The sequence below is a fragment of the Apus apus genome, chromosome Z (genome assembly GCF_020740795.1).
Source record: "Apus apus isolate bApuApu2 chromosome Z, bApuApu2.pri.cur, whole genome shotgun sequence".
In the NCBI taxonomy this organism is placed as follows: Eukaryota; Metazoa; Chordata; class Aves; order Apodiformes; family Apodidae; genus Apus; species Apus apus.
Window position 1 is genome coordinate 64090289 of NC_067312.1, and position 62432 is coordinate 64152720.

Below are 62432 nucleotides of genomic sequence, written 5' to 3' on the forward strand. Positions count from 1 at the left end.
AGTGATAAGTGTTTTGAAGCCCTTCTAATTTGTAGAAAACACTGCAGTTTGTTCTCTCTCAAATCTCCATGTCAGGGTGGAAAAGTAATTCCGCTCTTGAAATCAGTATCCTGGGAAAGTCTTTTCAAAATCAAGTGGGCATCTAGCCCTCAAAAAGCAGTTTAATAAGTTACTTTTAATGTCATTCTTTAAGTGGCCAAGCATTAAAAAAAAAATAATAATCTGGGCTTTCTGTTGGTTTTCCTGTCACATCCAAATGTAGTAAATGCTGCTGGTGAAGAAGACACAAGTAGAAGGAGGGTGTGCCAGGGGAGCTGAAGGCAGGCAGCACAGTCTGTGTGCAATGCTGTAAGTAATGAGTTGTGCCTGAATTAACAGAGCTGCTTATCTTCACACTCGGTGCTGCTGGCCACCAGTCCTGTTCATTCTATCAGAGCCCCTGCTCAACCCTGGAACCTGATACATATGGTGGGCAGACAGCTGTAGCTAAAGGATTAGTTCAGCAAACGGCTATTTGGTATCTTTCTAGAAAATCAGGCCAAAGGGTCCAGGCAGGACAAGGTAGATCCACATTGCCGTGGACACAGAGCAGCTGGTACCTAGTCGCAGCATCTGGTTGTATGCCATCTCCCCACACCTCCTGTTGTTGGTGCCCCTGGTTAAACCCAGCCAAAAGGCCGAGGGAGAAGAACGGGTTGTTTCGCTTTACACTGGCCAGCCCCAAAGTACTTCACCTGCCCCGAAGAATGACATTTACAAAGTGTGATGGTGTGGCCCCACCATGGTTGTAGAGGGTATGGAGACTGCACCCAACTCCTTCAGAGAGGGGGCATGCTGTGACACTTGCTCCTGGTCACCCCCAGCCAGCAACAGGTGCTTTCACATTCCTGCCCCAGTTTCCAGCATGTGACTCTCCTGTGACCTTCCCCAGGCTGCCTTTGAAGCCACACAGGTGGTATGAACAGGGTACACTCATTCTCTCTGCCAGACACGTGCATGCCAAGAATCATTGCCTCCATCTAAAGTGACAGTGGAAAATGCAGAAGCCAAAGCACAGTTTCTTCTGGCAGCAAGCAAGGACTGTTTTTCCCCCATAAAGGGCAACCCTAAACAAGCTGCCTGGAAAGCAACATATTTTGCACCAGCTATGGGGCAAGGTTCTGGAGTTCTCTTCAGGAATTCTTGGGCAAGCAGCTGTGAGTGATCTCTGCAGCAAGCACAACACATCCACAGGGCTTTAGTCTTACTCTGAATGTCCAGATTGTTGGTTCAGCACCAGGAGGTTCAGGACTCCTTGGGCTTACTTTAATAACTATAGAATCATCCCTAGAGGATATGTCCAAGGCTCCCAGCACCATCAGCCCAGTGGGAGAAGTAACTCCCAGTGCTGGCAATTCCTAGATTAGTGTCTGAGGTCTTCAGTCTCCCAAGTGAGAGAGTGTGTATGTGGGCAGCCTTTGCAGCTGGGGAAATTCTTTGGTCACTTGAGGAAATGGTAAGAATGGCCGGCACAGTTTGCAACCAAAAAGGTTTTTCTAGCAGTTTCTGCCTTCTCATCTTTTTGTGCTTTATTGCGTTCCCATGGCAAGATTTTAGGAAGAGCATCTTGGGAAGAAGAGAAATTTACTGTTTATGTAAAGGGAAACTTTGACAAGGTGAGATGGGAAGAATGTGTACAAAGACATTTCAGTGCACTGAAACTGGGGACTGGGGAGAACTGGGGACTCCAAGATTTTGGTGTTAACTGTCAAATCTTTACTTGTGCAATTCCCCCCACTCCCAGTAGATAACATGTAACATCTTTCTATTCTTGCAAAGATCATCTTAATTTGATGATGCAGATTTTGGAAGACCTTGTTATATATCTACCCTATGCAAGTTGTCATGTGCCTATGCAGATCAGTATGTATAGTCCATGAGTTCCTCTGATTTAACACTCTGTGCTTATTCTCCTAACACGTGTTAGAAGCTGAAAGACTTCAATGAGACAAAGGTGTGGTACAATCATATCAACAGACTTATAGCTTTCTGGGAAGATTTTCCATTATGTAAAAGCTGTGTTTGTATCAGTATAGCAGTCAGACCCACCAGTGTGAGGATTACAGTTGGTTTTTACATAATGGATTATCCAAGATTAAGCGTTTTATTCAGGCACACGAGCAAAAATAACCAATTAGTGACTTTGCAGATTCTTATTTAAAGGCAGCTGGAGGGCAGTTGACACAAAACTCTCCTGCTGACTGCAGCTGAAGACTGAAGCAGGCTTCTCTTGGGGATCTCCAACACCACTACCCTAACAGGTAGGTCTCTCTTCAGCAGGGGTGGGCCAGATTAGCACTTCCAGCATCAGGGAAGTACAGTTTTGCATGGCACTAGCTGGGAACACAGTAGCTGCTTGGGTGTTTGGAAGCCTTAAGTTGGTAGCTCAGTTTGGATGTAGCAGGTGACTTTCAGGTAACTGCACTATATCTTAGTGTTAGAACTGGTATTCAAGGACAAATAATCTGCAAAAATGTATATGCAAGTGCTTTCTTCCCAAGGTGTGAGAAACAAATCTGTATCTGGAATACAGATGAGCTGGGATATCTGAGACAAATAAAGCCGTGGCCACCTTGTGGCTGCACTGCAATGGCAGATCGAGCATCTACAAACTGAATATTGTATGTCATGTTTGTAGCAGGAATGGTCTGAGGACAGTCAATACAAAGATGAATTTTGCCATTAGAGCTAAGGACAACCTGTTTCAGTGGTGCTAACTGATCTTTGAGAACACGGCTTTGCTGGCTTGAAAGCAAAGCGGATACTCACCATGAAAAAACCTACAGGGCTTTGCCAGAGCTCATTAGAACATTATTCTTCTTTTCAAAACAAAACATTTAAAAAATTCACATTTCTATCAAGTTCTTACCAATCTTATCCAGAGTCTGGTCTGACTGGTTTTAATTAAAAAATATAATGAACTGCAATACTTCTACTGACAAGTAAAATATTCCTGCAAAGTAATTGACATTGATGCTCAGTTTTGGCTGGATTTAGGCACCACAATGACCTAGTGGTTTCTCAATGGAGGAGCTGATAATCTACTTGGTGTGAAAGTAAGTAGTTTTAAAATTAGAGGAATGTAACCATAGGCACAGCACTAGCTACGCATCCACACAAAGGGCTGCAGCACCTCTCTTACAAAGACAGGCTGAGAGAGCTGGGGTTGTTCAGCCTGGAGAAGACAAGTATCCAGGGAGACCTTAGAACAGCCTTCTGATATGTGAAGGGAGTCTGCAGGAAAGCTGGGGAGGGACTTTTTAAAAGGGCTTGTAGTGAGAGGACAAGGGGAAAAGTTTAAAACTGAAAGAGGATAGCTTTAGATTAGATATTTGGAAGAAAATCTTTTATGTGAGGGTGGTGAGACCCTGGCACAGGCCGCCCAGGGAAGCTGTGGATGCCCCATCCCTGGAAGTGTTCAAGGGCAGGTTGGATGGGGCTCTGAGCAGCCTGATCTAATGGGAGGTGTCCCTGCCCATGCAGGGGGGTTGGAACTAGATGATCTTTAAGGTCCCTTCCAACCCAAACCGTTCTATGATTCTATAACCTACTGCATGAAATCAAACTCCACATTTGCTTTTGTCTTGCAGAATGAAGTACGCACAGTATGTTTTCCTGGCCTCGATCTTCTCCACTGTTGAATATTGCTTAGCCCAGTCCTGTGCAGTGGAGTCTTTTGCTGTGAAAGACAATTTTGATCCAAAAAGGGTAATTATGCTTACTTAAACAGTATATGGAAAGAAACTTATTTAAACTTTTTTTTCCAGGTTATGAGTTGTGGGGTTCCTCACCTAGAATTTAACTTTTTTGTATGCTTTCTCTCAGACACTGTTCCTGTAGTTTGCTTTTCTCACTACTGTTTAACTTCCTGAGCATTAGGGTATAACCAGCCTTGAAAGTCAAGGTTGTTATTCTTTTAGATGTCATTTTCTGCTGCCTCAGATTTTGATAGAGATCTCAGCTTTGATTGGTCCTGTGAACAAAACAATTTAGATCCTCATCAGAGAGAAAGCATAAACACATGCCCTGGGGAACCTGCATCCACCAGCAGCCATTCTTGGGTGTCATAGCTAACTGAAAATTTATCTACTTGGGTATCCTGAACACAGACTGACTCTTTTTTTAAACACAGCATTTAATCTGCCTGCCTCTGAGGAGGAAATTGGGGCTAACTTGATGTTGGAATGGTCCAGGCAGGTGAGCCAGTGCCTATTTTGACGGTCCCTCAGCAAAAACTACTTCCAGTGACAGCTGGAGTGGACCCAGCATTTCTTCTATACAAGATTGGCTTTGCTGGTAACAAATCCCTGTCTGGGGAGAGCTTTGGGAACATTCCAGTTTTAGAAAGTCCAAGTTTTTCTCAGGCTCCTGTATCTAGGAATTACGGACTCTTTTCCAGGCTTGGAACTTGCCAAACAGATCTCACTGGCTTCACTGAAAAATCAAATTTAATACAGTAAAGTTCTGCTTTCCTCAATATTTCTACTCTTCTAGTTACCTCTTAAAGGCCTTCCTGTCTGTCAGTCACCCAGTTGGATCTTGTTTTCATTTGATCAGATAATGCTTGTACATTTTCTGAGACCCATTTTTTTCTAGAAATTTTCTTCCCCTTGATTTAATTTCAGTTCCCCTTTGCTGCTAGTCTCCCCAACACATCCTGTCCCCTTCACAGTGCACAGTCATTACTTTCTGCCTCCATGGGTAGGTCTGTTTCTCTGTTAGAGGTCAGCTGTGGCCCCCAGTAGCCATGAGTGTCTCTGGCTAACACCTTTGTGGATGCAATTTGGTGTCATTGGTGGCGGCACCTTTCACAGAAAAGCAGGGTCCTGAGCGGGAACAGGGGAGAACCAGCCTGAGTCCCAGATGGCACCTCGAGATGAAAGAAGCTTTCAGTGTGGAGTCAGTGTGACAGGGAGTGCCTGCACACATCAGTGCAGAGCTGCTAAACTCACTGCTCCAGGCACAGGCAAGGGCTCATCAGACAGTACAGCAGGACCTGTGTGCCACATACCCACACAAACTCACACTTTCTCCATAGGCCAGGCAACACTGGGAAGTTAGAAGGGCACTGTGTTTCCAAAAATGCTTTTTTGCTAATCTTGTCACGGTGATCAATCTAGATATTAACAGTCTTTCATGTTAGTATGCAGGGAAATGGTATGCCCTGGCCAAGAAGGATCCAGAAGGCCTTTTCCTTCAGGACAACATCTCTGCTGAATACACCGTGGAGGAAGATGGCACAATGACAGCATCTTCCAAAGGCCGCGTGAAACTTTTTGGGTGAGCACTCTTGACTTTCATCTCTAGCTGCTGCCACGAGGTAGTAGAGGAGTGGGTCATGGATGGTGATCTATCCTGAGCACACAACATCGCTGGGTTTTCTTCATCAAAAAGGGAAGCTCAGTCAAGGTAACATATTAGAAGCCAGAGGTAAGACACTTTTGAGTTCTGGGTCATTTCTCAGCCTGATTCTGCTCCAGGCCTAACACAATACACTACATTGAGTCAATTATCAAGTCAGGTCTTGAGTGGTGGAAAGTTTAGGTAAATTAATTGCAATCAAGAGAGAGGAGCTAGGGAAGGGAGGACAGCTCTCATTTCACTGAGAGGTTCAGGGGAAGGAGAGGAATGTGAGCCTTACTTTCACAGATGATATTTCAACATAATGTCAGATGGACTTCCAAGGACAACACGTTGTTGACTCTTGGATGCTATTGTGATGCCTGAATAGGTGGATGGAGGGAAGCTTAAGAGCTTAAGTGTTTGCCTGTTGGTCATGGCTACTATAAGGAATTATAGCATGTAAATGAAATAAATATATTTTTTTAATGTAGAAAAAAAAATCTGGGGCTTCCAGTAGGCTACCACTAGTTCTGCTATGCATTAACTACCATAAACAGGGTGGCTATGAACCTTGTAAGTCTTAACAGCAGAGCACTCCAGGATATTTTGGGATAGGGCAAATGAAACTTTGCAGGCATGCTACATAGTGCAGGTGGGAAGACCCCTGAAAGGACTTTTCAGAAACCAAGTGAGTCTCAGGGCCACTGGGAATTAATTTCTGCAATGGCAGGGCAAAGGGGAAGCACAACCCATGCAAAGAAGGGAATGATGATCATACCACTGTTTCACAAAGCAATGTAACGCTTGACAAAGTGTGCTAAGACACAGGTGGCATTAAAACCAGATGCCAGACAGAGAAGAGCATTAGAAGAAATGCACAATGAAGATCCACTGTTCAGGGACCTACAGGGTTCCCACAGCCTGTGCAAAGGACTCTAACTAGCTGGGACAGGAGAATGGCTGTAATTATTTCCATGCTTGTAAGAGACATCCCCGTGTCAACACAGGTAGGACGGGTTAGAGAGAGGAGAGACAACTCCCTGCCTCCATCCAGGGACACAGAAAATGAGCCCAAATGAGCCCAAATGCAGGTCAGCTCACTCTGCAAACTGCAAGCAGGGAGCCAAGAAATGGCATCCATCATTTTGCTTGGAAGCTGTTTGTCTGTGCAGAAAAGGGTGGTGAAAAGCCTGCTGAGCTGAGGGAGGGCCAGAGGACTGCGCCACCCGTAGTTGCACAGCAGAGGAGGGGACCAGACAGGAGCAACACGCTGTTAGTGATGTGGAAGCGTCACAGATTTGCATTACTGAATAACAAACAGTAATTTTGCCTTAAGAAAGACCATGGCCATGCCTGAGAAAATTGTGCTGAACCTTAGCCTGCTTCCTGACCACGTCCTGAGTGAGGGATGCCTGTTTTAAGCTCACATGCCACAGGGTTTTACTTCCAGTCTGATGGATCTCATTGCAGGTTCTGGGTGATCTGTGCCGACATGGCTGCTCAGTACACAGTACCTGACCCAGCCACTCCAGCTAAGATGTACATGACCTACCAGGGCCTGGCCAGCTACCTCTCCAGCGGTGGTAAGTGAACTTCTCCAGCCCACCCGCCCCCCCCCCCCCAGTGTTGGTCAATAGCTTTCAGCTGCCCAGATTTGTACTTCAGTATACAAGCAGGAAAGAAAAGCTGGGCTCAGATTGCTCCAAGTGCAGACAAAGCATCCTTTTTTGGCAGATGCTTTATCCAAGCAGCGCTTTTATTCTCCACAAAACAGGCAGGTTCAAGAGACTCCCCAGAACCCCCACTTATACACCATATGCATTAACAGGGAGGATGCAGCTTGGTGGCAATGGGCCATGCACACAGATTTTGTACAGCCAAGTGGGGTGTTGCACCTAAGGAAGCAATACTCCCTGGGCTCCCTGGTGGTCGTCATAAAGGTGCTGAAGGTCAGCCATCCTTGTGCTTCTCATAGCTAACAAGAGGCAACAGCTAGACCCACATCTGCACTCCAGCAGGAAGGCACAGTTCTCCTCAGATAGACATAGCTGGACTCAACAAAATGGAGCTGGAGGTCCCCACTACAGAAACCGCTTGTGCTGAACCCTTAGCTACGCACCCTGCACAACATATGTGTTGAGTCTCCCGTAGCTGTGGGACTCCACCTGTGGAAACTGGGCAGGATTTGGCCTGCTAACAAGTAAGAAAGAAGTACATTCACTTAGTACTGGCAGGTAAGCCACACCAACATACACTTAGTTGTGTACGGATGGAAAACAGAAGGCATGTTTTGCTGTGGCTTCTTGTATAGAAAATGTAATCCGTATGGCCAAAATTTAATCTGCATGCCCATCCCTCATGCTTGAACAAGATACATAAAGTTTATTTTTTTGTCACCTGATAGTCCTAGCCCTCCCTAAACTTCTAGCCTAAGAAATCCAAGGAGAAAATGCATTGGACATCATGGGGAGCAATGTGGTCTAAAGATGCCCTGTGCTTATCCCAATTCTTCCCTTCATGGTGTGGAGATAAGCTGGATGTGGGCGGTGACCTTGGATCCTTTGGGAAGCACTCCCTGCCATGTGCTGAAGTAAGGTATATCCCTGCAGGATGACTAGGTCCACCTCAGCTCTGTTTGGCCTACCATGACAAGTGCATGTGTTCTGCTGTTGCAGGGGACAATTACTGGGTGATTGACACCGACTATGATAACTATGCTATTACCTACGCCTGCCGCAGTCTAAAGGAGGATGGGTCCTGTGATGATGGCTACTCCCTGATCTTCTCACGCAACCCCCGTGGCCTCCCCCCAGCCATCCAGCGCATTGTGCGCCAGAAGCAGGAAGAGATCTGCATGTCTGGCCAGTTCCAGCCTGTGCTGCAGTCAGGTACTTCAGGCTAATGAGCAAAACTCACTGAAAATGCTGCAATGGCTTGTAGAGCTTGTAGAGCAGGGGATCACAGTTGGTGTAAATGTGACACAACTGCAGCAAACTAAGTTTTAACTAAGCAAACTAAGCTTAACTAAGCAAACTCTTTTAGCAACATTTAAAAAATGCTGTATTTAACCAGAAAACAGCTGCAAAGGAAAGTCCATGCAAGGGAGAGAGCTTGTTACAGAGTGCTTGTGCTTGGCTTGGCCACCTGGACAACAGCATCTTACCTTAGCTCTGTGCACTCTCCTCCAGGAAAACAGAAGCTGCCTTCAGGATGGAGCCACCTCACTCTTAGCTCCACCACGCTTCCTGTCCCAGGCAGTTTGAGTAGCAGAGACAAGGGGTTCTGAGCAGTCATTCTGACTGTCTGCTGGCAGTTGTGCCACATACATGAGAACAGAGCATATCTAAAGCCCATAACCCCAGGGTTATGGGACTGGGACAGACATCCCTGCCCCATGCAGAGGGGTGTTTGTTGTGTGGGCTCACACCCAAGTGCTCACGAGGCCTAGACGGGAGGAGCAAAACCTGCACAAGAATTACCCCACCAAGCACAGAGCACTGCAAACAGCAACTTTTGCACCCCCCAATCCTAATCTTGTTCTGTGATTCAGAAGTACCTTAGGAAGGTTGCAGCTACAGCTGCACTGGAGACTAAAAAGCTGTTAAAGCACTTTGCAAATTTACTTACAATGACTAAAGTTTATTTTTATTTCTTTCCAGGGGCCTGCTAGAAGGACACTTCTGATCCTATCCTTAAGCACAGAAACCAGGCCTCTTGGTCTTGAAGTTGCCACTCAGATAATAAAAAAAGAATAAATCATAGTATGGACTAGTGTGTTTTTCCTGAAAAGCACATTAAAATTTTTTTGTAACCTGTGTGCAATATAGTATTGATATTTGAATTTAAAGGGGAATACCTAACGTGGCATTTGTCAATAAACCTTTTTAAAAAAAAAAACAAACACCTCTGGAATGTTTTTTTGTATCTGCTGTTCTGTCAGGGAGCATGAAGAGCTGGGCTGCTCACCAAGGGGAGGTGAGATTGCAGCCAAGAGTGGACACTCCACAGGCAGGACAGTGTCCCTCCCTGGCACTAAACAGGGGGAACTGGCAGGGGTGGTGACAGGAACAGGTTCCCTGCCAGTGCTGATCATCAGGCAATGCACTGTGACAGGACAGGTCTGGGGCTCAGCTGGGAAGTCCAGCCAGCGAGTGAGAGCAGTAAGGTACAGGGCAGGGCACAGGTGTGCCTGCCAGGTGGCTCTGGCCTGGAACAGGAATAGGCAGCATGTCAGAAGCAGAGCTACCTGCAGCAAGGCTCCCAAGGGGGCAGGGGCCCAGGCTGGGTTTGTGGACCATGGGCAATAGATATGCAGGTGGAGGTCCCAGGTCAGGCTGCACAAAGCCCTGGTGCACACAACATACCTCTTCCACAAATATTTATATTTGAATACTGAGGCTAGGACATCCTCTTGAACATTAACTCTGAGACGAGGCTGATAGTGTGATCCTTGCTCCTGGTAGTGTCTTAAAGCTTTTTCTGCTACATCTCAATACTCAAGCCTGCACAGAGGTTTCTAATTAGCCCCTGAATCATGAATGCAATAAAGCAGATGTTCTGTTCAGTAACACTGGGATATTACCTTAAATGAGCAGTTACTTGCATTTCTAATGGCATAAGCAGTAATTTACTTGCCATTGCCTTCATAATCCAGCCTCCAGAATCTGAGAACTCAAAGACATAGAACCAACAGATTTTATGGCCAAGAATTTCACAGATAGAAGGAACCAAAATAATAGTATCTAGACAACTCCTGGTAGAAAAAGGGTAACCCAGGTCAGCATTTTTTACATGTATTTCCCACTGATCTTAGTAAAATCACATTAACTTTCAATGTTTCCTACAAATAAAACAAACACCCCAGCACCCTGCTGAAGACTGCAGTTTGTCAGCAACACAAATTTTTCCAAGTCACAATTAACAAGCATAGAGGGAATACCAAGCTGAGCAGTTCCCACTCCTGAGGCTTTCAAAGGTATGCGGCACAAGCTTGATATTCAGCGAATATATTCTGAGTGCTTACACTATAAAATGGCTTCTGCAAGGTATTTGCACAATGTTATCTACAGTATCCAATTATTATCCACTGTATAAAACCCACTAAGGACTCAAGACTCCCAGGGATGCATGGAAGTGTCTGAGGATTTCCAGGTGGGACTCCCGAGACTCTCAGCTAGCATAGAATAAAGGTGTTCCTTGCCCTTTTAGACTAGGGAAAGTTACCCTGACAGGGAAAAAGATGGTGAACTACCATCTAAAACTGAGGACAGAAACAGGAGAGCAGCAGCAGGCAATACAAACAAAAAAAATCCCAACCAACAACCCACACAGAGACTATCAATGTTGAAAAAATATCAGCCTTTTATGCTGGACTAAGTGCAAGGTCAGTGCATCGATTGAAATGTTCACCACTGGCACCCCTCTCCCATGAGGAAGTACTGGGGTGGAGATCTGTGAACTTAGGACTTGTGTCACAAGTGATTAGACAAGGCTAACCCCCTAGCTGAAGGAGCCTGGCCTTTGGCCAGGACATTCAGACCAATACTGCCAGTCCTAAAGAAGAGGGGTTTTCAATGTCTACAGTGATAATTGTATAGCCAGAGCAGATGGGAGTTCTAGGTCATATAGACCCAGGAAGGGTCTATATGCAGGACCAAGTGCACTGTTATTGTGGTGACATCTGCCAAGATGAATTAGGCAGAGGAATCCCTCCTCAGCCACACAGGGTTGTGCCTCCAGGTTCGGAGGATAGTGGAGATTCTGGAAGAATACACCATGGAGTTATACATGGCCCAGGAATCTGTCTTGCTCTTGGACGAACTGGGGGAATGTATTCCCATCAGGATTGCATGCAGGCCCTTATCCACATGATCTGGTGAGTTAATAAACAGATGGAAGTTAGCTCATATCAAGTTCTCTCCACTGACTGTAGGAAATGTGAAAGTCGATGTATGGTAGGACAGGCAGCTGTGAGTGTCTTCTGATCTGATTAACACTTTTCTCTTGTTACTCCACTAAGTTCAATATAAAAAATCTGTGGTATGTTGTCCAGGTTTTGCTGGGATTCAGTTATAGTCTCTTTTCTCTTCAGGGAAGCTGCAATTTTTGAGAACACTGCAGCACCCAATTCAGTGAGAAAAGAAGTTGGTAAGACATATTGTTTTAGTTTGTAGACAGCCATGGAATGCTGTTTCCCGTATTTTTAGCAGTTTTGAGCTGGCCAAGTGATAAGAGTTAGGAGGAACAAAGCCCAGGGCAGCTGACCTAAGCTGGCCAACAGAAGTATTCGATACCCTAAACATCACATTCACTACAAATCGAGCAGTTTGCTGGGGACAGGGCTCTCCCTTAATGGTCACCATCCCTGGAGGGTCTCATCCATCATCCTTCAATGCTGCCCTTCCTTTGCTGCAACCATTGTTCTCTCCTTGCAGCTGTAGTGCAGCTCGCGACCACTATACGGGCTGAGTATAACTTTGTATTTCATATTAGTAAAGGCATTAGAAGTAGTTCTTTATTATTATTTTATTAAATCTGTTTTCATTTCAACCCACAGGTCTCCCTTGTGTTTCCTGATTCCCTTTCTCATGTGGGGAAGGGTCATGGAGTGGCGTACGTCCAGAGGCAGACACACTTCTGTATGCTGTTTGAGCTGGCTGATGAGAACCAGTCTATTATTCCTGGGTTTAAGTGCATGTATAGGTCCCAGGTCATAATTTCTGTCCTGCACAAACTTTCCACTAACATGAGAAAGAAAAAGCAGTTTACAAATTAAAAGAACTGTTGTTTTGTCCTCAGAAGGTCCTTTAGTGTTGGCAGAAAGATTACAACTGTGCAACAGCAGGAGGAACCCTGCAATGATATTGTCCTTCACACACCAGTGAACCTCCTCCCAGCAAGGACACTGCATGTCCTGAGATCTGACACTACGATATCATGTTGAGTTAGACCAGTTTTCCTTCAGCTTTGGTAACAGGCAATCTATGCATTTCAGGTCCTACTTCAGCCTTGAAATTTCTTATGGTCACACTCTCTTCATGCTTCATTTTCATGTAATGTTGGAACTTGCAGCAATCAAGCTAGCTTTCATACCTTGAGAACAAGCTGTTGACAAATGAGTTATGAGTGGTTTCCAGAACACAATGATCAGATCCTGTTTTGACAGGGTTTATGTGAAAGATTAAAAACTGGTTTTATTGGGTAGCATAAACATGGTAACAAAGGACATACACAGACAATATAAAAAAACTCCTTTTAAAGGTTTTACCCTCACATTCATTTTAACAGTTGCTAAACTGTTACACAGCCTCAGAAACTTGTGTTTGAAGTGCAGGCAAACAATCTCATCTTGCAGTTGCAGTTAGATTTTCTAACTTGGATTTATGGTCAGCAAGACACACCTAAGTGCTCTGCAGTCTTGCTTTCATTCTGATGCTACAGAACTACTAAGCATCTGCTACTCCCACTTAGATCTATGCACATGTGGCACTCTCAAAACTGAGGGGGAAGGCTGATCACTGCCCCGTACAGAGGAGATGGTAGAGTTAAACATGAAGTTGTGCAATCAGACAGTCAGTAACAGATGGTTATAGAAAACTCAAGTTTCAATTATTAAATAGCATTCATCTATAGACATTACATTATAAAAAAGACAAGGGCAAAATCCCCCAAAAAAACTTGTATACTTTTTAGAAATGAATTCAAGTCTGGAAATATCAAATTCTGGTGTCCGCTGCAATTGTTTATACTTGCTTATTGCTTAAAGGAGTAAGTTTATACCAAAGCAGCAAAGAAGAAGAAGAAAAAAATCTTGCCGAGTATTACTTGTTTCTGCACAGTCAGTGGACCATTTTCAGTCAGCTCTGCTTGCTATGCATATTTCCCACTGTCAGGAAAACACCTGAAAAAGCACTGATTCTTCCACACTTTGTATGATGTTTCATGTAGAAGCCCTCAAAATGTGACCCAGTGACAGATTTTCCAAGTGGATGGACTTCACTCTAAGAAACTGGATTTTATTTGCATCTAATTGATAAGCTCTGCCCTTGCAAACAGAATTTCTGCTTTTCTGGGGCTTCAGTAAGCAATACAACAAGGTATGAAATTTAACCTTGAAACTTTAGAGAAAACAGCACTCTTAGTTTGCTTTTTAACAAGACAACAAAAGTAAGCATGAGGATTACAAACCACTTCAAAGAGGCATCTGCAAGCCTTATATCTGTCACTGCTGAAAAGCACAAATCCTGGGCCAGCAGAACTCCCAGCCTTGAACTTTCTGAAAGATGTTAAGTCGCCCTAAAGGAACCCAATTGTCATAGGGACAGACTTCAATCCAGGGGAAAAGCACATGAACCACCATTCTCTGTTCTGCACCTTAGCAAAAGCCAAACCTTCCACCAGGACTCATGGGTTCTGCATCATTTGCCTCATACATGCCATTACTGACCTCACTTGTGTGAGGTATAATTTGTCTACTAAATAAAATAAGGCAGTGATTTTTGCTCTTCTATTTTTCATTATTTGCACACCTTCACATTTTCTACTATATGCCTGCATGGGAAAATCAACAGTCTTCACAAAAGGTATGATTAGTTTTTTTTCCAACACCTGTAACTAGTGAACAGTCCTTGGTTTGATGAAGACTGCTGGATTCTGATTGTCAGTGTGGGAAATTTTTAAAGCAGAGGCTACTCAAATAGGGCATCCTAACAGGGTAACATGTCCCCCAAACTCTTGTATCTTCCCCTGCTTCAGACACACTGAAGTCCCCTCAAGAGACTATACTTGAATTTTTCTGAAATAGTCATGTTTTCTGTGGTTCCACTTCATACCTGCAAAACAGTATGTCCTAACTGCTCGATTTTATTTCACTGCATGTTCTGATTCTTCTCTTAGGGGCAACTGTAACAACTTTGAAATACGTATTTACCATCTTCATCCAAGTAGAACTTCTCATTAACTTTTTGGAACTGAAAAAGTTATCAATTAAGTAGTCTCCAATGGCCATTTTCTGTTCTGCACAAGCCCTTATGGATGAGGAATTGGCAGATTAGCATGTGAAGTGCTCCTTAACCAAACTTGAGTGAGGCAAGAAATACTCCATCTGAATTCTGCAGCAAAACGAATCTTTAAGGCTTTCAGCATAAGCACATGACCAAGTAACCAGAAGGTAAGGAAATACAAAACCTCACCTAATATATACTGGTTTTTTGTATTTGTTTTTTTTCTGTGCTGTAAAAGCGAGGCCATTTGAGGTAGTTCAGCCCTCTCCTACTGTTTGGTTTATTTTTGTCTGAGAACTGAATGCTTCATCAAATACACAGTCTTTGTTGTTATGTTGGGAAGGTGGCTGATGTCAGCAAAGACAGCAGTAGGGGATTTGTTTATGTGAAAAGCTGCTCCTCTTACAGAAAACACTCCAGATGTTTTCACTGGCATTATCCTTCCCTCTACAAGCATTTTAAAGGCATAGTTCAAACTGTGCCAGTTGTGAAAAGGGAAGAGTGAAAATACACCCCTGCAATTTCAGGCAACTTTGCTGTTACATAAAGTGTTTGGCAGCTGCAAGGGCAGCCAGAGGTGTTCTGCAGCCCCATGATCTGGGATATCACACACTTCTATACATGCTTTGCAAAGCACGTAAGTTCAAACTGTTCTTGGTAATTTCCTAACCGATTGTCAGTGGCAGCCCTGTTACATTCAAGAGCTTGCTGTCCTGTCATATGAAAATACAAAAGGTTCTAACTAGCATTTCAGCTTTCTCCTGGCCACCCAAAGCCAAGCCACAGGTCCCTTACTGTCTGAGAAGAGAGGCACAGTTGGGAGAGACGTTAGCTCTAAGGGCTGTAGAAGGCCAGGCTAGGTGACAGCAGTGGAGAGAAAGAGGGGCTTTCAGGGTTAGATCCTCCACCACAAAAAGGCAGCAGCTGATGGCACCAGTGCCAACAGGTGACCTAGGCAAAAGCAGAAAGCAGAGAAGGCAAGAAGCCTGGAGACTGGAATTTCCTGCCTTCCCCTTTGAGAACAAGCAGCTACCCCCTCCTGTGTTAGGGGAACAGTTCTGCCATTCAAATAACAGCCATACATGCAGAGAGAGCTGATGGAAACCTCTCTGTGAGAGGGTGAGGAACCCCATACATTTGAAAACATGGCAACTGCTCTGAAATAGCCCACTGAAGCATGTGTGACTAGCCAGTGGGAAAGCAGGGATCTTTCACTTCATGCTCCAAACGCATCTAGTTGCTGTGTGCTTTTTCATCCAACCATTGTGTCAAGTAAGCCTGGAAGCTCAGGCCACCAGTTCACTCTCAGAGAGGTCCTCCTTATGCTTTTGCTGCCATCCTTACTTACAGAGTAAAGTGATGGTCCTGTTCCTGCTGCCATTTGTGACCTTGATACATCTTTGGTTGTCTTGGCCATTAGCTCAGCATAAACCAGGGAATAATAAATATTTGTTCCCATAATCCCTAGCTACCAAGCTGAATCCCAGTCCTATGGCAGCCTCTTACAGTTTTTCCAGTTGGCTTGTAAGTTGTGGCTGTTTGATAACGTGGCCTTTAGAGCTCTGAAGAGTTAACAGGGGCAGTTGCTTCTAAGTTGCATTCCTAACTTGCTTAATGAAGTCCTTTCAATACTCCCTCCTCAGCCTGGGAGGAGTTTATTTTTCAGGGGAGTTGTGATTTGCAGGGAGCATTCACCGAGTCAGGCACCACTCTTCACAGTCGCGTGAAAGCTTCAACATACTCCACAGGAAGAGAGGACAGGCCTGCTTTCCCCCAGTAGTCAATGGCACGCACTCTGTAGAAGCCAGAGACTGACCTTCCTGCAAATGAAAAGGTTAGAAATGGTCAATGGGAAAGGCTGATACACCTGTGGTACTTGGAGGATGTGAAGCAGGCACTACTCCTACAAAATGTAGGTTTGTGGAACGGGCTGGGGAAGTGGTGCCTGTCTAAGCAAAAATTACTACAAACTCACGGTGGTCAAATACTGGCTCTTCTTTATTCTGTTGCACCAAGAACCTCCTTTTTCCTCATCAGGATTTACAAGCACAGCTAGAGGACTGCTGGCCCAGCAGTCCCTTAGGAAGAAGGCTAAGACATCGTCTGCAATCTGTAACTAGTAATTTCCTTTCTTCTGACTTCCTTTTCTGCCTCATTTGTGTCTTTGGAACAGATTATGCGGGGACAGGATCAACAAAAAAGCAGAACAAGAGGCTTGCAGGCTGACTGAAAACCCTCTGCTCAACTCAGGAAGAAGCATCACTTGCTCCAAAGGTTTGTGAGTTTATGTTATATGGCTCTGCTGGTTTTCCCCCTTGACCCAGTTCAAAGCAAAAAGCCTTCACTAGCAGAGTCTTTAATCTCAAAAGCAATATAAATTATTTTTCTCATCTATTTACTTGATTTTCATGTATGCTTCAGTATTTTTTTTTTTCTTAAAAAAAAGAATGCTAGAAATAGTGAGTGAGAAGGAAGTACCTAACAATAAAGGCTTCTGAGATATGAGTTTTTTCAAGCAGTCTTTAATTTTTTTTCTTAGAAACAAGCAATTAAATGGTGGGTTCGTCAGATGTGCCACACTAGATGATAATGAATAATAATTTCGGAGATTTGTCTTAGCCGTGATTTTTGCTTACCTGTGTAGCCTTTACATTGCAGTAATAGCTCTAAACTTTATTATGTACCAGCCAAATCTTTCTCAGGCTAGTGTTTCTGGCAAAAACCTCTAAGAATTGCTCTTTATTAATATCACTTTGAGGGAAGGTATGTCTGTGTTTCACACAGCTCTGATCAGTGCTTACTAGTAATACTTATTGGACAGTCATATTGCAGATTAGACCATATTTGGTTTAAAATGCCAAAAAAACAACAAAAGAAAAAGCCCAAAGAAAACATCACTACCTTATTTTCAGTGTTTTTCATCTGGGTATGTTTCTACTGCATCTAGGCTGTACTTGAGGAGGAATGACCACAGGCTCTGGAATAAGCTTTGCCTATTGACAAAGATGAAACTCACTGCCCTCTAAAAGTGAAATATCTAACACTTAGGCAGCTAGTCAGGGCTAAAGAGAAAGATCTAGGAAACAGTAAAGAGGGGGTCTCTTCTTTACATGTTCAGATAGCCAGGACAAACTGTCCTACAAGAGGACTTCTTCTGTTCTTAAAATAGTTTAAATCAATAGTTTAAGACCATCAAACCTTAAGCGGTATGGGAACAGGGACAGGTGACCATGACAAGAGCAGAATTGTGAGCTTCCTCTGGAGCAGCTCAGGAGACAATAAATCCAAGATAAGCAACCCCTCCAGTGGACATGACCTCCCACTTATTTGTGCATTCGTGCCATATCCTTAGGCAGTTCAACACCTCAAGACTCAGTGGTACAAAACAAGTGTCACCAAGGCAGTTTGCTCCTCTGCTCTACCCCAAGAGGACTGTACAGATTTGGGCACAGGCACAGCCAATACCTGTGGGACTAAGCTCAAACATCAGACTTGTCTTGCTATGAGTCTACTACCAAGAGCACAACACCAAGCTCCAGTCATGTGGAACAACTGTGTTTGTTCTCATTTTTTTGCATGCTCCTACACCAGCTACAAATAGAAACAAAACTTTTGCTTACCAGGCCCACAGCTGGGTGACTTTGATTTCTGTAACAAGGAATATTCCTAATAATGTCCTCATGACAAGTACAATTAGTGGCTGTCCTTGAGAACAAGGTTTTCACTGAGAACGTGGTCCTTAGAGAAGACACACGCGGTGAGAGTGTGCATCACTAGCAAGGTATGTACCTTCAGTAGTTACTAAATGGTATTTCATATGCTCTTGAGTGGCACCCTTAACATCACAGATTACACAATATGTGTGTATTCTTGCCTTACCTGGACTGTAGACCCAGAGAGTGAATATTGTGTCTTTGGCATTAATCCGCTGGTATGCTTTTCCATCTGGTGAGAACTCCACTTCAAATGTCTTTATACATCTGGAAAAGAAAACTAGACAGCTCAATAAATACATATGATGTGTAGTGAGCAATCAAATCCTGATTTCAGGGCCATTTCAACATGGAGGACCAAAAATAGGAAATATTCAGTTGACTCATTCCTACCAAATGTGGGGTGGCATGAATTGCCAGTACGAGGAAGAACCATGGCTCCAACAGCCCACAGAACACCCAGGCTGACTTTCTATATTGGGTACTTGCAGCATCATAAACTGCTAAGCATCTTTTACTCCCAAACCAGGGTTATCAAGGCTGAAGAGTCTAGGGAGATTGGCTTGAAAAGGAGCTAAAGCCAGTGCTTCCTGAGGGTGTATGGATGTACATTAGATCACTTTTGTCAGTTCACCTAAAGAGGGTTTCCAGTTTAGTACAGCTTGCGGAAGCAAGAAACTGGAGGCTTCTTCTTCCAGCTTACAGCCCTTACAGGGAAGTGCAAGACTCCATTCAGGCACCTACTGCTAATATAACTTTCATCACGGATCTTCCTGTCTGCTATGCTGAAGACAAGTCCCTCAAAAATGCCACTGGGTGCTGGTAAGCAACTGGCAGATTTCCTTGCTCAGTCAGCAAATTAGTCAGGGTTGCTCTCCACAGTTACTGCATGTAGGTCCTACAGTTCATCTTGTCAGTCAAATGCACTCTCAAGGAGCAAACAGTCATTAATTTGTGAGCTCATTTCACTTTCTAAGACTGGTGGCAACTTAGGGAGTAATGTGCTGGTAACACAGTTATATCCATTTTATTTTAAATCCTACTTACTTTGAATTTACACAGCCATCATCCCACAGCACAATGACCTGCCCCTTTGTGAGAGGGATCAAGCGAACACCCGTCACCTGTCCAAAGACACATGCTCATGTAAGAAAATGGTACAAACCCATCAGCAAGGCCAGACTTCTGTGTTCACTCTTCCTTACTAATTATTTGCTTAGATTCTTTCCATTGAAATTGGGGTAAAAAACAGTATTTCTGACTCTGTGGCTTTGCAGCCTATGTCTCCAACCTGTCATCCTTGCAGAGGATCTCCGAAGGCTGTGGGCATCACTATGAGCATAGGTGGAACTGAATGTGCAGATACCAGTGTCTAATCTAGGACAACCATGATTCCTTTTTAATTTTAGGTATAAATTATTAACTGGAGAGCTGTTGTCAAGCCTGGTAGCACATGATGTCATTTTTAAAAGGATACTGAAGTGTCCATTATACTGCATTATTATTTTCCCACCATGGATAAACTTGCATTTATCTCAGTGATGGCTCCCATCACTTGCTGTGGAATGCTTTCTCTTGAATTATGCTGTGGAGAGGCTTCTCATCAAAGGAGAGAAGAACTGCATATTTGCTAAGTCTTTTAACAATAGGTCCAAATACTTGTCCAGCTCTTCCTAGTGAGACTTCAAGCAGGAAGCAGTTTCTAATTTGGTGAGTCTAACAGTAGAATACAACACTTACTTGATCAGGAACAGATCTGGGTCTTGCACAGATGTGGATAAGAAAGACTGAGGGAACAGGCAAGTCTTGCTTCAGTGTCAGGATGCCACCTTCAGGCAATGGGAATGGGCCTGTTGCCACCGGGTCCTTTAGAGGCAAAGAGAAGGACTGTGAAAAATCTTTCTTTTTGGCACCCAAAGGCCAGCTGCTAAATCAGTGTAAAGTGACTGTGTATTTATTTTGGGTCTGTAAATTTCCAGTAGAGTTGGTACTGGTGAGTTGCTTACAGCCACCAAAGTACTTCAGACTGGAAGACTTCCATCTCACCCATTTTCCAGCTGATCCAGCTGATTAGCCCACAAACTGGGCTAATGTCCATTGAGCACAAATGGAGCACAAGGTGGAACTAGCTCTGTTTCCTTAGTCAAGGGTAGGCCAGTAACAAAGAAGCTGATAAACTACATTTAGTCTCTTGTCTAACATAAATGCAGAGGTATCAGTTGTGTGTCACCTACATTTCTGTGTAACTGCAAGTGCATTTTCATATGTACATGAAATATGCATGACTGTGGACTACAGAAATTTTGACTACCTGAGCTGATCTCTTGTCTCTTTAGTTGTAGTTAACCAATTCTCAAGCATACAACACTTAACCAAACACATGGCCATACCTCAGCATCCCTTATTTGCTGGAACTCTTCTGGGGAAGGAAAGTCAGGGCTTCCAAGATTTTTCCACTTCAGGAAGGGGTTGGTTTGGTTGTTATCCAGGTAATATGTCACATATGCCAGCTCTTTAGGAACACAAATGAAAGAGAGTAAACCCCTTACTTGCATTTAAGATAAACAAGAATACATTTAGCAGAAGGTCTTTAAGTCTGCCTTCTCAAAAGTGATTTCTGCACTTTGGAGCCTGGTTTCCACTGGAAAGTCATGAGGCTAGCACTCTTATCATGCTCTATGATTTGTATTTGACAAATTTAAATGTCAAGCTGTTACTCCCATGACCAGCATGGAAACCCTCTTATTTTTGGCACAGGTGCTGCACACATTCACTGGACAACTGCATCAGCTGTGTGATCATGTGGTCATGTTGGCTGTCTTGGAGTTACCCCAGTAAGGGAACTGTTGCCTGGCAATATCCATCCAAGGCCACTGAGATTTATAGTTTTCAAAAAAAGGTAGCACTTGTAGCTGCTGTTAAAGGCAGGGTCAAAGTGCAAACATTAAGAAAGATCCTTTTCTAGAAGAGCATCACCACATCTCAGAAGATCTGCGAGTACCCAACAGATCAGAGAAAAAGTCAGCAAACGAAACTCACTGTTGCAATAAAAAGCAACTCAACAGAAGTGTTTCAGGAGACATTCTCGCCTAAAGATAATTATTTGAGTTGCCTACATGATGTTTACCTCTAAGTTTGGGGAAGTGGGTGGCATTCACTGTGACAGTGCTGATGTTGGAAGAAGTTCTGTTATCCTCACTTGAATACAGCAGTAGAGTAGCTTGCCAGCTGTCTGAGGGTTGCATCTTACTTGGGGTGTGCACAGATGCCAGGACACCAATTGCGCTGTTTTGAGTGCTTTCACCTTCACTGCTGTTTACTTCTGCAAAAACCTGCTTTTCTCCTTTAAAAAATGTGACAACTCTGTAAGCATTACTGCTAGTCAGTTTTGCATCAGTTTCTAATTCAGGAAGGGTCAAAACCTGGGGATCTGTAGGTTAAGCTATGTTATAGCTTGTTTTACCAGGTATAGCATTCAGCCAGGCTGATTTTAAAACAGCAGAGCATGCACATACTACAGTTCTTACTCTTAGCAGTTCAGCTAGCAACACAGTGAACTAGAATCTCCCTTCAGTATACTGCATGGGTCTTCCAGGTGTAGGGATTACTTAAAAGTCATTTGCAGCCTGATGTAATGACACAAGAGGGAAGTACCAGTCAATAAAAAAGGAGGGGTTGGCATACAGACTGTATGAACAAATCAGTAAATTTAATCAGATGGATAACAGACTGTCAGGGACACCTCCTGAGCTACTAATTTCTCACAGGAAACTAAGTTTCATTTTCCTAACACAGCTGGAAAACAAAGGGTAGGATAAATCCTGCTTTTATCTATGGTGAAATGGCTGGCATAATCCGTCTTAGGCAGGAAGGTTCTAGGTAGAAGAGGATACTGATGTGCTCTGTAATCACTGGTTACTATACCTAGCAGTGCCAGCAAGCCCATGACAGTCAGCACTGGTTTCCGCACCATCTGGACATGAGGTGGCTTCGTATTGTTCATCTGAAAACGTGCTGTCAGGGTCCGCTGTGTGAAGTAATGGGGGTGGTAGCTCAAGAAGGCATTGTCATTACTCAGCAGTGTGTAGTTGATAGTGTTGTTGGCTCTGGAAATGAGCAGGGTTTGATGCTGAATGATTACCTGCAAAGTCATAGAGAAGATGGAATTTCACGCAGGAGAAAATCCAACAAACATGATGTCTGTATTTTTAAAAAAATCATTGTAGCACATTGAAAAGAGCTGTCACTGCCATTTAGAGAAGTCTGAAGAACTAGATTTTTCTTCACAGCTCTCAGGGAAGCTTTTCTTTAGGTGGTACATTAATCACTAGAAAATCTGAAGTATCCAGATATTTTGCGAGTAATAATTCTCTAAAATAACTATTACTTGTACTCTGTAAAACTATGAATACATTTCCTTGGCTACTGCATTACAAATGATACTTTTATGTCTTGAATATTAAATTAAGACACCTGGGTTTACCATCTGAATTAAATCTAAATGGTTGTCCAACTCTGGAGTTACTTTGTACCCATTACACAAGTGTCTTGGTCCTGGACTCTGTTCCTCAATGAGTCATTTTACCCACTTGATGCTAACACAGAATTAGTCCTCCCAGTAATTTCACTGGTTACCATGCTGCTTTCCTGCAAAGTGGCAGAACTTTCAAGGTCTCTGTTTACCAGATTGTATCTAGGTATCCTAATGAAACAGCACTTCAGAAGGCTGACAAATGAAAAGGTCTAATAATCGTGTCCCTGAAGAACACAGAGCTCCAGCTCCTAACCATTCAAGGGTTAATTTTCCATTGGATGTGTTTTTTGTTCTCATATCACCATGTCATTATAAATACTTGCTTGTTCTCACAAACTCCCTGCAATGCACTCTGTGACTCTTTCCTTTGGAGAAGACTGCAACCTAAAGGAGCTGGGAGCCTTGGTCTCCACAGAAGCAGCTGGTTGTTTCTGGGTGACATACATGTTCCCAGGTTTGGGAATTACTACTTTGCACACGAGAACCTGGGACTCTTGATGCTGTATAAGGTAGTGTCTCACAAAGCAACAGGCCTGCAGTGGGAACTATTGCTATGCAGGTGCAAGAGCCGAGCTTGCTCTGGGGACAGGCCACAACATCTGGCAGGGGCAGGAATGCTGAGCATTCTCTTCTTCTGCTTTGCAGATCAACAGCAGCAATTCCTAGCAGTAATTAACGGGAATACACATACAGTCACTACCCAAAATGAAAGAATGGGCTTACAATGAGAGCTCAAGGGACTTCTTAATTATGTCTTACACAAGTAAGATAATAGCTAGTAGCAGTCAGATTATCACAGTAGTATTGCATGGAGAATGGATGCACGTGTGTAGTCTAATTAGGTGGATTAACTGGGGGACTTGACAATATCTGAAACCTTCTCCAACACATGGAAGGATAGTTCTCAGTTGTTTTTTTAAAGGGAAGATAAAGAAAACTAATACAAACTAAATAAAGCTACTGAAAACACACTATTCAGGGAAATCCTGGGTGTATCAATAGGGAACTCTCCTTTTGTTGGAACTGTCATTCTAAGTAGCTTCTTTAAAATTGCCTGTTAGTCTACTTTTGCAACTGCATTAACACATCAGGAGACTCTACCATGGCAAGACTTTCAAAGAACTGAGTTACCTTTACAACCATAGCTGCATAGGTCACATCGGCTCGCCACAGTTGTGGAATGGACCATCCAACCATTGGATCTGCTTCATCATTGTATATGGCAACAGAAGCAAAATTTGGAAACAGCTTCTGAATTTGTTCAACTGCTTCTACTTCTTGTTGCAAGATATAGAGAGAACTCCCACCTCCCTGCAACAATACTTCATATCTGCTTAGTGAAATTGAGGAAACAGTTGTAAACACACAAACATACCATACAGACATAAATGTTCTGAAAACATGTTCCTGGAGTCCCTGAGAAGCAGTGGACCAGACGGTATTACTATTTTTACCCAATACATTACAGCATGTGCTGTTTGTATGACCTCCTCCTAGAATATAAAATTGAAAAGAGGTAGAGGAGTTGTTTCCCCCAGGGAATTAGGGAGAGGCAAATTTGCTTTGAGTTGAAGTCTTGTGAGTGAACATCTTTAAAGTTTTCTTAGAATCCACAGCCATGCTTCCTGCTATAGACTGGGTGCTCATCTGGAAATCAACTTCATAAATCAGAATGAAATGTAAGTTGGATCAAACTGATTAAAAGTAGCTTTATAGTGAAATCTTGGACTGACCTTCTTATGGAGAGAGATGTAGTCCAGCCTTACACCAGTCTCCTTTGTGAAGAAGTTGGTTCCATTGTAGCAATGACACAGAAGACTCCAGCATATAGGTGATTTGGGTAAGGGGTGGAAGGAATCTCCAGGCCCTCCAAATTTTAGCAGAGGACTGGCTGCCCTTAATCCTTCTGAGCAAGCATCATAATAGTTGAGAAATCCTGAAGCCCAAACAGATATATGTATCAAAGATGGTAACTCAAAGTAGAATCTTGATCTAAAATTACAGGGATATCTTATAACTCATTATTGCATTTATTGGAAGGATCTAAAAAACCCAGGGCTCCTCTTTCCTATGCACTGACAACATGAGAAGACATCAAAATCTCAGCTGCATTCACAAGGTTCTTCCAAAGGTCTTATAAGGACAGGTTCTCAAAGCATGCATCTGTCAATGAACAATTTTCCTCTTATTCCACCCTTCAGCCCCTTAACCCAAGTAATCTTACTTTATATCCAAATAATGAACTATCTCTTCCTAGCGCAATTCCTGCTCCGTTTTCCCTGTTCTACTATCCCTGTATTTATACTGATGTCCAAGCAGGGAACAAAGTGTAGTCAGTAACATGACCTTAGCAAAACAGACTAAGTATACCTTTCACATTTCTTATCTCTCCTATCTACCTTATTTCTTACCAGCACCTCTCCTTTCTCAATGTCACCCTGCCATCCTCCTCATCCCTCATACCTATCTCACTTTACTACACTAGTAAGGTGCTCCAAAACATGCTTACCATTCACTGTCATAGACACATTGTCAAAGTCATGGTGGTCTGGTTCATTCCACGTTTCAAAATTCCATTTAGCAACATGGTCCAGTCCGTACCTATCTGTAGGAAAGGCCTCATCTATCAGTGAGGTGCATATTCAGACAATCCCCTCAATTAGTCCCTGATCCAGGCAATTGTACCAATTAGCAGTGCATGAGAGGTTTAGCACCCAGAGCTACAACTTGGTACAAATATTACCTGTTTTTAATAATGAGGGAAATGTGATTTTGGTAGCTTCAAAATGATCTCTCATTTTCAATCAAATGCAGCAATATTTGAAAAATATGACAGGTGAGAAAAAGGTGATACACATTACAGCCTGGTGGTGAGGGCACTCACCTAGCCTTAACTCAGGTTGTTGTTTCTGTCTCATCAGAGATATTTGAAGCTGACATGTGGGAAGTATTCAGGTTATCAGTTATTCAGGTTATCATGTCCTACTGCAAGCTGGGGGTTTACTATACAACAACGTAGCAAAGTTACCTTTGGCCAGGCCAAAGGTGCTACCCAGAACACTACTCATTCAGGGTGTTGGGCCTGGATCAGCACAACTAAAGGAGCTATTATTCCACTGTCTATTCTGTCACGGCTTTTTTCTTCTTCTGTGCTGAAATCCAGAGTCTTTAAATTCTTCACAGTTCAGAGGCAGTTAGAAGGGATTACAACAGAATATGTAACAAGGCTTTTTAATACTTTCTTTTTTTTTTTTTTTTTTTTTAACTCACCTATGTATCTGCTGGCGACAAGTGTAATTAAGTCTCTCCATCTTACTACTTGCTCTTTATCTTCAAAATCTAAAAAATATCCTGATGGATTCCCCATCAATTCAAATCCTGAAAAAGAAAAAAAATATCAGTCTCCTTTTTCTGTGAATGCTCTCTCTTTTTCACTAATGAAGGGTTTACTGAATTATCTTAAACAAAGTTGTTAATGAAGACACATCATTAAATGGGCTTTCTCTCCTGTTTCTACATGTCCCCACCAGGAATATTTCAGATCTGAGGTTGCTCACACTCATTACTTGTCAGTTACTACAGTAATCATTACTAACATTCAGCACCCTAGATTCAGGACTCAGAACTTTAAACTGTGCATGCTTGCAGAAATTCAAGGGAAGCTATAACTTCAGTATCTGCTTCTCTGGTCCTTTCACGGACCTGTTAATGTGTACAAAGCTTTCTCCCCTCCAAGAGATCTCATTTCCCAATTCATACATCTCACACTGTTGTTGAAAGCCATGTAAAACCATTTATGTTGTTTTAATTGCCCTAATAGTGTTTTGCTCACAGTGTTTACATTTACATGGATATCAGGTAAAGACAAGTAGGGAAAAAATGAATTTGTATCAAAATCAGCTTTGGCAAAGCTCTTTAAGGATCTTCTGATGATTGTACAATACAAGCAAACAGATGTAACAAGTTGTGGAGGTAGGGAGCTGCCCTTACCTGGAATTAGCTTATTTTCCCACAGACGATCCATGAAGTTATCCAAAGCAGTAAAGTTGTAGTGAAGTTTCCCATTAATCACTCTGAAGAACACAGATAGTAAAAAGTACAAATATAAATATTACAGCAAAGGTGGCACTTGGTTGTAGATAATGGGTCAGATGGCTGCCTTCTTGTAGCTCTCAAAATTTACACACAACTAGAATTCACAGAGTCACAGAATTACCAAGGCTGGAAAAGGCCTTTAAGATCATCCAGTCCAGCCTATGACCAACACTAACACATCAGCTAGACCATGGCCCTAAGTGCCACATCCAGCCTTTCCTTGAACACATCCAGGGACAGTGCCTCCACCACTTCCCTGGGAAGTCCACTCCAATGTCTGATCACTCTCTCCATGAGGAAGTACTTCCTAACTTCCAACCTAAACCTTCCCTGGGAGCAGCTTGAGGCTATGCCCTGTTGTCTTGTTGCTGGTTGCCTGGAAAAAGAGCCTAAGCCCACCTGACTACAATCTCCCTTCAGGTAGTTGAAGAGAGTGATACAAGCTTCCTTCCTCTAAAGTAACAGGTGTTTACCATATGCAGGTCATCTTTCTTGTCCAATTCATGTCCTTTTCCTATTCCAGCAGCAATAACAGAAGCAACATAATGAGCTTGCTTGGTGAATTTTGAGTTTGTAACAGGGTATTAAGATTTCTAACTCTTTGCTGAAGTGAAATTTATTTAGACTTTTTTGGCTAACCTTTTTTCTCAGTCTCCATCTGATTCCCTACTGCAATGCCAGCTAGTTTCCACCTTGGTTCCATGTGCAGTCTTCTTAATGTTCTCTAAATTTGCAATATATAATGTAGCTTTCTTGAGCAGTGCTTTTTCTGGATTTAGCTCCAGCTGAGAAAGAATTTTGTATCTTTCAAAGAATGCAAAATTTATCACACGTCTGTAATCTTTACATCATTGTTAGCATTTGCTTACAATTTCTCTTAGGATCTCAGGCTGCAATCCTTTTTACACAGCTTTGAATACATGTGGGAGTAGCCCCACAATTCACCCACCTGTTTGTGCTGGGGAATCTTGCAGGAGCACAGACAGTAAACTCTGGGCGTATACATGCATGGGAACACTGGAGTTCTGTTACACTGGGGATGAAAATTGGCACTGGCAATGTATCTAGGATACATCTGTACATATGTTTTAAACACCTGAAAGGCTTTTCTTACCTCTTAAGAAATGAAAACAAATACAATGTAATATGTGGGTCAATGTACAATTCCCCATAACTACTGAATTTGTGGCTTGATTTAACTGAAATCTGACAGGGGAGGCTATGCTTTGACAGTATGAAGTGCCAAACAGGAATTAAAATTGAACTTCTGTTGACAATACTCTGGCAGTGTGACTTACTGCCATTTGATCCAAGCCACAGCCTTGGCTTGGTGCCCAAATTCTGAACTCAGTATGCCCTGAGCAAAAGGCTTTGTAAGCACTCTTGAGAAAAGTCGTGCCCTGGTCACATAGGAGGGCTCATCAGGGTCTTGCCAGTGCCTCACAAGGCTGATATCTCCAGCCTTGCCACAGCACTACAACTTATTTCTTTGGCACAGTGCAGCCCAGGCTCTGCCTCTGCTGTTTTGCCTAATATCTCCTTGGCACCTTGGGTCTGCCAGGGTGGAAAGCTGTACAAAGGAACTGCAGATGCAGTGCCCTAGTTTATGATGGAAGGGGGAGAGACAATCACTTACAGTCCTTCTAACTGCTCAGTGCTAGCAAGGTGTGGTGAGCACACAAGATAGCAAGTGAGAATGGGACACTCAGCAGATCTCTTAAATCAATGCTGGGCTCTGCGCTGATATTCACACTTCATTTTTTTCCGTGCCTTCCCATGCTTTTCTGAGCCTTTTGGATGGAGGGAAGGTTCTAGTGAAGAACCTGTAATAGCAATCCCAGGGTTCTCAGATGATTAAGAATGGTTAACAGAATTGCTTAGTGAATAAAGAAGGGAACTGTGCAACCCAAAAAGGACAAAGTGTCACCAGCATCTCTGATCATGCTCTAGAAGAGGAAAAAAGGCCAGGCAAAACAAATGTAACATACATGATAGCCACTGCAGCAGCTCCACCTGCGATGTAACCAAGCACACAGTGTAAGCCCCAGCTCGGTAACACTACTTTGCCACAGACCTGAAATTGCTTTTTCTCTTTTAAAGCAAGTCCTTCCACCACGAGAGAATCATCATGCCTGCAGCCACTGACTGGCTTGCAGTTCCTGCCAGAGTCACATGCTGCAGCTATGAAAAGAAAGAAAGGAAGCAGAAAGACACTCACTTTAGTATCCATAAGAGCCCTGTAGAAGTTACTGTTGAATTAAATAACGGTCATTTGGAACTAGGGTTTTGATTTTCTTGTTGGCTTGTTGGGGGGTTTTTGCTTAGATGGAGGTTAAAAAACAAAACAAAAAAACAATCTTATTCCAAAGTTCGAAGACAAATATTTTGTTGCAAAAGGCAGCTGTGTTCCCTCAGATTCATTAACTACTTCCAGTTGTACCCTGTGTTCTATTGAAATATTTGCTTACATGCAGACTTAAAGTCAGCAAGAATAAGAATTATTAACTCTACTGTCTTGTAAAAACTTAATAAACCCATTTAGATTAATGACTCCAGTGTAAGGTCTACACAGTACTATGTGAAATGCATGTACACTTAAGATACTGGCACATCTACATTTTTCCTCTTGTATCAATTAAGTAAAATATTTAAAACTGAATGCCACTGCTAGCCATAACTGAAGAGATAGAACATGAGATCCTGTGTTATGTGTGCAGGCATAGAGGCACTACTTATATCCTTCAGCTGATCTGTCACTTTATGAGAATCTTTCCTTGCTTGCAAATGGATTAGGCAATATGCTTTTATTAATAAAATAATATTATTTGGACTAGATGATCTTTCGAGGTCCCTTCCAACCCCTATGATTCTATGATTCTATGAAATTATTACTTAACTGATAGAATCACCCATTTCTCAGATCTTGATCTTATCCTTACCCATACTACTTTCCCGATGGGAAATTGTTGGGGTTTGTTTAAAAACCTATACAGGATCACTAGAATTTGGCTTGCATGGTTGCATGCCATGCAGTGTCTGGAAGCCATGCCAACTGCCACAAGTGAGGCACAACAGTAACCTCACAAGCTGGTATTATGTACAAAAATTTTGCATGGGAAAAATTGGCTCCACTGTCAGTTTGTTAGCAGGAATGCTATAAATATAATTTTAGGACACTGAAGATCAGATCAAAACTGTTACAGGCATGTGACAAAGTAAATCCCTGATCCTGGACAAATTCACTTGACGTTGTCAACGCTGTTCAAAACAGCTTTGTACATCTGACCTCAGACCTGCTGGTGCAGCATGGCATATCCATGATTGAGCAAGCTCACAGACTTTTACAGTCATCTTCCTTCCTTATTTTTTTTTTTATTATTTTTTGTTTACTCCTCTTCTGATCTCTCTGCCCTTGATCATGGTTTCTAGACACCACTGTCTTCATTTATGACGATGCAGAAGGCTGTGTCCTTGTAGTTTCATTTGAGTGCTTGTCAGTCAGGGGCTGTTCATGATTTGCTGTTGCACATTTCTGTTGTGGAGTGGTGATCACTGTCCCATCTGTGCCTGGCTTTCAAATGTTCTTCAGATGGGCTTTTTCTGGGAGACTTGACAGATAAGGCCTTCCTTATCTTCTGTCATTAAAAGCAACTACACTAAAGCATGTTTATGGGCACCCTGGCACCAATGCCCTTACAAGCCCTAGCCCTGAAGTTGCCATATTCCAGAGACTGCTGCCTGCTGGTGAGATGCCTTTCCAGCCTTTGTCATGGTCTCAGTTCCAGGCCCATATTTGTATGTGCCACCTCTTCAGAGCAACAACTGTGCTGTGAACATAAAGAGCTGTGATGAGTAGGGAGGGCAGTCTGCTGGCTCTCTTCCTTGAAAGCATGTGCTTTGTGGGCCATCCTTTGCCGAGTCAAAGGTTACAGGCCCTTGTTAACAGCTTTCCACTGCCTTCTTTTACTGGAGTAAGGTTCTTCCAGTATGGAGGGAAATTCTTTTCAAGTGCATAAGCAGCTACTGGATAACCTGTCAAAGTGTTTTAAGCTAATCATGTGCTTCTTATCCTTGCCACTTTCAGCCTATGCTCCTTCACAAACTTAATGTCTTGGTAGGGCAGGGGTAGGCTAGCTTTGGCTGTCAACACCCTGCAACGCAGCCTGATCTGCTCCAGTTAGCACACCTGTGAATACTGCTCCTGCACTCCTATGCCCTGCTGCTGCTGCTTCCCTTCTACCCTTAGGTGATCCTGCCCACGGATATAGTAGCACACCCTGGAAAGCAAGTGCACGCAGACATTGGACCAAATATCTTATCTACAGAGAAGAGAACAAAAAAACATCAGCAGGGAGTGTTTCGATTCTGGGTAATCTTCAGGTAAGTACTGAATCTCTGATAACACATGAGGCTAACTTTATCAAACTTTATTGTAATGTACTGAATAAAACTTTCTGGGATAGGAAGCCTTGTGGCTGACTCCTGTGAGTAGGTCACAGCTCATTTAGAAACTCAAGGGTAACATGTAGGGTAACCATCAACAGAGCTGTTCTATTGATGAGAGCCCTGTCTGGCTTACAATTGATATGACTAGGAAATATCTATACACTGTAGTAGTGCCTTTCTCATCCTGACATTCTCACTGAGGTGATGTGATCTCCCTTTGAATTTCTGGGGTACACAGTTACCAAGCACATTAGAAGCTAACACAATCTGGCTTGCTTTCATCCATGTCTGAGAACAGCCTCTCTTCTGGTAGATAGGCTGTAGTGGCTGGCTAACACAACTCCCAGGGCAGCAGAGCCTGCTTGCAACCCCACTGGGAGCTTCTTCTGGGAAAGATAGCTTGCCTATTGCCAAATGTAGCTGAGAAACAGGGACAGAAAACTGGTGTAAGGTGTTGGCAGAGGAGAGGTGCAAACAACACCTTAACAGGTATAACATTTTTCAGCAAGATTGACCTCAGACTTGGAAACGCACTACATGACGGAGGTACTTCAAAAAGACCCTAAAGCACATGGGAGGTTTTCTGTGTTACATTCTTAGAAAGAAGTGAAAGTGGAGTCTAAGATACTACCCTGCTATGTCTGCTGAGATAATGAAGACATGATATACCATGATTCATTTTATAGAGATGGCTTAGCTGTATGTCAGACCATCTTCCAGCCTTGTAAGCCAGTTCCTGCAAACAAGCACTCCCTTGGCCATGATACAAGGCTATGGACCAATGGTAACACAGTCACTGTCTTTCTGATGAGTGTAAAAATGCATGATAATTAAATTCCCCCCCTCAAGAATAAACAGTTGCACCAGCAGATGACTACTACCAGAAGCATCCTTAGATACTGTGTCCCAAAGAACTGCTAACTGCCTTTCTAGAGTCCATGATGCCATTTTAGGAATCAGACACCTCCGGAGCAGACCCAGCCTAACCTGGAAAGGAGCTCAGTGTCCAAAGCCAAGATGTTCACTGGAAAGTTGTAAGAACAAGCACCAATAAACTACACCCGTTCAAACTCTTGCTGCTGCCAGGTCCTCCAGAAGGAACTGTCTTCAGAAGCAACTGTCTTATTTCTTTAGCCAGGAGAGCAGGTTGTTGAAGTGACAGTAAAGCACATAAATGGTAATCACAGGATCTCCAAGATGAATCTCAAAAGCTCTGGATAGGAAATGTCAGCAAGTTTATCTTTTCCAAGAGGGCCACCCATTGCCCTCCAAGTCCCTCTTACAACACATAAGGATCCTGCCTCCTTGTTTTTTTACTTACTCTTGCAGCTATAAGGAACAAAAGGAAGCCAGTTTAAAGTTCAGGCTGTTAGAGACCTTGTTTGCTTCAAAACCATCGATTGTCTACACAAGCTTCTTGTTCTGCTGAGTACTTTAAAAAAACCCAGACTTTAAAAGCAGGTCCTAAGGAATGTGAGCACTATGGAAATGACACCAAAGATTAGCCATGCTAATGAGAATCGCCCACATTAGCATTCACCTTTCCAGAGGCTGCTGTTTCAGCAGTTATTGCTCCAGGTTTCCACAAAGTCAACCAAAAAAACCCTACTAGATTGGTACTTCAGGCTTAAGCACAAGATCATTAATGAGTAACTACAAAATCAGCAGGCTCCTGGGTTATTAATAAACAACACTTCCCCCTTCTAAGTGGAGTGGAAGCTGACAATACAGTACCCATTCACACCAGAGCTGCTCCTGCCATGTTCCTCCTCCACTTGCTCTCACTTCCTATGATCACTACAGGTACGGTAAATTGGCTCCCTTCCATAAAGTCCGCACACCCTAAAATAGCCATCACTTCACCTTTCACAGGTTCATGAACACTGATTCTTCCTCCCCGGCAGTCCCCAGAAAAAACACAGCCTGTGCTTTTCATACATGCTTTGCAGACTAAAAAGCTCAAAGGCTTTTCCAAAGTTGCAAGACTACTGCACTTATGGTAAAGAACTGGCATATTTTATCACTTCCAGGTTTATTTATTAGCAATAAAACCTTTCTGCATTGGCTTGTCAGCTGTATTGTTTGCTGAAGTGGGACTGAAAATCTGCTTGCTTTACAATTATGGCACAGCCTCTGCACAGAGGCACAATGCCAAGGACTTCAGACCATGCTGGACCCATAGTAGGCATAATTCACTCACCCTACAGAGTGAATGAGTCAGCCCAGCAGTAACGGGAGGATGCTCTGCAGAACCACACAGCCAGGCAGCATCCAGCCCCTGCTGATGTCACAGCCTGTCATGGTTAATCCATCCACACAACCAACCAGCATGAGACATGCGCAAAATGAAGGACCGGTATGAATTTTTGTGGATTAGGAAAAAACTGGCTTCAAAAATGCAAATACAGTATCTGTTACTTATCGGAAATCACTGCCTCTTCTACAAACCATCCAGGAGACTGCGCATTCAGCTGAATCTTTATTTTTTTAAATACCTAAAAATAGAACTGCCTTTGATTTCTACAGCATTTTAATTAGCTTCTTTGCTCTTCGAAAGAAGTGTTATTTAATTTCTACCTTGCAAGGCCACTCACAAAATCCTTGTGATTTGGCTTAAATGCAGACACACAGAAGTGCAAGAAAACAATGAATGCTTTCAAGCTGATGCTAATCACAGCCTATGATTTTCCATTTCTTACTCAGCCTGCTTTTGTGAGCAGTGTGTCAGTTCTTCTTTCAGCAATGAACGAGCTGTGTGTGGGGGGAAGAGAGAGAGAGGCAGACAAAGCATCACCAGCTTCCTGTGCCGAGGTGAGTTAGCTTGCTAGGAAAATATTGTTAGATTGTTGTGTCTCTTCCCCCCCACAGCCCCTTTTTAAAACAAATTCAAGATGTAAAAGGGGAAACAGCATAGCAATTTAGGCAAAGGCAGAAGGTATTTTAGTATCTGGCCTCTCCAGAGGTGCAAAAATACCCAATCAGAGCAGGTAGTCAGGAATAATTTAGACTGTTGCGAGATTTTGTTGTGATCCTTTGTTGAGATCTGTTGTATAGACATCTGTTAATTAAAGGAAGTAATCAAATAATGAAAAGGCAAATCCAATAGCAAGAAATGCACTCTGGCTGATTCTTGACTACAAACTCAAAACCTCACTCAGTGAGGGTAGTCTCAGTCACTGTATGTGAGATGTGCTGCTATAGGACACATTTCTTCCTTTCTGACAGAGTTTGATATGTGAAAGTGATTTCCTCCTGCACAGCACATGGCTACAAATAAAATGTTCATTGTGGTTTTATGCTGTCCTTGACTGTGGAACTCCAAATAATGTCATTTATCAGCAAAAGTTTTTGAAATAGGGGATAGGGAGACTAAATCCGTAATCAAGATTAAAGGGTTACTTTTCAGATACACAAGCAAGAGGAATGATGACTGAGTGCTAAAACTAGCTTGCTTCAAGCACATAACTCCTCTTGGCACTGGCTGGGAAAGTTGTCACTAAACTTTTCTTTCCAAGCAGCAGCAGAATATTTCCCTGTATGCATCCAGCATTCTAACTCATGCACCTAGGCTAATGCTGTACCTTCAGTAACAAGACTCCATGGTATATAACTTACTTACTAGTTTTATTTCACAGTACTGCTATTGCCCCTCCTGCATTTTCACATCTTTACTTTGTTTATGCTCCTTCTGCTCTTTTGTCTGTTAGCTGTATGCTGAAATATAGTCCAAATGTATGTGAATCTAGCTATAGCACAGGACATAGCTTATTTACTACTGAGAACTATCACAAGCAGTTGGAATTATTGCCCTCCCTGCTCTTAAATATGCAACAAGAAACAAATTCAACAATGCTCTATTTAGTCTGTCATGTTCATCTTGTAAGCATTCAGGTTGCTCTTAGGTTCCATCCACATGATGTAAATGGAGCTGAAATCTCGCATTAATGCACAATGTGCTACTTTTCCCAGGTATTCAACTTTTTCCATCTTATGTTTCTCAAAACATCTGTGAGATCTGTATTGAGGACCACGTGATGGGACAAGTAAAAAATTGTTTAGGGAAAGAAACACATGGAGGTATATACTGAAAGTGTGAAGATTTGTGGCTAGACTTCTCAGCAGATGTAATTTTCTAATGTCTGAAGTACAGACAGCTTCTAAGTCCACCTGCTCCTGGATCTATTTGCATGGCAGATGTATCTTCAGGTGTGTCTTTCTGTATGGATTCTTGCTTGCCCACCGGCAACTGTATGTCTACCTTGAATATATCATTTATCTGCAAAATGAAAAATAGAAAATGTTCTTCTTTAAATAATACTGAGTCAATTTCCTAGTCTACTGATGTTTAGTAAGTTATGACAGTAAAAAGGCACAACTCATCTGTCATCCACTGTCTTGTGAATTTTTGAGATGAGTGGTTTCCAAATTTTTCAGAACTGACAAATGAGCACTATAACCCAACCTAGAAAGAGCAGTTCTTTAAATGGCATCTCAGGGTCTGCTCTTGCTGTTGGATGTACAATATAACAAAACTTCTTACAACTAAAGAGGAAAAGCTAACCAATTGCATTTATAGACAGTTTTCTGTGAGATTAAAACCTACATGTCTCCACACTGAGAGCTGATAATTTTATTCTGAACCTGGTTTGGCATTATAATTTAGGCTAGTGATGTACTATGTACTAAATATGACGTTGATAGTTCTTCCACTCCATAGTCTTCATGTTTATGTATAGCCCCTTTTTCTTCTTTCATCCCCCATCCCAAACAACTTCTACTAATATGACAAGTATCTCCTTTTTCAGTATAAATGTGCATTATATTCTGTGCTTCCAAAGAAAGAAAATTTACCTCACAATGCAGTAAGAAACATGCTGTTTTCTTTGCACACAGAAATGGGGTTTGAATATCCAGTTAAGATCACATAGGAATGTAAGGAATGGGTGAAGAAGCTTCAGTATTCCTGAGAGACTATCCTTGTTGCTGTAAATTTGCCTCTGAGATTTAGAATTATCACTAATAATGTTCATCCCAAATCAACCAATAAGCAGGCTTTGGTTCTGCAGTTCTGGTTGTTTACGGATGAAACAACAGGCAGTTTTGTTTATAAGGCAGACAAGCTCAGACATTTGGTACTCAGTGGCAGGTGAAGGTGTGTAAAGTTTTCCTTGACATAAGATTCCTCAGCCAAGACTCCTCCATAATGTATTTTCATAAAAATCCTCTTTTGAAGGATAAAATTCCATTAATGACAATGGACAGCTCAACACTGTGAGCTGGGACTGTTCTGTACACTGGCAATCTAATACCATTTAACAGAGTAGTAGAGTATTTTTTTTTGTCTAATAGAAGTATGTATATAAACCCTCTGAAACTGTTAAAGCTTAAGTCAGGACTGCACTTCCAGTTGATCTCCACATAGTGCTACCAGCTCTATCAGAAAGGAATAGGAGGGATGAGTAAGAAGGCAGAGATTACCAGTCCCTGTAATTTAATGATTTTAAGCTTATCTTCTACCTGTGATTACATTCTACATGACACAGTTTTTTTCCAGTATTACTATTTATGTTATCTTACTGTAAACACTACTGGAGTAATATCATTGGACAGATCCAAACTATATCATGAAAGAATTTATAATCTACTCTTGTAGATAGCTGTGCTCTGGTGGAGTTGTGCCACTGTGTGCTGATAAGCAATCTGTTGTGGAACTACTGCAGCTATGGTAAGTGCTAATCAATTGGTTCTCTGTTTGCAGCAGGAAACAGAAGGAAGGATGCATAGTAAAGGATGGTCTTACTCAGTTTTGAATACATAAATTTGCTATTACATTTATACTATGTACTTTTGAAGATTTGATGTTACCGATTATAGCCCAGTAAGCAGACACTTATAACTTTCTCTCTACAACTGATTTAGCATTCTTTAATATCCGAAACAATGCTGTGAATTGTTCTGAAATCCTCAAGTAAATGTGCCAACAAAGCCAAATGTATTTTCTCTCTTTTCATTAATATCCTCAGGTAGAATTCACTTTTAACTTTTTTCCAGTTCTTAATCCAGTACATATTAGGCATCTGTTCATATGGATAAATAGTAAGTCACGCAAACGAAATTAATCTGTATATAAATTACTAGTCAATGGTATTTTTTTAAGTAGTTTCTATTCTTAAAGATGTGTGTTTCATTGTAGCATGTATTTTTGTTATTTTAGCCAAATACTATTGTTTCTGAAATATACAACTGAGCATTTGACACGGAAAGGCAGTCCTTTTAGAACTTAGTCCTGCTTTGTTAGCATCAGTGGAACTCAGCCAGGACACCAGGAGCTGCCCACTCAGAAATTATTATTGGACTGAAGCCTTGATAAATGGCTTCATTAGAGGTGAACTAGCATTCCTATAATTAAAGCACTGGTGAACCTTCTGCTGTCAATATTTCTGTATGTCAAGTAAAGTTTGTTCATCATAAAATGTAGTTTCTTCAAAACTAGATTATTTTCACAACTTCTCAAAACAAAATAAGAGACTGCTTCATTTTGTCCCTTCTTCCCCCAAGTGGAATTGTCCTGTTCAGAGATCACTTGAATGGTGTTGTGTCTAACTAGTGTTCACATATTTCAGAATCATAATTTGAAATTTATTTCCTTTAACATTTCAGAAAGTGCTATTTTTAGGCTAGCTTCAGGCCAACTCTATTTGGTCAGAGCCAAGTGATAATCTGAAAATCCCGTGATATTCTTAGGAGCCTTAGGATACTGGGAAAAGTCCTGATAAACGCAGGGAGGTCTCTTCCAAAAAAATGATAATTTGTGAAAAATCCACTTATTCTGCAAATTTGAGGACTGCATAATACTAGAAGTTGTAGAGTTTCCAAATACTGGAAACACATGGTAAAGGAGAACAAAGCACGCAAGCATACTTTGGTTCTGTAGCAGCTGGCAGGCACATTTTAAGATGTCATTACAGAAGACAGCTTTTGGTTCTATGAATCAGGTAGTAAAATGGACAAAAGGACCAATTTGTGAGACCAATTTTAAGTCACATTATCTTCAGGAAAGAAATGCCGCAGCATGAAAAGAAATTAACAGGAGCAATAAAGCCTCTTCTATTTTGTGGTGCACAAGACCAAAGATACACCGTCTTACAACCTGCAGTGTGCAAAATTCATTATGCAGATTAAGTGCACCACTGCCTCCCTTTTACTCAAAGAGCTAGCTATCTTGGGACTGGAAAAGGGACAGAAATGCTTGACAAGACTTTCAACAGGAAAGTGTCAAGAAAGAGAATTTTCTTAAGACTTAAATTATCTTCCTTAGTTTTTGGGATTAGAATGTCACAAATACTGTCACCAAGTTTGAGTTCTTGGTAACAGCCAGAAGTTTTAATAATTCATCACTAGTTTAGCATCACAGAGGTGAGATGTGCTTCCTAATGTTCCACCCTCATGTTGGTATTCTGACTTTCATTTTTCATAATTTTGATGTTTTCTTTTTATTAATGAAGAGCAGCAAGGAACTTTTGAGTGGGATAAAAGATGATGTTGGAATCCAGCCCTCTGTAAACATGCTTGTGCCCTGCAACCCCCTGCAAGCCCTCCTTCTGGCAGGGAAGGAGGAACAATCTTTGTCTATCTTGCAACACAGCCTTTTCCAGGCCTTGCACCTCCCACTTCAGATTCTCATTCTCTGCATGTTTGTCTTCTTCCTTGGCTGAGGAACATACACATCTCCTCATCCGTTAGCTTGTGAGCCAACTGAATGCAGTTCCTGCAAGTCCTGGCCTTGTGCCCAATCTGTTGACCTGCACTGCTTAGTAACCATTAAGAATTACCTATCACCTTTGTCGAGAGGGGGAGATGTAAGATCATTTGTCATTTGCATTTATCCAAACAGCTAAGGTAACAGAGAGGGGACCTGGTCATTAATATAACTCATGAACAATGAGCAGAAAGTCAGTCTTTGTCCTGCTGATTTGCCTACATTTTACAGTCTTCACTTTACACAGAAGCAACAGAGATCTTGTGATCTCAATGTGCTGACGTGTAGGAACAGAACTCTGACCTCCAGCACTCCCATCCTGTTCTCTGAGCAGAACAGTGCTTCAGTGCTTATTTCAGACTGCAAAATGCACAAATCTCAGGCAAGACTGCAGTTCTATTCTTCCACCTTGAATATATAAAATTAAAAGCTAATGCTATATAAAGATGTATAAACCAGATCAAATCTCAGATGAGAAGCAGCTTCAAAGGTCAGAAGTGTGCTAGCTTGAACTCAGCATAATTTTTGGATCAGTGTTAGTTAATTAATAATCTTACCCATTATTTAAACTCAAATCCTCAGTGATTGCTGCATATACATCCAAGTTTTCAGAGCACTACAAGTGACAACACACTACCAAGCAGCAAGCTCAAGATTTCATAACTACCCATTCTTCCCTTTAGGAATATTTAGCTAATAATTACCCTTTATGCAAATAGAGCAATGCCTGGCTGAAGACTTTCATTCATTCCAACGTGCAAAAACAGAGCTGAACATTCCTGTCAAAAAGCTACCCAGGTAAGACATCTGCCTCCCCTCCCACACCCCTGAACTCAGGTTTATTTGCTCTTTGCCTGTTTTCAAAAGTACAAAACTGCCTTTTTTTCAGATATTTTGCACACTGGTGTTGCCTTTTCAGTTTGGTCATTATTCTGTCCTTCATAAATATTAATTATAAGATACTGGGCAAAGTTTTGTAAAACACGTAGTTTGGAAATTGCTATGGAAATTGTTGTTTGCAGTTGGTACGAAATTTCTCTTTCCTGCAAACCCTGGTCTAACAGTTCAAGACCAGCTATTTGGCTAGTTTTAATTTGTGATTAAGAGAAGTAGCCTACATTAAGCTTATCTCATTCTCCAGGTATTAAATTATTATTAAAAATGAGCATTTTTTAAATTTATTAAATATGAAAATGGGTTTCCAAAATATTGACCTTATTGGGTGCAGTAAATGTACCAGAGAAAGCAACAGGAAAAAACATGAGAATGGGACACAAACTTGTTTTTCTCTACAACAGCTTAACATGACTAAACAAAGTCTAGCAAAAACACATGGCAGAAAAAAAGAGCTTAGTTTAGCTTTGTGACTGATGACTAAGGTCTTGAAAAGCTGTCTTGAAAGATTTTAAAAAAACCAAAACAGACTTTCACTTTGGTTCAGCTACCTTTCCAAAATCAAGAAGACTGATTTTTAGGAATGTTCTTTGACCCTACACAAAATGTCATTTTAGTGGTTATGCCCTGAGACAGTCCAGAAGAATAACACTGCCTCGCCTTCCAGTGCATGCCAGCATTTTGACCAGTACGTTCTGAAACCCCTGAACAAAACCAGTCCCGGGAGAACCAGTGAAACTACTTAATAATTTTCAAGGTCTGATCTTTCCTAAGGATGATCTGATGTGCCAGCCTTAACCAGAGCTGCTGGCTGACTGTGTGAGTTCTGTTGCACCATGCTCATCACCTCTGAGATTGTTACATGTCAGCAGCTGTCATCTTACTCACAGGAACACTGGACTGAGAATCCTTGGGAAAATACGAATTGAATCACAGCTGTTGGTGAAGGCAGGCATTTTAAAAAAAGCCTAATTTGCCTAGATCAATTTGTAGCTGGAAGTAGAAGCTGTGAATTGGAGTCATTAATTAGAAATACACAAATCTAAAAGATTGCCTGACTCTCAGACTAACTCCTTCATATAACATGTTAATATCTGGAGGACTCAAACTACTGTTCTGGCTTTCCAAACATGTAGAGACAAATAAATTGTAATAGTTTTCTTCTTTCACTGTTGGATTAGTATAACATTGAAACTCAAAAGGAAAATGCTTTGAAACCACAGTGTTTTGTGCAGACAAAGTGAGCTTTTCACTAAGACCACAGAGCTTCACATTATTTTCCTAAAAGGCACTGTGATGTTCCTTGCCTACAGCCTGAAAGATTGCTAGGTCAGTGTTTAAATAAATGAGTTTGGTTGCTGGCACCTTACTTAACTCTGCTTCCAAGAACATCTAAGCCTGTCCAGCTTTAAAGCTGAAAACACAATCCTTTATGCAAGACAACAAGACACATTCATTTCACTTGTTTTGTCGCCCAATCCCTTCAAAAACTCGTAGGTTATGACGGCATTTCTAAGTACTTCTGCATAGCAAAACCAGACTAATAAATCAAAGCAGAAGGTGCTGAAGCAGTATTACATTACATTACATCATGTCATATATCATATTGTTACATTACGTAATAAAGTATTATATTACATTATCGTATTATATTACATGCTTTTCAGGGGATTTTATTTCAGACTAGTCAGATCCCACAGACTAACTGTCCTCACCACATCTGCTCAAGTCTGTTCAAAGAACCAATTGTGCCACCATAACGGATCAGAGGGCACAGCAAAAGGGCTTCTGGGCACTTTTGATTTGAAAAAAGCCTTGTTTGCATGCATCACACACCTCTGTACATTGAATCTATGCACCATAGATGAGGCTGAGCAGAGAATTTTTTTTCAAAACCAGAACAGTAACATAGTCACAGCCACTAGAGACCAAGAGAGGTTTTCTTACAGGCAGAAAAGGTTGCCAAATAAGAATGATGAGTAACATGAACAGATTAACGCAACACTTTAAAGTGTTTTAATGTCTCTCATGTCTTTCTGTGATTTATGCAACAACAACAACAAAAATACAACAAGACTTCAGAAGATAAAAATAAAACCTTCTCTACCCAAATTAATTTTTAGCAATTTCAACATAGAAAAAACTGTAAGAATCACTCGGTTTAAACTATATAAAGGCATCTATTCTAACTTACACTTGCAATCACTATTTCTGCAAAAGCAAGTGATTATAGTGTAGAGTTGTGATACACTATCAGACTTCCATCCCAAATACAGCATTTAAAAGATCTCTTTAGTAGAAAGAGGCAGGCTCACCTTGCCTACTCCCTCTTAGGCTTTCTAGACATAAAGCTTCAGATTTTCTGGTGGTCAATCAGGATGGGGAGACAAATGGATGCATCAGAAAAAAAGTTATTTTGGGTTGTGCTGTTTCACAAAGAACAACTCATCCAGCCAGAATGGTTGTATGTGTACTAGCAGAAACTGCTTGTCATGGAATTTGAAAAGATAAATCTCCCCTGCAGAGAGATTTTGTCAGGTCAATGGCATGGTGAAAAGACAGGAAGAAAGGCGGGACTAAGGCCGGTTGGAAAGTTGGCAGTTTGTTGGGCATGAGCAGTTCTTTGCTTCATTTCTCTATTTCATAAGATAAACTGAGTCACTGCATTTAATGTGAAAGAATGCGTGGTTCAGAGAGCTCCTCTGCACAAGCAGACAAAAAGAAAATAAAGATATTTGCTTTTGCTCATATGGTCAAGGGCAACTTGAAAAAACTTAACTGTGAAGATTCCAAACATCAAAATACAATTAAAAATAACCAAGGTTACTTTTTGCCGTAATTATACAGCTTAAACATATGTATATGAATGTGCATGCAGTTAACTTTCACTCATATTAAATAGCTGAGAAGGCAATGCATAGATACTTTCTATGCTATGTGCTGCTTCATCTGCTAAGAACAGCTCTTTCAGCAAGTGATGGGAAACCTTCACTTGAATAAAATGCAAACATATGTTCTGTGAAGCTCTGGGAGGTGAGGGGGTGCCTGAAACACAGGCTGTCCCTTTTCTTATAAACCACGTAGTAAGGGCTGAGCTAAAAATGGGCCAGTTCGACAGAACAGTAGAGGATCTATTTACTGACACCCCTAGGGCTTCTGAATATTGCTCAAGGATTAACACTTTTGGTATGGTAGTTGTATCTCACTGCCAGAAACAGAAGGCCAGGGTCTACTCACATGCACAGGAGCAGAGCAATCTGCTGTACACCCCCCTGTCTTTGGAGATGGCAAGAGCAGTGGAAGCTCCCAGCTCTCTGCTAGGCTGCACAAATGTATGCAGCCGTGGTGGAATCCCATTCTCTTCAGACGAAGCAACTAAGTTATTACTGTGCTCAGGCATCACAGCCTGAGGCCTACTGGGATATGCAGGCAGGTGAAAATGTTTTGCTGATATACAATGTCCCTTCAACTGAATCACCATCCCTGGAGTCCTTTAAAAGATGTTTAGATATAATGTTTAGGGACACGGTTTAGCAATGGACTTGGTAGCATCAGGTTAATGGTTGGACTTGGTGATCTTAACCATCAAACCACTCTGTATTATTTAGTGTACCTTTACTATGTTCTAAAAGCAACAATTAAAGTCTAAACATCTTGTTTCAGAGCTAAGTGTTTATAGATAACATGTTCATTTGACATGGATCTGAAAACTTCTCTAGCAGAAAAATGGTTGTTTACAGGAAGCAAACCTTTATTTTCAGGAGAAAAAAAAAAAAAAAAAAAAACAGAAGAAAATTACTTTCTGTCAGCATTTAGCAGTGTTTGAGCTTGAATGTATTTATTCCACCAGGTGAAAAGTTTTTTTGACTTGTGTCCAAAATGCATCAAAACTGCTGAAAAGATACGTGCTTTGCCATACCAGCTTTTTGTTCTTGGCTTTTACAAAAAGCTGCCATCCTGTTTATCCAGTAAATTAGTACAGACTAGATATATTACTAAACTACCATTCATACACAAAATCTCTTAACAGATTTTCAAAGAAATTATATTCTAATAATCTTCTGTATTAAAAACTATTGCCATCCCTCAGGAAGCTGCACAGACAATGCATATGTGTGAATTTTAATGAGATTTTGTAAATACAATTTTACTTGCAAGTAAATTGTGTGAGTTTAGACAGAGGCAGACAGCAACTGTAAAATTAAATACATGAGGCTAGTGTACAGAAGCCAATGCAATCTTTTTTTATCTAGCCTATCAAAAGCACTTACTGGATATTCACCTGCCCACTAGCCTTTAACTATGTAGAACAAGGGCACTGTGTTTACTTTGTGGCTGTCTGCATTGATTTGGCTGTAGGAAGTGGATGGCATTCAAACAGGACTTGATGTCCCCATGCACAAGCCTCTTACTCTCCAAACTAACATAGGTAAGACAGGAAGTGTTGTTTTTTTGCATCATAAAAATTAGTGTCTTTATTGGAGTTGCTGGCATTCCCTATTTGGTAAACTTCAATCATATGCTTTTAAGTACTTCTCTTGGTGTTGCAACTTCTTTTATCTTTTCTCCCATCTTTGCATTCCATCAAAGACTAGATCCAACCTATTTCCTGCCAAGCAGATCTTTCCTAGCATAACCATGCAGTACATGACAGTCTAAAGCATATTTGGCATAACTGATTAAAAATCAAAGAGCCATCAAATTTTATAAATAATTACACTGAATTGTAATTAGTTTTCCCTTATGATGAAAATAAATCTTACTTACAAACATAAAGAAACTTACACATTGGTAGCTAAAAATTATTTATAGCAATTGGGATGGATAGAAATCTACTGATTTTTTTAAAAAAATAAAAATTAGACTACTATGCAGGTCATCTTCAATTTGGACAATCAGTCCACCCATCTCCAACAAGAATTTTGCTTCTGCCTTTCACAAAATAATTAATTATGCACCTCTAACACTTAAAACATCCTGTTTCAAGTTGTGGTTAAACTTTGCATGGCCTTATATATCATGCTGTGTCACTTAAAATCTGGGAGCTTGTTTAAGACTTCTGCAGTAGTTACAGATACTTATCTTCTATTGTTTTCAATTTGCTGGCGAAAGGTATTTGCCAAAATCATGAAAAAAAAAAAAATTCTAAGCAGGATAGACTGAAGACTTTTTAATATGACACTCTATATTTGGAGTGTTACAGATCAAAAACATACAGGCTGATGGGAATCTATTATTTTGTTTAGAATTTAAGCTTCCAGTTGGATTAAGCCCTTCGTTTTTTCTCAGTTTCAAATGCTAGACTTTAACTGGGTGTTATCAAACATTAACAAATCAAAATACTCTTCTTAAAAAAAAAAAAAAAAGTACCAAATTTACACAGAGAATGACCCCTTTTGTCACTGGAGTCTAAATTTACCATTAACTGCTAAAATTATTAAAATACACCAGTAGAATACTGCACCAGTGAGTGTACTTCAAGTTTTAGGAAACTGATGGATATGGTTTCTGTCTCTAGATACTGAAAGACAGGAAAACAGCTTTAACTTGTAAGTGATGACAAGCTTTGACATTATATTGCAATGTTACACCTGTCACCAAAAAGCTTTGTGGCAGAGATCCTGGCTGTTTATGACACCGGGAGAGGCTGGGCTGGAGAAGTTCCCCTCCTGGACATTCTGCATACCATGACAGTAGCCCATACTCTCTTCTTGTAGGTCAATATGAGGCATTCATTATCTCCCAGTTTGTATATATGGGTCTTCTTTCTTTCTACTGCAAACCAGAAGACAAGATTTGCCACTTGGCATACTCTGTTTGGCGTTTTCCACCTTCCTGCTCCTATTGTTGTTTTTAAACTGTTGTAAGCTAGAACACTTGCGTATCATACTGTTTTGCTTCTCAGTCACGTCCCAACCTACCGCCAAATTACTTATTAATGCACTAAGCTACCTTCAACTTAATTTGACAATTGAGCAAAAATACAGGGATTGAGTCTGGTGAAAACAGTTGTGTTCATAGAGGCGAGAGACACAAAAATCACCTCTATCTGGAGAATACAAACGCTTCCAGGCTTTATGTATCAGAAAACTGATGTGCAGGGGAACCATAGGAAACACCACCGTGTTTGCTCTGCTGCCCACAGAATTAATTACTTGTTTCATCTTATTCCCTGGACAGCAAAACTAGAGTAGCTGTGGGTTTAAAGCTGAAAAAACTAACACATAGCACTCTTCTCAAATGGTAACACATTCAATCATGGTGCATGTTGCCTATTTGTGAGGAGATGCTTATTTATTAATGGAAGCTGCACACCAAAACAATCTGCAATTCAAAAAGTTCATGTTATGTAGCAGCTTCTAAGAGTCCATTAACAACAGAACCTGCTTTACAGGTTCCACTAGTAAAATTTTTCTCCTCTTCATTGAGAACAGCTGTAGTCACAGATCACTATACCACATGTGAGTTCCGCATCAATAACTACAGATGCACTATTAGAAAGACCATAGTCTACCTCTCTAGTGCATGTTTACTTCACACCACCAAGTGCTACCTCTGATTACAGATATGTATGATGGAGTATCTGGAAGAGCTGATGGAAAAATCTGTACAAAGAAATTACTAATTTAACTCAACTTTCTCTTAGTAAAGCAAATTGGATCAAATCAAATGTACTCTTAAATGCCAACAACGAAGGGCTCAGTCTGCAGATTTATTTCTTAGATTTCTGTGTCACTAGAGCCCTGTGGTGGTGTTCTTGTTAGGGTGATGCTTCTTTAAAAGCACAATAAGATGACAAAGACGTAGCGTGAAGCATCTGTGCTAAAAAAAACACCTCATGAATTGCAACCTAACAGCTGCTTTCTTCACATCGCAGGAACACATACATGAAGTAAACACTGTGCCAATGGAAAGACCACTTGATGCTACCACAATGGAAAACAGCACCTCTTCCTGTTTTGTCATGGAAAGAAAGACTCATGTCAAGATTAATAGGAAAGAAGTCATGCTAACTAAGCTAAGGAAGAGCTGCTCCTGCACCCCAAAGAAGCTGAAGAACTTTGTCATGGACTTCCTTCCTGTTTTACGATGGCTTCCCAAGTACCAGTGCAAAGAGTACATCTGGGGGGATGTTATGTCTGGGTTAGTGATTGGGATCATTCTGGTACCCCAAGCAATCGCATACTCACTGCTGGCAGGTCTCAAGCCCATTTATAGTCTTTACACATCATTCTTTGCCAACATCATCTATTTCTTAATGGGTACATCCCGTCACGTGTCAGTTGGCATTTTCAGCTTGATAAGCTTAATGGTAGGTCAAGTTGTGGACCGAGAACTTCTCTTGGCTGGATTTGACTTGAATGATGATTTCCCACCAGCCACGGGTGATGGCTCTCTGCAGAATGACAGTCAGTTCAACACAACTGCCTTCAACCTTACAATCGCGGGGATGAATGCTGAGTGTGGGAAAGAATGCTACGCTATCGGCATTGCTACAGCCTTGACATTTGTGGCTGGAGTGTATCAGGTAAGTGATTGCTGACATCCACAGGCAAGGTATGAAGTTTCTAAAGATTCTTTGTATGACCAAAGCTTTGGTTTGACTCTCCATCAATGAGAGATTCAGCATCAGTTCACTTGTGGATTGCTTTCTCCAGAAAGCCTCCTAACAGTAGGCAGCTCTGAGGAAGCACGATGTATGCAGTTGTCTTCGCTACTCTAGCAAGCACAAGCAAAACAAAGAGTCCTCTGTGAGATTATTGTTTTGACACTTGTCTGCCTCTTGGCCTTGCTCCTTTAATAAAGCCAAGAATTCCATACAGATTTTACCATGAGGGAAATTCCCAGGTAGCTGTGTACTTCAACAATGAAGAAATAATTCCATGTCCCTAGATATTTTAATAAAAGGTGCAGACCTACTCACTTATTTCAACACAGGTTCAGAATATGCTTCTCAGTATTTTGCTATGGGTACTATATTCTACCAAACTGCTGTCCAAGGATAATTCAGAAACAGAAAGGACAAGAAGGGAAATAGACTGGCTAGCTAAGTTTTCACACAATGCCTGTGCTGGACTTTTTGAGACTTACTAACATGCTGCCTGTTACAAGTATACTAAGAGAACATTGAATGAAACATGATGAACATACTTGCCTATTAATTGTATGTATATATAAATTGAGACTGAGTTAGCTATCTTCTTGTTTACTAAGAAATTTCAGGTCACATTTATGAACAAAATGCCCTTGTGAAGGTATATTTTACAAAGTCATCAAAGGAAGCAGCAGCAACCAGTTAAGAACAGTACCCTGGAATCTGTGAAAGTTTGAGAGCTCTTCTACCACTTCTGACCTTAGTGATGACACAAAGGCTGTCCGTACTTAACTTTCCCTTCTATTCACAGGGCTAAAATTAAAAACTGCTCAACAGTGCCACTGAAGTAGGGATCTTAGCTGTTGTCATTCAAGTTCTGTTCAGAAAGCAATGGTCGTAAATTTAACTTTATTCACTATAAGGTCGCAAAAACCAAAGTTGGCTTCCGTATAACAGAAGCATTTTTAATGCACTGTTCTTTTGCATGGGAAATAAAATTCAGACAAGCCACCTAGTGGAGGCACTTCAGACCAGTGCTGGTGTTAGAGTTTGACTGACTCTATCTCAAACTCCTCATTCGACTCTTAGGCTTGTAGTATTCCACAACAGTAAAAGGAACCACATGTTTTTAAAGGGACTAGAAACACCAAAGGATAATTTGTCTTCTAAGATTCAAATAGCCAAATGCTGTCTGCCTCCAGACAATTCTCTCCCATCTTATTTGCAGCACCACTTAAGACTCATCCTTATTTTTCTTTGTCTTCTCAGGTTCTAATGGGAATCTTTCGTCTGGGTTTCGTATCAATGTACCTATCTGAGTCTGTACTAGATGGCTTTGCAACTGGTGCTTCCTTAACCATTTTAACAGCTCAAGTGAAGTATCTGATTGGAATAAAAATCCCACGTAGCCAAGGGCATGGGATGCTTGTTATTACCTGGATTAACATTTTCCGGAACATTTCTCAGGCTAATCTATGTGATGTCATCACAAGTGCCATTTGTATTGTGGTGCTGGTCACTGCTAAGGAACTGGGAGATCGGTATAAGCATAAGCTGAAATTTCCTCTTCCCACAGAGCTGGTAGTTATTGTTGTGGCAACACTGGTGTCACACTATGGGAAGTTAAATGAAGTGTATGCCTCCAGTGTTTCTGGAGCTATTCCAACAGGATTTATTCCCCCCAAGGTACCACATTTCAACTTAATGCTCCGAGTGGCTGTAGATGCTTTACCTCTTGCCATAGTAAGCTTTGTCTTCACTGTATCCCTTTCTGAAATGTGTGCAAAGAAATATGCTTACACAATCCGAGCCAATCAGGAAATGTTTGCTGTGGGCTTCTGCAACATCATTCCTTCTTTCTTCCACTCTTTTGCAACCAGTGCAGCTCTGGCAAAAACACTTGTCAAAACATCTACAGGCTGCCAGACTCAAGTGTCTGGAGTAATTAGTGCAATGGTAGTTTTGCTGGTGCTGCTCTTCTTGGCACCTCTCTTCTACTCCTTGCAGAAGTGTGTCCTGGCTTGTATAATCATTGTCAGCCTTCGAGGAGCCCTGAGGAAGTTCCGAGATGTGCCAGCACGGTACCATGTGAATAAGGTGGACACACTTGTTTGGGTCATTACCATGTTCGCCTCTGCCTTGATCAGCACAGAAGTAGGGCTGTTGGTTGGCATTGTTTTCTCCATGTTATGCATCATTGTTCGGACACAGCGGCCACGGACAGCCCTGCTTGGTCAGATCCAAGACACCAGTTTTTATGAGGATGACTCAGAATATGAAAATCTCTCTTCTATTCCAAAGGTCAAAATATTCCGTTTTGAGGCACCACTTTACTATGCAAATAGAAACTATTTCCTCAAGTCTCTATACAGATTGACTAACTTAGATCCTAACCTCGAAGTTGCTAGAAGGAAGAAATACAAGAAAAAGGGAAAGCAGCATATGAAAAAGGAAGATCACACAATTGCTAATGGACTGGGCATTGGAGAAACCACTCTGCAACTAGTTCCTAAACAAATTGATTTCCAAGCCCTTGTTGTAGATTGCTCGTCCATCTCATTTTTGGATACCACTGGAGTTAATACTCTAAAGGAAATCCTGAAAGACTATAAAGACTTAAATATTTCTGTCCTCTTGGCTTGCTGCAATCCCTCAGTGATAGACTCTCTGAAAAGCGGAGGTTACTTTGGGAAAGATTTTGGAAGTATGCAGGAAATGCTGTTCTACAGTATACACAATGCTGTGCAGTTTGCAAAAGACCAGAAGCTGCAAGCAGATTGTCCAGTTTAATCCTGTCTTTTCCTTGACAGTTCACTACAAAAGTGACAGAGAAAGAGGGGCAGTTTGCAATAATTAAATTATCAGACATACCATTGGCCTTTCTCCCATGAAGAGATCTGCTGTTTGTCAGATGCCACACAGAACAGCCACTGGGAATGCAGTCCAGGACCAGGATGGAACATGTTGGATTACTACCTGCACTTTTATTTCAAAATGCAGGTGATGTGCAATAGGCAGCTTGGGATTAACTTCCCCCTCTGCCATGATCATGTGTGACCCAACATATACATCATAGAAGGTCTGCTGAATACCAGCTGACTCTCCTAGTGGTTTAATGGCTGGTTGGTGCTAAGAGGAATAAACCATCTCCATAAAAATGCAATGGATCTACAATACTGGGAACATAATGATTTAATTCTGGCTTGCAAGGCCCTGCCCCTTCCATAATTCTATGTGTGCTCCAAAACAACTCCCACAGTTTGCATATAAGTAAAATGTATAAAATATTGTGGAATGTGGAATGTCTCTTCACCTTGATTACAAAGGCTTAATGATAGAAACTGCCACAGGAAAGAATTAAATTAAAAAAAAAAAAAAGAAAAAAAAAAAAAAGAAAAGAAACCATGATCCATCACAGGCTCTTCTCAAGACTATAATTCCAAAAATCACTGTTGGAGTCACCTGTATTATTTGCTTCAATCTGTGGTAATTAGTTACTGAAGGTTTTGATAGCCTTAAGGATACTAGAAGAAATACAACTCTCATGCACAATTTTGTAATTAATAAGGGGATAAACAAGTTCAAGAAAAATTAATGGCTTTAACTGGCAGCCACACAGTTACCCAGGTAGTTGTACCATCCTGTAAAAATAAGTTGCCTCTGGTGGCCAGAGGCAACTCCTATTCAGGGACACATAGAACCATCAAATATAAAACCTCAAAGCTATGATGCAGCACAGCATGTTCTTCCCACAACTGCCTGCCTAGGTTCAAAGAAAAAAAGGAGAAAACAGGGTAGGGTCAGAAGAGAAATCTGCAATCTGCCTGGCAGGGGACTTCAGGTCACTCACAACTGCCCACCTGGTTGCTCTTCTCTGATACAATGCTAGTGAAGTTTTCCAGTAACATAACTGGGCCAAGTAAAGGGAGCAATGCTTTGTAAGTTGTGTATCCCCATATGTTTGAAAAATCCCATCACTGTTAGTACATACTACAGTATCTTGTTCTGTTGGGTTTTTTCCTCCTATCATATTATGCTTTGATTTGAGGTTTATTAAGCCATGTTTTCCAGTGCTGGGTTACTTTCTGTAAAAATGTGCATTAACTGCTCTTCATTCTGCTTTGTGTCAAATGATACCCTCAGAGCCAGTTCTGTTGTTACATACGCATATTCTCTCTTTACAATTAAGCATAGATTTAGATTTTGATTGTAACATAGTTAATGCTCTGGCCCATGGCATAGGCAGAATATCCTCTCTTGTACTCAAGCTAGTAATTACCTGCACAAAAGGTAAGACAGCTGCCCAGTCTATCTCTACTTATTTGTGATTGGTTCACATACAGAACCCAGCATGGAAGGAAATTCTATCACAGCTGTGCCTCTTACAATCAGCAGACTCTAGAAGTAGTTTCCATGTATGCAGAAAGCATTTATCCTACATTCAATTAATAAATAAATAAAGAAACAAAAACCAAAACAAAAATGAAAACCCTCCAGGCCAACATATAATGTGACTTGCTTGTTTCAACTTTTCAGGTCACTGAATGAAACAACACTCAAACTGAGGTTTTCTACGTGCCCCAGAGCCGGTCTGGCTCTCCAGAACAAGTAACTTGATAAAGGAAAAGCAGTGCATTTCCAAAAGACAAAATAAAAATGTCTTCATAGGGATTGAGAATAGAACAGTATTAGGTAAATTATTCAATGATGACATCTTCATGCACTTGTTATAAAAAAGTGTATCAGCTGCACAATGTTAGTACTGCCAGAGCAGTAAAACCTGACAGAAATGTCTGTCAAGAGATTAAAGGACCACTGGCAGCATTTTCCTGCCATGGAACAATTTAATTACATTATTCCATAAAATGCTGACTTGGTATGACTAGCTTATTTCTGTCATAAAAGCAAACAGGCAGAGCCAAAGGACAAAATATTGCTTTGTGTCTGCTTTTGTTTGTAAAGGGGATATCTCTTTTAAGGTCCTGCCACAGTCTAGCATAAGGAAGTTGGTTTACAGAAGCTACTGTCAGACAAGATCAATATAGACACTCTTAGGATGTTGTGCCACAGCAAGCTGTCCTTGGAAATAAAATAAAATAGTTTAAGTACAAAAGAACACACTTCCTAGCAATCTGGAATTCTTTTATCTTTATAGGTCAAGCTACCAGCCTAAAATATACAGAAAGAAATGCAAAAATGCCCTTAACTCTATTGACCAGAAGAAACTGTAAGAACAATTTTCTGTTTCAGTTTATTTGGCAGAACTGGCTCACAATCAAGTCATTGTGTTGGACAAGGTCAAACACAGCAGGGAAACAGCTTTCAGTGCTATAATGTTCAGATGCTGGGAGGCTGTACACTATTTCTAAGGAGTATGTAAAAGGTAACTAAAAAAGCAAGCCTGTTTGCTGGCACATTTATGTTTGCTACGCTGCATTATACCAGGATTAAGGGTATGGAGACTGCAAATGTCAAAAACTGATTCTCTTCTCTCCTGTTCTACCAGCAATTAGGTAATGTGATGTGGAGAGGATCTGGGGATGTGCTTGTAATTCCAACTAGGTTAATACTAATGTTGAAATAAAATCACTATATGCCTTTTAGAAAATGTTATATCCATTATGTAGATTGACTATGTTTTTGTTCACTGTGGTGCCTTGTATAAATCATGTATTCAACAAATTTTAGCACTGCTACATAAGAATAGGAAAGGGTTCTTGAGACTGTGTGAGTCCCATGGAGCTGGGCAAAGAGTTAGAGGTCTTCACCTCAGACACTCCTGTTGACCAGTGCAGCATGGCCAGAATGTTTGGTCTAGGTGTCAAAATGGATGTATTTTTTGACACTGGTAACTAACAACCTGGGAACTGTCTAGTCCATGAAAGACATCTTGAGTTCCCCTGAAACCTTTAATATTACTGTGTCACATGACCTAGAGACAAATGTGTGCTTTTGGTTGGAAAATAAAACTAACAGTTCTTTGAAAACAATTTGCCATGTGGTATACTTTCATAGGTGGTAAAATAACAGGAAAACTTGGAATAATGAAAAAGATCAGAGGCAGGTCTGGTGTCCTAGAAAAGGGCTAAAATACAGGGATGCAGTCAGCATTGGGGTGGACAATGAGAAAGAGCATTATAGAAGTGAGAAGGGGAAGATGGAAGTCTTCTATGTGAGCCCATCTGCTTCTTGGATGGAACATTTATGGCACATAAATGGAACAACTGTGAGGAAAAGCAATGCCTATACCTGTTAGCCTTCCACAGTGGTGCTATCTCCTCGTCCTCTGTTTTCCGTTAGTGCTCTTCAATCAAGTATCCATTATCACCTTCCAAGAAGTCTTCTTTCCTCACCAATCCCATGACATAACACAGTTTTGCTGCTGCAAGGTTCTCACTCAAAACCTCATGTCCTTCTGTAAATCACTGGTTCAGGAAGAGAATTGCACATGCACAGAATTCATTTTCAGCACTGAACTCCTCCTGTTGACTTCATTTTTGCCCCTGTTGCTTCTTCCAAACCCAATGTTTGTCTGCAGGCTCCATGCTCTCTCCCATTCCAAACCATTGCTGCTGCTCAGTTCACTGGTTGTCTGTCCCCTACTTAAATGTACTCTTGTCTTTGACAAATGCACATTCTTCCAAAACGAGCAGGTTTAGCTTGGTTCTAAATAGTAGCAAAGTTTCTAACTTCTGCTTGTCAAAGACAGGTTAAATGCTGAGGCTGTTGGGTTAGAACCCTACCCTTGGGGCACTACAGCTTTTTTCAGGCTCCTGGTTGGATTGCTAAGTTTCCATGCTTCTAGGAGTTTCACTGTGTCAAGGAGGTTCCACTTTGAAGGAAGTGCCCCACTCTCTAACAATGCTGAGCAGAAGCCATAAGAGACATATTCTTTTCCCTTAATCACTTGGAAAGCCCAATCCAACTCATGGCACAGCTGAGACTGGCTGCTAGGAGAGATTCTGGCCTCTGAGTATAGATGTGGTGACCTTCTTTTCAAAGATACTCACCATTTTTTTTGTAGGTCAACTGGTGACAGAAACCCGAAAGACTCAAGCCATTTCTCAGGAGAAACCTCTGAGATCTAAGATAGGGACTCCAGCAGTAGCAAGCAGTGACGCTTGTTCTTGCCCCCACTAAAACTGGACCTCAGCAAGAGTGAGTAAAAAACCCACAGCCCAGTAAGAGAGGGAGACACACCACAGGAAACAGTATCTACTGAGAAACTACCACAGGGAAGGATGGGAGGAAGAAGCTGTGTTACCTGCTATATTCTCAGATGAACTAACATACATACATGCTCTTGGGTACAGATGCAAATGTCACCTGTGCACAGGACCTTCAAACACCTTCCTAAACAAACCTACACACACAAACATATCCTAATATCTAGGAAAAGAACTTGTCCTGTTCCTAATGTACACTCAGAAACACACTACTATGCTCACATCCCAACTGCAGAGTCTGAGCTCTCCTTTCCCTTGTTGCTTCTCCGGAATTACAAGTGAATTTCTATCTTTCTATGTCTGAGACAGCAGATGCAGTAATGATGTGCATTGTAAATGCACTCAGCTCACCAACAGCCTAACCTAGGCAGAACTTCAAGAGCTATAACAACTTTTTATGGGGTTTTAATGGTTTGTCTTTCCTCACAGACCAATCACTCCTGTTCCAGGTATCTGTATTTGGTTCTTTCTCCTGGTCATATTGGTAGGAGTGTGTTCAGACTGAGTTAAATGAGACTTGGAAGGCAAAGAATTTCAAAATTGTCCTCCTAAGGTCTGTCATGTATTTCCCTAGAAGTGCTATTATGTATCTGAACCCTTTTGGAAGAGGGTACAACTGGTACTAGCTAAAGCTACCTGTTTTACTTGTCACAACCTGTCATTTGATGCAGCACACAGGTGGGTTCAGAAAAAGAAACTCCCAAGTTAAGAGGCAGGAAGATAGAAATAGTAATAAAATAGTGGCAGCTTTCATTTGGACCTCTCAGTAAGTCAGGCTTGCTTTAATATCTTGTGGGACTTCTTTTCTGTGTCATGTCTCCTAAATTGAAGGACGGAAAAATAAGCCATTCTTCTAGTCCCTCAGCACTGCTCGTAAGAGTGGGTAATAGCAAGCAAAGCATGTAACAGGCTATGTGAGAAGTCTTGTTTGGGACAGTGTTGCCACTTGAACATAACACTGTGACCTGAATATTAAAGCCAGATGTACAGCCAGGGGCAGCTCTAGGTACACATGTGGATAGCAACATGTGGCCAGGAAATGAACTCCTGAAGTCTGGCCTCTTCTAGCAGTTACTTCAAAGTACTGAGTAGTTGCTGGAGCTACTGCACCAAGACCAAATTCCGCTGGACTTGAAGGAACAACAGTGATAAAATCCCAGAATGAGTCGTGAAAACAGTTGGAATGGCCATTGCCTGGAACCCAGCTGAGAGCTCTCTCCATAAAACTGCATGTAGATGCCCTGACTGCAAAGAATAACTTGTCCTTGCTTAAGAAACCATTGGAGATTCATCTAGAGCTCTATTTTCAAGATTATGTCAAGCAGTATTTTAGAAAGGATGCACCCAGTTAAAAAAAGCTGCACGAGAACCTTGTACATGCAGTGGTCCACGAAACCCATTTCTCCTAGCCTGAGGCCTCTCTGGAGGTCTTAGTACAACTGGAAAGCAAGATACTGAGGCCTGGACATGGCAGTAGGAGAGATGTGGAATGGCTGTAGCATATGACCTCAGACAGGTCTTGGTAAAACTTGACCAGCACACCCACAAGACTCTTCAGATGAAAGGATGAGAGGAAACCTTAAACAACTCCTTAACATGTTGTTAGGATGTAACAGATGCAGGTTAGGCCCACCCCTCTCAATGAAAGCTCTCTCTTTATCTCAAACAATCCAAATTGGCACTTACTTGACTTCCAAGGAAGCAAAGACAAGCCCAGCTTGCAATTATACCACAATAAACATAAAAGCGAGCACCTCTTGGACACTTTAACATGTCACATTTTTATGGATTCTGACTTCTCACTCTTGCTTACCTGACAGCAACTAATTCCAGTAGCCAGTGAATCCGAACTTGCTCAATGCCACCATGTGGAACAGAAGAAATATAGGCAAGGTTCAGCTCTTGGTCTTTGCTCAGGTCAAACAGTTCAGCACGGCTGTGTGGTAGTGGAGGGCTTCAGGAAAGGAGGGACAGAAAAGAAACAACACATTGCAACATTAACTAGCAGCTCCACTGGCTATCCAAAGATCCCTATGCCAAGTCCCTATACTACCTGCAATAAGAAGCACTGTCTAAAATAAGATGAAGGCAAAACGGAGTTGCAGGTTATTTTAGGGGTAACTGGCTACATGTATAGGTTGGCAAAGCAGAACACAGCTTGGGTGCATCTCACTGCTGTGCTCAGAGGAAAGCACGAGGTGATGGCACAGGTGAGGCAACGGAACAGGTTGCCCAGGGAAGCTGTGGATGCCTTCTCCCTGGAAGTGTTCAAGGGCAGGCTGGACAGAACTTTGAGCAACCTGGTCTAGTGGGAGGTGTCCCCGCCTGGAACTAGATCTGTAACATCCCTTCCAACACAAATCATTCTGTGATTCTATTACAAGCAGTCATCCTTCACAGGCAGCACTCAGGCAGCAGTAGCCTGAAGAAGCCATACAATGGTAGTCATCTTGTCTCTGAGTAGCTAATGATAAGGGAGCTCAGTGTCTTTTGGGCTTAGAAGTCAGACTTACTGAGGTCTGTAGTAAGATACATATGGGCTTCAACCTTCCTGCTGAAGACCATGACACGACACAGACTCTTGCTCTGCTGTGGGACCTATCCCTGTTAGTAGTATTAGACCCTCAGAAACTCTACATTCTCCAGGATGTTCAGTTCATCTCTAAGCATAAGGAAGCAACAGCCTATGTTACTTGAGGATTCTACACTTGATGTTGCAAGTAGTGTAACCTGCTTACAGCTATACAGCAATGATCATGTTAATGTGACTTTGGTGCTACTTCCTCCACAAATTAACATAACACCAGGGCAAATTTCTGATGCCCCTGTCTCCACAGAGAAATAGTTGCAGGATGGACGGAGATCTCACCACCACCCTCCATAAATCCAAAACTTAGAATGCTGCCCAGTTCACTGGGTTCGGGCATCCTTAGAGACTCTCATTAAGCTTCCTGGCAATGTACAAATTCTAAGTGTTAAAGCACTTGTATTACAAGAAAGATTAAAAAAACTAATCCTCAGGGTTTGGTAAAATACTTCCAGGTGTCTTCACATTGCAAAGAGAGATTATGTGTGATTTAACTACACCATTGCCAGGAAATGAAGCAGCAGAGATGGGATTTATGCATGCTTCCACCTATCCCCAACTTCAACTGACCACACTGCCCACATCAGCTATATATTGCATGTGGAAAGTGTCCTGCAAGAATAAACTACAACTAAGAGGCAGAGAAGCTTTGCCTAGGTCTGTGAAAGGGCCGTGACAAGAGACACACTGAAAAGGAAGGGGAATGAGTTCTGAGTATCAGCATATGTGCTGTTCTGGAGAACAGGACGGACATCAGGTGTTGCAGGGCCTTAGATTCGAGGGAGCAGGTCAGAGAGGGGATGTCAACCAGCCCCGCCCTGCGACCGGCTTGGCTTTGACTACATTAACTGGTCAAGTCCCACGACCAGCTCCGCGCAGACCACAGGAAAAGGCCAGGCCGCAAAGGGCAACAAGGTGCCGGGCCCTCCGGCCCACAGCAGCCGGCCTGCCGAGGCCGGGGCTCCTCGGGCCAGGCCGCAGCCCCACAGCCCGGGACGCTTTGCCTGGGGCGCCAGAGGGGCAGCCGGCTCGCACCGCGGCTGCCTCTCGCCGACGGCACCGGCCGCACGGCTGTGCGCGCTTACCAGAAGCCAGTGCTCCTCCAAAAGTGCTGCAGGGGCCGCTCGGCTCGCCGGACATCCACGGACACCAGGTGGGCCGCCCAGCCCGCCCCGAGCTGCACGGCCAGCCAGAGCAGCAGCCCCATGGCGGCGCGGGGAGCCGAGCCCCGCCGAGCCGGGCTCCGAGCGGAGCCGAGCCACGCCGAGCCGGGCTCCGGACAGAGCCGAGCGCAGCCGAGCGCCGCCGAGCCGGGCTCCGAGCGCAGCCGAGCCACGCCGAGCCGAGCTCCGAGCGGAGCCGAGCCGGGCTCCGAGCGGAGCCGAGCCGGGCTCCGGACAGAGCCGAGCGCAGCCGAGCGCCGCCGAGCCGAGCTCCGAGCGCAGCCGAGCCGCCGGCGCTTTCTAGCGACGCAGCAGGGCCGCGACGCGCGGCGCTCGCTCGGGGGGGACGGGCGGGCCGGTCCCGCAGGGCCTCGGGCAGCGCGTCTGGTTCGCTTCAGAAAGCGCAGCTTGGGCACTCCGGGTAGCGGCGGCTCCGTCGGCAGGCCGGGTGTCTCGCGCTTCCGTGCTGTCACCGTTGCCCCGGTGCCGCCAGTGCCCAGGTGCGGCTGCCGCTGCGTTTCTGCCGACGTGCCGCGGGGGGGAGCTGCGGGCCCGGGCGGTGGCGGCCTCGTGCTCCGTGTCGGGCCGTGGCGGGGATCGGAACGGCCTTCCCGGCAGGAGGAATTAGCGGGACTGAGGCGGTGTTCGTGGTCTCAGCCCGAAGACACGCGATGGTCTCGGTCCGGCAGAGAGCTTTACGTGCCCCTCATGGGAGAGCGGCTGCAGATTGGCCTTCTGAGCGCGTTTCTTCAGCTGCGTGTCTGAGTGTTCCGTGGGGGTGGGACTCTCTGCCTCAGGGTCCCTCTCATGTATTTTAGTGCTTTCAGGAATCTTCATCGGGCCTTGCCAACTAGAAAAAAACGTGGGGAATTTGGCCTCCCGCACCCCCAGATACCATGGAACCATCTCGCTTCACGTTCATTCTTTCTGATGAGCTAGGTCGATGGGGTTCTCCACTCCAGTGGAGGGTTTTGGATTTAGCTGGGGAAATAGTGGGCCCCTGTGGCAGCGCCCACCCCAGGGTTCAGGGCAGGGCTGCAGAGGGTCTCCAGCAAGAGATCAAAGTGAGACGGTGTCTGTCCATCACCACCCCAACAGCTGTGGTATTTTCCACCCTTTCACCAGAGCTTTTCCTGAAGCAGCTGTGCCAGAGCTAGCAGAGGGGAACTCAGGCAGACGTTTACTGCTTAGCCAAGAGTACTGCAACTAGGAAAAGACTGCACAAATACACTGAGGTAATCCTGCTTGAGCCAGGAGGCTCACTCTCTCAGAGGATTGTCGGACTGGAACCCATCTCTTAAGAAATTTCCAAGTGGCTTAGTTCTGATTGCTGACATGTTGTTCCACTGTTTGCAGCTTCATCTGCCTCTTGAGGCCTTAAGTCCTTTGTGAGCTTACAAGGCTCACAGCCAAAATACAGGCAACAGCATTACATTCTGGAGGCTTAGGCAGGAATGGCGAGCTGGCATTGTGACTTGACTCTGGCAAGGAGAATTTCCCTACATTCCCCAGGGCTGCTTGTGCTGTGTCTCAGCTGCAGTACTGCAGAGCCTTCAAGACCAGCAAGGCCCAACATGAGCTCTAGTGAGGTTTTCATGCAGGGTGTTTTAAGAAATTTGCTTTATCCATATAGGAAATGCCAGTATGGCAGTAAAGGCTGATACAGGAGGTTACTTGTTTCCTCTAAATTCCCTGTTTTCTGGCCTTTCTCAGACACAATATCAGGCAGGTTGTAGAAAGTCCTGAAACACAACACAGACATGGATGCCGGCAAGAATCTGTTGGCTCTTAAAATAAGTGTCTGTCAGAGCTTAGGGAAAGACTCTTCCCCAGGAGTGTGACAATACCATTATCTCTAGAGCATTCCCAGGAAGGTACTTCTCAGAGTTCTGGGAAGTGGCTAAAGACACCGTCTCCCTTGTTTTCTACAACTTCCACTAAGGTACAGGGAAGTGCTGCATCTAGCACATAAACTACACCAGACCAGAAGCTGGGAGACAGAAAATAAGACAAAACCACTGCCAGAGGAGAGTAAGAGAACTGGAGGCATCTCTGGGTCATCCCAAGGTTTCTCTTCACATGCCTGAGAAAGGAACGAACAAGATTTTTCAAGGTACTTCTGCTGAAGAACTGGCATTCCCAACAAAAAAATCTTTCCTGCTCAGCACAGCTGCCCTGGTGCCTCCTGCCAGAGAAAGAAAATGTAGCAGAAAGTCTTAACTGCTCCCTGTGAAGGAGCCTAACATGCCTTTGTTTCCAAAACATCTGCAGGGATGCTGCCGGGAGAGCAGCTGGGGACAACAAGGTGATCAGGCCCAGTTAGCATGGGTTTATGAAAGGCAGGTGTCCTGCTTCACTAACCTGGTCTGTGACAAAGTGACCCATTTTGTGGATAAGGGAAAGACTGTCTAGACTTCAGTAAAGCCTTTGACACAGTTTCCCACAGCATTCTTCTGGGGAAATGGACTGCTCATAGCCTGGCTTGGTGTACGCTTCCCTGGGTAGAAAACTATCTGGATGGTCAGGCCCAAAGAGTTGTTTGTGATGAATGGAGTTCATTCCAGCTGGTGTCTGGTCACAAGTGGTGATCCCCAGAGCTTAGTGTTGGGTCCAATTCTCTGTAATATCTTTGTCAATTATCTGGTTGAGGAATTGAGTGTGCCCTCAGTAAGTCTGCCAAGAAAGCCAACATCATCCTGTCTTGTATCAGGAATAGCATGGTCAGTAGGACTAGGGAAGTGATCATCCCCTTGTACTTGGCACTGGTGAGGCTGAAACCTTGAGTACTGTGTTTTGCTTTGGGCTCCTCACTACAAGAACGTTGAGGTTCTGGGGTGTGTCCAAAGGGCAATGAAGCTGGTGAAGGGTCTGGAGCACACGTCTTACTGAGGAAAGCTGAGGGAATTGGGATTGTTTAGTCTGGAGAAAAGGAGTCTCAGGGAAGACTCAGTTACCTGAAAGGAGGCTGTAAAGAGGTGCATATTGGTTTCTTCTCCCAAGTAGCAAGTGACAGAGCAAGAGGAAATGGTCTCAAGTTGTGCTAGGAGAGGTTTAGATTGGATATTAGGAAAAACTTCTTCACTGAAGGCAGTCAGGCACTGGAACAGGCTCGCCAGAGAAGTGGTTGAGTCACCTTCCCTGGAGGTACTTAAAGACAAGTAGATGTGATACTTAGGGACATGGTGTAGTGGTGGACTTGGCAGTGCTCTGTTAACAGTTGGACCTGTTGAACTTAAATCCATAAATGATTCTATGTTTGTATTCTGTGTTTAAAATGGTTTGCTTTTTCCCAGCCAATGTTGTCAACTGGACCAATATGTTCCTGGAGCCATTTGCAGGCCAAGTGCCAGGCTACAGTTGTGAAACGCAGTGGCCTGCCCTTCAGCTTCGTCAAAACTTTTCTCCCAGGGACAGGAGAAATGCCAGGGCTACCACAGATGGTCACCAACAAGCAGTTTCCCAGGTGTAAAAGTCTGATTCAGAGCTAAAGCCCTATGTCCAGCTTGCTATGAGCATAGTTCTAGAGACTGTCAGCAAGAGCTCTGATAAAGACCCTAGCCAAGAGCAAGCTCCCCTGTTGCCTGTGACTTTCAGCTCATCCGAAAGCTGATGGGGGCTGGAAAGTGCCCAGCGACAGGTTTTCTGTGAAGCATTTTACTGGGGAGGTTTCATGAAGCTGACACTCAGTCAGAGGACACTGTGGATTTTACAGCAGTGTAAAACTTACTCCTTGCACAGACCTGGAGCTCTTCCTATGCTGAGGATTTTCTGAAGAACCACATGGACCCAGGAAATGATGGGAGAATGGAAGAGAAGTAGCAGGATTGCACCACTATGTGCTGGCCCTTTCCAGTGTGCTGAGGCTGACTCTTTTGAGCCTTAGTGACAGCTCCAGTGTCTCAGGCTGGGCAGATGAGAGATGTGAAACCTGATACTCCGTAGTTGAATCACTTCTCACAGAAAGGATAATTTTGTCCCAGCTGCTCTCCGTGCAGCATCCCTGCAGATGTTTTGGGAACAGAGGCATATCAGGCTTC

General features: G+C 42.5%; 3 protein-coding genes across 8 annotated transcripts; 2 read left to right on the forward strand and 1 right to left on the reverse strand.

Moving 5' to 3' along the window:
- The first annotated feature begins 2230 nt into the window (after window positions 1-2230).
- Window positions 2231-9272, forward strand: LOC127395951 (purpurin). The gene is made up of 6 exons (XM_051643452.1): window positions 2231-2300; window positions 3630-3747; window positions 5183-5319; window positions 6853-6965; window positions 8058-8270; window positions 9042-9272. Exons 2-6 carry the CDS (start codon window positions 3631-3633, stop codon window positions 9050-9052), a joined length of 591 nt encoding a protein of 196 aa, XP_051499412.1. The 5' UTR covers window positions 2231-2300; window position 3630; the 3' UTR covers window positions 9053-9272.
- A 3277-nt stretch (window positions 9273-12549) lies between these two features.
- IDUA (alpha-L-iduronidase) lies at window positions 12550-58475 on the reverse strand. 5 transcript variants are annotated; one of them, XM_051642972.1, is made up of 14 exons: window positions 58318-58475; window positions 56459-56599; window positions 26622-26704; window positions 25902-26009; window positions 25141-25236; window positions 24365-24567; window positions 23763-23942; window positions 22022-22238; window positions 21225-21440; window positions 20488-20609; window positions 19838-19963; window positions 19145-19221; window positions 18264-18364; window positions 12550-16204 (listed from the first exon to the last, which is right to left on the reverse strand). In XM_051642972.1, exons 1-14 carry the CDS (start codon window positions 58437-58439, stop codon window positions 16098-16100), a joined length of 1899 nt encoding a protein of 632 aa, XP_051498932.1. In that variant the 5' UTR covers window positions 58440-58475; the 3' UTR covers window positions 12550-16097. The 5 variants fall into 5 exon arrangements, with proteins under 5 accessions (XP_051498932.1, XP_051498936.1, XP_051498934.1 ...); XM_051642976.1 differs by lacking the exon at window positions 58318-58475 and adding an exon at window positions 53669-53844 and having other exon boundaries at window positions 56459-56549; XM_051642974.1 differs by lacking the exon at window positions 58318-58475 and adding an exon at window positions 28801-28907 and having other exon boundaries at window positions 56459-56495.
- Window positions 16184-50770, forward strand: SLC26A1 (solute carrier family 26 member 1). Of its 2 annotated transcripts, XM_051642970.1 has the most exons (5): window positions 16184-16218; window positions 16558-16658; window positions 30973-31106; window positions 46703-47353; window positions 48689-50770. In XM_051642970.1, the coding sequence occupies exons 1-5, from the start codon at window positions 16211-16213 to the stop codon at window positions 50207-50209; spliced, it is 2415 nt and encodes an 804-aa protein (XP_051498930.1). In that variant the 5' UTR covers window positions 16184-16210; the 3' UTR covers window positions 50210-50770. The 2 variants fall into 2 exon arrangements, with proteins under 2 accessions (XP_051498930.1, XP_051498931.1); XM_051642971.1 differs by lacking the exons at window positions 16184-16218; window positions 30973-31106 and having other exon boundaries at window positions 16634-16658.
- Window positions 58476-62432: the final 3957 nt, after the last annotated feature.

Bases quoted from the DNA above. Each gene is read 5' to 3' on its own strand.
- LOC127395951 (XM_051643452.1), top strand. From the start codon at position 3,631: ATGAAGTACGCACAGTATGTTTTCCTGGCCTCGATCTTCTCCACTGTT. The intron at 3,748-5,182 runs GTAATTATGCTT...CTTTCATGTTAG, and splicing joins ACAATTTTGATCCAAAAAGG to TATGCAGGGAAATGGTATGC. The intron at 5,320-6,852 runs GTGAGCACTCTT...ATCTCATTGCAG, and splicing joins GGCCGCGTGAAACTTTTTGG to GTTCTGGGTGATCTGTGCCG.
- SLC26A1 (XM_051642970.1), top strand. The intron at 16,659-30,972 runs GTTTGTGAGTTT...TTCTACCCTTAG, and splicing joins AAGCATCACTTGCTCCAAAG to GTGATCCTGCCCACGGATAT. The intron at 31,107-46,702 runs GTAAGTACTGAA...TTCACATCGCAG, and splicing joins CGATTCTGGGTAATCTTCAG to GAACACATACATGAAGTAAA.
- IDUA (XM_051642972.1), bottom strand. From the start codon at position 58,439: ATGGGGCTGCTGCTCTGGCTGGCCGTGCAGCTCGGGGCGGGCTGGGCG. The intron at 56,600-58,317 runs GTAAGCGCGCAC...CCTTTCCTGAAG, and splicing joins TGGAGGAGCACTGGCTTCTG to CCCTCCACTACCACACAGCC. The intron at 21,441-22,021 runs GTATAGTAACCA...CATTTTTTAAAG, and splicing joins GGGCTTGCTGGCACTGCTAG to GAGAAAAGCAGGTTTTTGCA.